The following is a 72,089-nucleotide window of genomic DNA, read 5'->3' on the forward strand; positions in this document are numbered from 1 at the left end:
AAATATTATTTGGGTTGTTCAAGTTAAAATAAAATTTATATTTAAGTTGATCATGTAATGTTATATTTAAATTTATAATTTAAGTATTTTATACAAATTGTTCAAAAGTTGTAGATATAAAATGATAATGGTTTACATCCAACAATATATTAAAACTAATAAATTAAGTATAATATGTTAAAAGTTAAAAAACATAACTTTATAAGTAGAAGTAAAGATATTCTTTTAATAATATTGAAATTTAGTTTGTGTATGATTACACTTTATGTTTGATATTTATTTAATCTTATTAACCAACTAATAACCATTATTAGGAAGAAATTGAAAAGTCATGGGAGTTTCAAATGAATGTGGTGAAAGGAAAAATACATGCGAGTTTCAATTGAATGTGGTGAAAGGAAAAATGTTAGCTTTATAAGATATATAGATGTTTTTTTATGTGGAGTATTAAAGACGCAATGTGGGTAAATATTTTTAGATTTACAAATATTTTATACTAATAAACAATTCAAAATAATTACTCCGTTAATATACATGTACCTAGTCTTATTAAAAGTAATATTTCAAATTATATTTGAAAATTAATACTCCACACTTAATTAATATTAGTATAAATATTGTAATATAATGTCGCACACATGTGAAAGAGATAAATGTTTATATATAACTACATATTTCGAAATTTTTTGGTAGCAATAATAAGACCAAGTTTTGTTTTATGTAACTTTTTTTTCATGGAATGATAATAAAAAATTATATCTTCTTTATATTGGGATAAAACTTTAATCCTTGATTCCATTCTTTTAATACTTGTTTAATCTAATGCAACTCATGAATATTTAAACTGTTCAACATATTTTTTTAATTGCTTAGTGGTTGGAAAAAAAAAAGGCAAAAAGTTGTGTGAATTTATCTCTTGATTTTTTGTATGGTATTTTCGAAAATTGAATATATTTAATCTTTGAAATATGAGGTTCATGGAGTGTTTTAAATTTTTAATGTGATTTATCTCATATGAATTATCATTCATTATGTGTGATTAGTTATTAAGAAGGTGAAATGCATGAGGTTTTAGCAAATTATTGTGGGGGGTTTCAAATGCATGAGATTTAAGGGAAAATACAAGCTTTATAAGTATGTAAGACATTCAAGCCTCCTCTTGAGGATTCAAAGGACTATAAATGTTGTCATCTTCTTATTCCTTCTATGGTTGATATGTTTATTTCCAAACTTTGCAAGAAGATCATTGGTGGGTTTAAACTAATTTATATTATTCTAAAATTATAAAGTCTTCCGTTGCTAAATCTTGAGTTTTTGAAACTAATTTTTGAATAAAACCCAACAAAAGAATGCAAGGCTTCAACTATAGATGCATAACCGAAAGTTAATGGAAAGAGTGGAAAACAAGAAGGATGCCCGTTAAGGTGTTAATATGATCTAAAAGTTACTTATTTAAGATTTGATAAATGATTCAAGTTAGATGAATGCCAATCAGTATATATAAATTTAACAAAAAACAAAAGAAGAAGCTATATAAGACACATTTATTTCTACTTTAGTGCTTTATGAAATTATGTGAATGTAGTAAAAAATATAGTGTAAAAGGAGAATAGGAAATTGAAAAATAGACCTTATAATAAGAAAAAGAAAAATATAGCATACCAGCTGGTTTTCCACCAATCTAAACATCAAAAATATCCTTTGTTAGTTACTTCCGTCAAATCTTTGTTTCACTGCTTAGCCTGCATACACTATGAAATCCAAATTTTAGAAAGAATCAAATATGGTGTTTGGGTGAAAAGATAATGAAGCATGCGAATTTGAAGTGTAAACACAGACATGTAATGTGATGCACATATAACAGAATAATAAAATCATCAAAAAACAATTTAAAATGAGAACTGGAAAAATTGGTATCTAAATAAACTTATTTAAGGGAAGGAGTTGGGATACAAATTCTAACTAAAAAAATTAGTGACCGATCATGCAAATGTATTTCATGATTTAAGTAAGTTTCATCTAATGGGTCATAAAAATGAATTTTTTTTTAGGATTCTTCATGTTGATGAGTATCAACTACTACATCACGTTATAACCCACATATGATGCAACTAAGTTTGTGACATGAACTACTTCAAGTAAAGCATTACATAATCTCTAATATAAATTTGCTCAACATCAACCTCTAATGGTTAAGGGCAGAAGAGAATAACAATTTGAAAAATAAAGCTCATAATAGGAAGAAAAGAAAATAGGGTTGAAGCCCTTTACATGGAATGATTCCATACCTTCAGTCAAGCAATCTTTGTGGGCATGATACATTGAGCTTTCCAAAAACATAGACAAGTTTATGAAGGCTGTAGATCCAATCAAACCTTCAAACGGGCAGCAACCTTGTCCTTATCGGTGAATGATGATGCATTTAAATTGTCATATATAAACTTTCAAAGTACCTTATCCGGAAATATTGAGTTCTTTTACATCTGTTAGGTACCATTTGTGTACAATTGTGTCTGCTCATTTGTTCCATAAACCAAATAGAAAAAAGGACGACCCCAAATGAATTGCAATATACATTATATGATATATTTATTACAATATCCAACTTTCAGCGGCTAACATTTGCAATGTTGGTTTTTTGTACCCAACTTAGTATAGTGAAATTAGAATAAACAACCAAAAAAGAGACAATGATGATGAATAAGAGTTTATTTTTTAAGAAATGTTGATGCAGTGCCAAAAGCCCCTGAAAACAAATGTACATCAATAAGAAGCAGATAAAAGTGAATAAGTTGGATACTAATTTTAGGCAATCTGAATGTAAATAACTAAATACTAAATAGGTTAACCACAAAATATTTAATAAGAGCATAATTGGAATAAATAAAAAACAAAAAGTAACTTTTAAAGTCTCAATTGCTTTCTAAAATTAAAATTCAACGGAGACTTGTATTGTACAAATTTTACAACACAAGGAATAGTAACATGTTTTCATATATTTGTATACACCATCCTACTTCCATTAATATCATACATTCTACTTAATTTTAGCATTGTATTTTTTTTTTCTATTATGACATTATACTTAGCATTTATAACATACAAAATTGCTTCAATTTGGATAGAATCTACGAAATACAAATGCTATAATAAAGCGAAATAAAAGAAGGATGTTATAATAAACAAATCAATGAAAATAAATTGCTATTTGTTGCATTTAACCCTTTCACTTATGATTGTAGAGACACATGGAATGCAATAATCACATTATAATAGTTTGTGGGTCAACCTTAAAAGTAAAAAAAAAAGTAGATTATTAGATCCGATTTGATTTCAGTACTTAAAAGTAAAGACTGTTTCAAAATATATGAGAAGTTAGCAGGGGAAAATCACCAAGTTCAAACTATGAAGGAATTTCACAAAATGAAATAGCAGCACCAACAACAACCATCACAAAGAGAATGATCATAATCAAAAGAAACTGAAAGCTAGATTTACCCAACACTTTACTCTTGAAGCTATACATTAAATGACCCTGAAAAGTCCAAATTTTAAATTTCATAAATAGTAAGACTACACATATGATCGGTTTGGAGTTTATGTGTGTGCTTTATAATTGTTTCTCTGATAAACCATCTAAAGCCTCCAAAGTTGATGTAAGAACCATATTCTATTCCCTTATTTTCTATTCTCTATACAATCAACTCACATATGTTTAACAGATTGGAAGACAAAGTTGAATTGTTTATACAGTTGTAAGAAATCATATTGTCAATGGAAATAGATGATGGTGGTAAGTGGATCCGGGCCTCTACCATGTAAACATAAGAATGAAGAAGCTCAAAATTAACTAAAAAACAGGTTTATAAAGTTCATATCACTCATTGATTTAGGAATTGTGTTTAAAGATAATATAAACCTGAGACATCATAAGAGTGTGTTGGAGCACCATGTAAGAAAACAACAGTTCCACGTGGACCAACCCTGGCATCAAATGACCCTGAAAGTTCCAAAATTGAAATTTTATGAATAGTAAGAGTAAACATGTGTTCGTTTTTGCGTCTTTGTGCGTGCTTTTATGCCAATTTCTCTGACAAACCATCTAAAGCCTACATATTTGATCAAAGAAAACGTATATTTGAAGAAGAAAAGAGGAGAATCTTTTCGGTTAGGGTAAGGTCAGGGAGACGTTTGTAAATAGAAAACATGTAAACCTCATATCGAAGCAATCTCTCCCTCAATTACATGGTCAGAGGTGGGAGGTGGAAATGGTTTTGGAAGAATTGTGGAGTTGAAGAAGTCTAGTAATCTACTTGAGAGAAAGAGACGATGAATCGACGAGAACAACCAATTGAGTGCCAGAGGCGGTGGAGGGAGCAAATACATGCGACTTCAAAACTAAGCACGAGCCGATGAAAAGCAACCAGCTCAGCTGGTTGGTGTTCATAAGCATAATATGTATTAAGTATATATATAATATAAGTTATGTTTTTATGTATTTTGCCAATGAATTAAGTACTTTTTGTAGATTTAATTCTTAATTTAATTTGCATAACCAAAAGGGTTTCAAGTGTTCTCATATCTTTCATTCTTTGTTCCTTTACCAAAACCTCGGAAGAACCCTCGTCATTTCTCACTCTCAATCTTAGCTCTCCCCCGATTTTCAAATCCATGAAGTTCCTGCGTTGTATCTCCGGTAGGTTTGGGATCAATTTTATTTCCTTATTTCTTATCCAAATTTCTTCACTAATCTTTGTTGTTGTTGTTGTTTCATTAGCCAATCGTCAGCCACTGCTCGCAGCACTTGGCCGTCGTCAGTTTGCCGTTTCCGCCGACGATTATGCCAAGAGAAACTACGCCAACAATGTGTCTGAATACAATACCGTCATTGGATCTCTCACTTCTCAAAGAAGGTATGTCTCTCGCCCTCATTTCGCGATGGTTTCATTGTTTAACCATACACTTTACTTCTAGGGTTTCTGAGAATTTTGAATTCATGAGTCTGATAGGGATGTTCATTTATAGGATTTACTTGTTAAGGGATGTATATGATGATATGATGTTGGATGGAGTGAAACCAGAGAAAGATACATTTCGCGCGCTGATTGCTGGTAGCATGAAAGGCGTCCGTCTACAGGACTGTTTCTTCTTCCGTGATCAAATGAAATCCATGGGTTTGATTCCTGATGTAAGTTTCTTTACTCTAATGATCGAATCTCTGCCTCCTGTTACTTTGTTTTTAACAGTTAATTGTTTCATGACATTGTTCATATTTGTTACAGGTTGTTTTGTACAACTTCATGATCTCAACATGTGGGAAATGTAAGAACTCCACTGAAGCAACACGGGTATATAGTAATAGTACACTCCTTTGTATCTGTAACTCTATATCATACCTTCATAGCTTTTCATCTCCTAACCATTTGTTGTCTCTTTAACTAAAGATCTTTGAAGAAATGAAGAAGCTTGAAGTAAAACCTACTGGACAAACATTCATCTGTCTAATCAATGCATGTGCAGCCACTGGCAGAGTAGATCAAGTGTATGCATTTCATTATCTATTTACATGTCAACACTTCAATAGAGACATATTATGATTATCATATGATCATATAATATTAAATTACCATTTCAGATATGCAATTATTCGTGATATGACTGCTGCTGGACTTGGTTTAAACAAATTCTGCTATGCGGGACTTATAGCTGCACATAAGAACAAGACTCCATTAGCCAAAGACACATCTGCTAAAGTAATTCTTGAACTATCTTTATATATTTTTATTTTCCAGTGTCATGAATTTAAATGTTATTATTTTTCATGAAAAAGATCTTGGAGCTTGTTGAGCAATCCAAAGGGTGGTCTTCACTAGAACAGACTAGAGACAGTGCTGAAAATGTGATGATGGGGATTTCTGAGGAAGAGTTATATGATATCCCTACTGCTAATTATATTCACAGGAGGGGCGGTTTTGTCCAAAGGTTTTTCACAGTTTATCATGTTGCTTTCCATGCGTGTGCAGATCTTAAAGATGTTGAGGTACTGAAATTTATAATTAAATATTCAAATACACAATATGACATGTATAATGTTGTAGGCAGTGGATGCTCTTCAGGAGATGCTTAAGAAAGATAACAAAAATCCTGATGTTTTCATACTGATTCAAATCATGAGGTGACTAAGTTGTAGTAATATTGATAATTTGATATTCTCAATTTTAAAAAAAAAAGAATATTTATCTATGATGATTATTGACATTTAGGTGTTATCTGAGTCGTGGAGATATTGATCGTGGGGTCAAAGCTTTTGAAGACTACATGAGCTCAAACAATCCACCTGTACCAGAGCTTTATGCTGTAAGTTTAGGATTATATATTATATGTTTCATATCTGGAATAATTTTAAAAAAAAAAAGATATGGTCTTTAACTCTTCTTTATTCATGCAGACACTTATAGAGGGAGCCATGACTGGTTACACACCCAAGGGTATGCAAGTTGCTTTGGAGAAGCTGGTAAATTACTGACGATTTTGCCCCTACATAATACATATACTTGAATTTTGGTTAATGTTTTTTCTAATAAATCACTAATTTTTGTGTTTTTATTGATTTAGACGGAAATGACTTCTAGGGGCATTAATTTGGTCCCATCAACGGGAAATGCTCTTCTTCTTGCAGCAGCTGGTGAAAAGGTAAGAAGAGGATTTTTTTTTTATAATTATTTTGAGTATCAAAAAGATTTTGTATTAATTTTATTTTTTAATGTTTGCAGAGTGGAGGGTATACGATTGCTAATATGGTATGGGATCTGATGCAAGCTCGTAATATAACTCCATCACTTCCTGCTGTTCAAGCATATTACAATGGTTTAAAGGTATGTCATTTCCTTTATTTTATATTAAATATAATATAATTCATATTTAGAAAAAGAACAAAAGTTTTGAAAAGAATCAAACCACTTATGACAACAGTTCTTTTATTATTGAATAAAGTTGGTGGAAAATAAAAAACTGGACAAGAAGTTTACCACAATATGGATGGTGTAATAATAATTACTAGTTATTATCTAATAATAAACTATATTTGAATTGTTGTAAGTTTTTAAGATAAAAAATATCCAACATATATATTTTTAGGATCGGGAGATACCCGCGGATGATCCAAGATTGGTGTTGGTGTCTCGTACTGTTGACAATTTGCGGGTAAGATTTGGAAGGAACCCTGGAGGACAATTTGGAGACAGAAGATGATCACAGCATCTCATCTATCATTTTTATTTCCTTTTCTAATTTTTTTTTGGTAGTTGTTGTACACCAAGCAGCACAAGTTTTGATTATAGTTGAAGTCTTCAATTTTTTTTTTTTTTTTTTGCTCCTTTAAATCAACTTTCCACGCTGCCAATAAATGGGCCACTTAGCCTGGTTTGCATGGTAGAGTGTCTTGTGATGAGTAACACACACACACACACATCTTCGTTGAAAAGGGTTGAATGCGAGAAATAGTAATTGTAACGTCCTTTTATTGATTTGTTTATTATGATACATGTTAACCCGTCAAAGAGAGGGATAATAATAAAAACCATTGTTTGTTGCATAAAAGGGTAAAGATCGAACCATAGAGAAGCATGGAATTAGAGCAAGTCGAACAGTTTGGTTTGTAAAATGTTTTTGGCAATAATGAAATCTGTTAAAAGGATTTTGAATTGTATTAGTATTTACGTTTGGTGTGTGGAATGGAAAATGCTTGGTGTGTGGAGGGTATTTTTGTCTTTTTAATAAAACATAGGGAATAAAAAAAGTTTGTTTTTATCTATTGTTGTTAAGATCCTGATCTTGATCTTAAAGATCTTATTTTAAGATCCAGCAAGCCAAATATGATCTCGATTTCATTAGGATCTATCCGAAACAAGATTTATAGTGAGATCTTAAGATCCCAGTTAGGATCTTAAGATCTTCTTTAGTTTTATTATATAGTTGAGTCTTAAAATTTTCTTTGTTCAACTTAAGATCGAACATTACAAGTTTCAAGAAGCTTGATAGAGTTTTACCGATTCATTTCAAATTAGGCAGCTTATACTTATGATACTCTTTTTAAGTTCTTAAGCCTTTAGTTGTACATTATCATGATTTTTACAGTTTGCAACAACAAACTTATTTCTTTTTGCAATTAAGATGCTTATTTCCTAGTTTTTACGGTTTGCAACAACAAAACTTATGATTCATGTTTGAAAAGTTAAAGTAAACTATATTTCCAGATCTTAATAAACATCAAGCTATAATGTATATTTCATACTCAATACCGTACAATCAGATTTGAGTATAAGTTCATTTTGATAGAATCTTACGGTCTCGATCTTGGCAACCTTGTTTTTATCCAAAATATTATCAATTCCTTTAAGAAAAAATTTAATAAAGTTTAAAGAATTCCAATTTCTTTGATTTTATCAGCCAAACATAATTTTGACTGGAATTTACATCTCAGTTTCTTTGAAATCCGTGAGCCAGAATGCCCAAAAAGTGTAAGTCTAAATTTAGTTACAAGTTTCACTTTAAGTGCATTTAATTAAGTATTCTTATATTTATATAATACCCCTCCATAACAATTTTCAAGTTACATAACTAAAAGATAATGATCAAATTGGTTCAAAAGACCAAAATCCACTTATATTTATACATTACATATTATGTTCCAATATTAAAAAATAAAAATAATAACATATGCTTCTTAAAGAAGCAAGATCAACCACAACATCCACCACTCTGAGCAACTGTTCCATCTCTTGCTCCTGTACCCTGAGGACGTCCATATCCCACCTTTATCCCCGATGACTACAAATTAACAATTTACCATTTATAAATCATAAGTTTATAAATCTTGAATTAAAATCCAATTAATTACCTCATTTGATACATCAAACACACCCTCCTGGATCTTCTGAAGTATTTTTTCTGCAGTCTTAAGAAACGCCTGCAAATCAAACAAAACCATTTAGAAAATCCATTTCAAGTTTTTAAAAGATGGAAACAGAAACAGTGTGTACCTCTTCAACATTCTGTGCTGTTCTTGCAGATGCTTCCAAGAACAAGAGTCCGTTTTCTTTTGCAAACTGTTCTCCTTCCTCTTTGCTGACAGCTCTTCTGTGGGAAAGATCGCTTTTGTTTCCTACAAGCATGATTGTCATGTTGGGATTGGCATGTTGTCTTGCATCTTCAAGCCATCCAGCTAGATGATTGAATGTTTCTCTCCTGGAATTGAATAAACAAAATAGATCATCAATGATGAATACAACTTGTGTATGCAATAAAATGGTTACATATGATATGATATGATAGACACACATACCTAGTGATGTCATAAACCAGAAGAGCTCCAGCTGCTCCTCTGTAATATGACCTGGTGATCGATCTGAATGATTCTTGGCCAGCCTGAATCATTCACCATTAATTCATGAATCCTTACTATCATCATCAAGAATTTACGCAGAAAAAACTAGAATCAATTGAAGAATCAGGAAATTAGAAAAAACACATACGGTATCCCAAATCTGAAGCTTAACAGGCCTGCCATCAATGGCGACCATACGAGCACCGAATTCCACTCCAATAGTCAAGTCATGAACTGGTTGAAACCTCTTGTCGGTGAATTGCAGCAACAAACACGATTTCCCTACACCTGAGAGTGAACAAACACCAAAATTCGTTATACTAAGTTGAATTAGGTTTTCTGAAATCGAACTGTTTAGGGTTTACATGATCAATGATCAAAGATACAACTGGAGAAAAGAATACCTGTATCACCGATGATTATGTATTTGAAAAGGTAATCGTAGGACATTGTTGAAACCTAATTTGATGACGATGAATATGAGGAACAAAAGTGAATTGATTGATTGATTGGTTTCTTGTGTTGTTTGTGTTGGGGTTTTGCTTTAATGGATTGCGGAAGAAAACTTGACTTGGCAGATACCCTTTTTGATAAGATCAAGTTTAGAATCCTTAATCTAATACTCCCCCCTTATTAATCTAACTCTTTTATTAGAGAAAATGATAAAAATAGCCAATTACACTAATTGCATTACAAAAATAGCCAAAAAAAAATCGGGATTACATATTTAGCCACCCATTTCGCAGATGAGAAGGCCCCATCTGCGAAATGGGCATCTCATCTGCGAAAGTACAAGTGCCTGAAGCACAGTTGTGCTTCAGGCACTTGTACTTTCGCAGATGAGAATTTTTTTTTTTTTTTTTAAATTTTTTCGGTATAAATAGGGGTAATTTCGCAGATGGAATAGGTCCCATCTGCGAAATCCTCTGATCCTATCTGCGAAATGATGAATTTTTTTTTTTTTTTTTTTTTTTTTAAGGTTGACTACGAAATGAATTGGTTTGACTACGAAATGGCCTTTGCTATATAAAAATTTTTGTAGAAAAAATATCATTTTGGTTGTTATTTGGTTTGTGAAATACTCTCTATCTCTACAATTTGCTCAAAAAATGATTGAATATTTGGTTTGTCTTGTAACCGGTGGGAGATGGCAAGTTAATGGAACTAATCTGGAATACATATGTCCACAGGGAGGTATTTTTGAATTTGCTTTGATATTTTCTGAGTATATTAGTTATAGTGATTTTGTATCTATGGTAAGAAGCAAAATTGGTTTGTTAGACAAATATAGAATTAGTCTTCGTTTCCACCATCCTGAATTAAATTATTATATAGCTATAGTTGAAGACGTGGATGTTAGAATGTTGATAAACGTAATCAAATGTAGTGGAGGAAGGGCTGTGAAAGTGTTTGTGGTGGTTGATGAAGTTGAGGAGGTTAATGGGGGCGGTGAAATTGGAAACGAAGTTGTTGGTAATTTATGCAGTTTTAAAGGGAGCAACGATCCGATAGGTACTTTCAATACTCCTAGTGTACCTCAGTTTCACAGTGTTGCTGAAAATGTTAATGTTAGTTATTCACCTATTCAATATGTGGATCCCGAGAATTACAAGTATGTTGGTGATGATGATGTTGGTACATATCTTAATCATGTTGGTGGTCGTTGTGATGATGTTGCCGAACAAGAAGTTAAACTTATGAATAGGCGTGTGGTAGATAAAACTAAAAAGAAAAAAAATTCAACTCAAAAAAATGAAAAAAATCATGTTTACGGGCATTATGTTGATGTTGGTGATGTATGTTTAGATATAACCGAGCTACAAAGTAATTCCGATAGAGATGAGTTGGGTGATGAAGTTAAAGCTAAGTATCCCGATAACCTTTTTTACGGTATGCCCCCTGTACCAGCATGGCCAGTTGATAATAATGAAGATATCCCAACACAGATGGTAGACATTAATCTTCAAAAGATTCAATGTGAGAGTATATTTAAAAACAAAGAACTTTTAAAGCGGTGTATTGGTAAAAAAATGTCTTCGAGAAGGTTTCCAGACGAGGACAAGTAGATCCACCAAATCAAGGTATGAAGCTGTGTGTGTTTCGAAAAATTGTTCTTGGTTACTAAGAGCAAAAGCAATTAAAAATACCGATGGACTTTTCCAAGTGAATAAATTTGTTGATGTACACACATGTTCTTCAACATTGTTGCAACCTAATCATCGACAAGCAAACAAATATGTTTTGGGTGAATATGTTGCTGATGTTTTGGCTGAAGACTATAGTAGAGTTTATCGGGTAAAAGAAATTGTTAATGATATGAATGCTCAATTGAATATCAATATCTCATACCATCAGGCATGGCGTGCGAAGCAATATGCATTGTTGTCGTTAAGGGGTACGAAAGAGGATTCTTTTACCAAACTTCCGGCGTATTGTCACAACTTGGCCAAACATAATCCGGGTACTGTCACACATATTAAAACAGATGCTGATGATCGGTTTGAGTTTTTGTACGTCGCACTCGGTTGCTCGGTTAGTATTATCATGTCCTAATTTTTTTTTAATATTTTTTTTGGTGTATTTGAATAGATATACAATGTATTGTAGGTACGAGCTTTTGTCAATTTTTGTAAGCCGACCCTAGTAGTAGATGGAGCTCACCTAAAGGGCGAGTTCAAAGGTACCATGCTACTTGCAGTTACTAAGGACGGACAAAATCAAATATTACCGGTTGCATATGGTATATGCAAAAATGAGTGTACTGATTCTTGGACATGGTTTTTTCAAAAACTACGTGATTGCATAGGAAATATGCAGGAGCTTACAATTATATCTGATAGGTCTCCATCTATAGCAACATCCGTTGCCAACATTTTTCCTCACGCTCATCATGGAATATGTGGTGTCCATTTGTATTTCAACATAGTATCTAGATTCGGCAAGAGTAAGACGGTTAAAGGAATTTTTTGGGAGGCGTGTAGAGCGTACACAGTTGATGCTTTTGATGCTGCCATGGATGTTATGAAAAAGACAAAAGAACCAGTATGGGAGTACTTAAAAAGTATAAATCCAGAAACCTGGTCAAGGGCACATTTTAAAGGGAACCGATACAATCTTATGTCGTCCAACAGTGCGGAGTCTATAAATGCATTATCTAGACACGCACGTAAGGTGCCAATACTTATGTTGATTGATTTTTTTCGTGCTACAATGCAACAATGGTGGTTTCAAAGACGTAACTTTGCAGGTATTACGTAAATTTGTAATATTAATGTTTTATTAGTTTCGATGTTATTGATTTTAACTTCTTCATTTTGGCTGTTTTTTTAGCGGAAGCAACAACAACCCTTACCCCTTGGGCGGATGAAGTTGTAAAAGAAAACAAGAAAATTTTTACCAAATGGGATGTTCGCATGATCTCAAATACGAAATGCGAGGTCAAAAAGGGGGCACAAAATGTGATTGTTGATTTTCAACATATGACATGTACATGTAGGCATTGGCAACTTGATGGGATACCTTGTGGTCATGTCATAAGATGTTTAACAGTGAACAATTACCAAGACTGCTCGAGGTTTGCATTAAATGCTTACTTTACCGAAACACTGAGGAAAACATATGAGGAATCAATAAACCCTCTGCCGAAGCCATCCGAATGGGAGATCCCCGATGATTTGATGATTGTTAAGCCACCTATAATGGATAAACGTCAGCCAGGCAGGCCAAGAAACACAGACCGCATTCCATCCCAAGGCGAGGGTCCAATTATAAAAGAGTGTTCTACATGTGGTCAACTAGGACACACGAGAAATAATTGTACTGGAAGGGCGTCTGGTAGCAGAGCAGGTCACATAATTTCTACTGCAGAAATGGCATATAATATTGGTGGTTCAGCGGGTTGCTCACAAACCCATAACGCTGATTTTGATATAAAACAACCTTGAAATTAAGAGTAATGACGAGTTGTTAGCTTATTATGTATTGTAATATTTTTATTAACTCTTACAAGACATTGCTATGCTTTCATATTTTAGTTAAGTTTGTTGATTATAACAATGAATGAAGCCTTTATATTATAAAATATAGTTTGCAGATTTATTTTAACAGTTACAACATGTTATTTAAAAAAAAACAACAAACGATCCTTTGGCAAGCTAATCTGTTTCATGATAATATTACAACAACTTTATAACTAATTTTTAAACTCAGGGAACTGTAATGGGTACTTCTCTTTCTCCATCGTTATATAGTCATCCCTAATTCTCATTTTGTCTTCGAAACGATCCTTTTTTACCATAATGTGTATCAACTGCTCATCCTTCTCAGCAAGCCGTTTTTCAATTGTTTTGATTGCCTTCTTACTCTTTTTTATCCAATCTTTATGCTCTTTGATTTTGTTTTTATTGAGGTCAATCCATTCTTCAGCTTGTTTGCATTCCGAACCTATATCATTAGCAAGTTGAGTGAGAAGTCGGGATGACTCTTTGTCCTCTTCTTGTTGTGCTTCAGCCTTCTTTAATTCTTCAAAATTTTCATGTGACATATATGACCCGGCTGAAGAGGGTGTAAAAAAAGGGTCTACCGAATCACAGTAGTAACAATCTACTTCGTTGCATGAGCAAATTTCGAATTTGTGTGAGGAACTCATAATAAAATCGATGTTGTATTAAACTGGAGCAATAAGTGGTATTTATACATACTAGACAGTAATGAGAAGTCCAACTTTGAAATGACTAGACAGTAATGACAAGTCACTGTAGTAACCTGCACATCCCAGTGGGTCCCTTAAGTGACAAGAGATAAATGACAGTTTGACATGACAAAACACTGCATAAAGCTGAAATTCGTAGTCCAAATATAACCATTTCGTAGTCAAAGTATTATTTCATAGTCTATTTATTTATATAAATAGATGTTTAAGATCTATAAACCAAACACCCAAATCACCTAAACGAAACGAATTCCCATTATTAGAAATGTCGTCGAATGCAGCAAGTTCTTCGAATGAATTACCTGGTTCCAATTCTGAAAGGCCATGGACGACAAACGAGGTGTTACTTCTAACACGGTGCTGGCTAAGTGTTAAGGATGGTGAACCGTTACTTGCTCCCCCGCATTGCCTAATTGGTGATGAATGGAGTCGCATCACATCTTTGTTTAACCATGAGATGGGAGAAGGGCAAAAAAGAGAAAAATCAGATGTTGTTACTAAGTGGACGGATGTAAAGGAGGAAGTGACATGGTTCAATCGAGCATGTAGTTATGCGAAACGTAACAATGTTCGTTGTCGTGACGAAGAAGAGTTCTTGGAAGTTGTTACAGAGTTTTACATCTTTGAGCATGAAGGCAGAGACTTCGAATATGAGGAAGTTTGGAAGGTTGTTAGAGATAAACAGTATTTCAAGTAGACCGCTCTAATTTGTGTTAAGAATAAGCCATGGACTTGTGTTTTACGTTAATGCTTTGTTCGTATTATGTTGTTTTTTTCATGTAATTGTTGTGATGTTTTAATGGTTCATGGAATCTTGTTACTAATGTATTCTAATATATTTTGATAACTAATGCAATGGCCATTTATTAACTCAAGTTAATCATACGAGTTTCTCACATAATAAACTAAAATATATATATATATTAACTCAACTTAATCATACGAGTTTCTCACATACTAAACTAAAATATATTTTAAACATATGAAACACATACGAATTACATACGAAATACATGAAAATAACCTAGTACTCACATAATAAACTAAAATAGATTTTAAACAAACGAAATACATACGAAATACATAAGAAATACATGAAAATAACCTAGTACATGAAAATAACCTAGTACTGAAATAATAAACTAAAATAGATTTTAAACAAACGGGATATATTTCAAAATATTCCAAGGGGCTTCAAACTGGAATTCCAACCCGTTACTTAATGACTTGTATTCCTCCTTAGCAGCTTCCAAGATGACATCCTCAGTAGCATTTAGACGGGCGTTGTCAATTTTGGTATAAAGATCGTTGAATAATAGAACTTCGGTTTTCATTTCATACCATCTTGCTAAGATGTCTAGTTCGTCACGATCGTTTCTTGTAGCCATTCGGTTTGCAGCATTGAAAATATTTGTTAGACGGCTCCAAAACATTGGATCATTCAACTTGCTTGTCTCGTACACATGAATATAAGCATGTGTAAGAACCAAGAACTCTTCATTGCTCCATGATATAGAAGTCATTTGGATTGAAACAAAGAGGGTAGAATCTAAAAAACAATATTTGAACAACTATATTGGTTAATTTAATAACGTTTTGCGTGTAACTTAGGGTCAATTTATAGTAGTTTCTACACAAAATCGCAGTTCAAACTTCTAATATGTCTGCAATTCATAGTCAAAATTAACTGACGAATGCAGTGTACTACACTTATAACACAACAGATCACTGTTCGAGTTGACAATTCATCCCCAGTTGAATGACAACACAATACATTGCTGTTTGAGTTGACAACTCATTGCACCAGGAAAGTAAGGAGTCGTTATAAATAGATTTCAATATCCGTTGTAATTGTATTCTATTACTTCCCTCCTTGCAATTATGGACTCACCACATATATGGAGGAACGCAGAGGAGGTCGCTTTGGTTCAAGCTTGGATTACAACTGTAGAGGTGGATTTTCCACCGGGTCCCCCACAAGTTCGTGCTGGATCATTTTGGTCTCGTGTCTGTCATTTGTTTCACCATTTAATGAACCGCACTCAATATCGAAGAAGAAGAGATGTCAAAGCGAAGTTTCTGAATATGAAAATGAAGGTGAAACAATTTCAACGTATTTATAACGAGTTGGATAACGAACATGCAAATACGGATGAAGACATTCTACGGCAGGTGGCTTTGGAACTATACCGCTTTCAATACGATGGTAGCGAGTTTACCCACTTAGATGCATGGAATGTTTTAAAGAATGTCCCTTATTTTTAATATGCATGTTGGTTAAGTTAATTGTTTTTCGTTATTTAAGTTGCTTTTTGTTGTATGTGTCTAGTCGTTACTATTTAATAAACGTCCATTTCTTTTAATGTATGTTGTTCCCTCAATAGCCAATATTTAGAAAGCAATAAATTAAAACCGGGGTACATAAATAACTAACACATAATACGACATAAAAAATAAACTGGGTACATGGATAACTAATACGTAACACAGCAGTAAAATAAAAACGGAGTACATAAAAAACTAATACATAATACTACATAAAACATAAATGTGCTACATGAATAACTACTGCATTGAGGGAGGTAACAGGACCACCGTTTCATTTGGTATTTCCCAATGCTCATATGATGGTATACCATTCACCAACTCAGATCCATATGCAACTCGATACACATAATTAGTGAACTTGTATTCAACCATTCTCTGAATGGACTCAGATGTACGGGTTCTTAGACATGCTATAGCGTGGCCACATGGTATACCGCTTTTTTGCCATTTACCACAACTACATACCCTTCGTTCAAGTTGTACGTTGTTGGTGGCAAAAGTGTCATGGACTTCAAATGTATCCCCATACAAACGTTTTGCATTACAATTGTAAGACTTGCTGAGACTTTTTTGAACCTTACTCTCAACGTAAGGGGTCAACCCACCAGACAACCTCCCTGTAAAATTTGATATTTTAAGAAAAATAGCAGCACAATAAAAAAAACAAAACATAACAATCTCCCTTACCAGCCAGTTCGGCCCGCTCAGCATACTTTGATTTTATCGACGTGGTGGTTAACTCAATTATCGTTGTTATAGGAAACTCACGTGAGGATATAATTTGCAAAATTTCAGGGACGTCAATCGATTTAACATTGTAACGTATTTTTGGGAAAAATGCTCTTGTCCATTTTGAAATCGGTATATCGTCAAGCCAGTAAATTGGACTTATAAGCAAGGTGCAGAAAGGTGGTTGCCTACATGTACTTTGCAACCTTTCGAAACACAAGTAAAAATCATCAACGCTATATGCATTGCATGACTTCCAAAACAACGATTCGACTTCCGTATTGTTATGTCCGATAGACTCACGTATCTTTCGAGCTATATCTTTAGGACAATATCCATGATAGGAATCCGGGTAGGCACTGTCAACACCAAAGTCTATGTTATCACACATGTTGCTTATGAAACCAACCTCTGTGTCCTCACCTAAACAATCTCTTAACCTCATCATGAACCATCTCCATGATTCTTCACACTGTAAGGTTCCCAAACCAAGTGCTAAGAGTAGTGGCTCATGATTTCCATCTAAAGCCACTGCGAAGTACATTGTTGTCAGAAAGCTCCCAAGAAGGGGTAAATAACCTACATATATCAGCGGTATCATGCACCTAAGGAAGGTACGAATCTACATAAAAACGAAGACATATTAGTGTTATGTAAGAACTAATCGACATAGATTACCATGAAATATTGTATAACTCAATAAAAGAAGTATGTTATACCACGCAACCTAAAGCCACAAAACAGAATTGAAAGCGGTTGTTATCGGTTTTCTTAATGGTTGTGAAGGTATTAGGATTTGTTCTTTGAAGGTTATGCAAGAAAATTGGTAGTTGAGAAAAGGTTCTTTGGCTGTGACTACTCATTTTCAATACCGATAATTGTGCTCTACAATGATCACACAAATGGAATTATAAATAGAAGATATTGTATCTCTACTGATCAAAATTCATAGTTTAACCCTTTAAATTCGTAGTTGAACATTTTGAATTCATAGTCAAACTAGTTCATTTCATAGTCAAATTTCACTGACCGACATGACAATACTACAGAATGTACTTGTCTGCATTTCATAGTTGAACTTTTATGAATTCATAGTCAAACCAGTTTATTTCATAGTCAAAAAGAATTGTCCGTAATATGATTTATTCTATAAATGGGTGTCACTCATTATGAAAAAATTTAACTGAGAAAGTAACTCCGATTTAAAAGAATAAGAAGGCTAATGGCATACTGCAATTGTGGAGGAGAACGTATCGTTAGGATTTCGGGTACAGCTAAAAACCCAGGAAGATTGTTCTACGCTTGCCCGTATTTGGTATCATGTTCTTACCGTCATTCAAATTTAAACCCTCGTGTTTACATGACACAAATTAATTTTCTTACTGTGGATATTAAATTTAACAGGGACCAAAATGCGGGTTTATCAGTTGGGTTGATGAAGAGAAGGACCAATCTTCTATGGTAATAGCTAAAGTAGCTAACTCTAATAAGCTCTTTCAATCAGAAAATAAGAAGTTAAAGATAGCGTTGGTTTGTAGTTGGGTGTTGTTCTTGGCAGTTCTTGTTTACAAGTTGTAAGCTTTTCAATATTGTTTTTATGGTTTTGAAGTTGTTAGGTCAATAAATTGTTGTATTTGTAACGTTAAAACAAATGTTGTGGTCGTTCTTATGTTTTGAATTTATTGATAAGTAATTAGTAGGTCATTAAATTGTGGTAATTGTCGTAACGTTATATTTTTTGTCATCCGTTGAGTAAACTCTAAAGATAAACTAATAATGAAATCCAACATTAATTTGTATATACATTTATATAATCCAACTACAGAGGAGCAAGACTAGACCCCCAAATAATTTTTGCCATCCGGAGACGGAACTCTAAAGCTGCGTTCTTTGGGTCAATAAGAACACGTATTGGTTGACCTGAAACCAATTGCTCCATAAACATACAAAGAAAAACACCGCAATCTCCCAAATGACTACTTTGTTGGGGAACGTTTTCTTCATAAATGAATTGCATATTCAATGGAATCCTTGGGATGTTCCTCCGCGCCCAATACTTAATCTTGTCCAAATAATTTGCCACCCGACGTTCAAATTTGGAAAAGATTCCTTCGGATTGGAATTTTTCATAAGCACCTCTACCAAGACTGTCATAAATATGCACTTCCATTGACGCTAATCGTAGTTCCCCAAACTGCATCAAGGTCGTCAAGTGCTAGGAATGTTTGATTTAAAATTAAACTTTTCAGGTCGCCGATTTTCACCGAACTATTAGTATGGTCCGGAAATAGCCGTTCACGCAGTAAACATCTTTTTTTACTGCTTATTAATTTTTCCGACCCTTTTCTCCCAATGTTTTTTGGATACTCCCCAAAATTGAAGCCGGTAATCAAACAAAACTCTTCCGGCCCATAAACCATTTTGGTATTGCCTACTCGAAAATATAAACGTTTTATTCCATCTGGAGATAAAACAGGGTCCGGCCGGATCTGATGAAGGAACATTTTATGAAACAATAAAGCGTCCCCTTGTAAACGAGGGACATCAATAAAATAGCCAAAGACGGTATTTCTGAAAATAGCACGTCGGGCATCATCTAAAACTTCAAAGACTTCCCATATGTTACCGCCAGAGCCTTTTAGGTTCGCAAAGGCTTTCGTATTCATTAAACTAAAATCATGCTGCAAAAAAAAAACACAAAAACAAATTAGATAACTAAAAAATATACTTTTTTTTAAATATATTACGAACTGCAAATACTTTCTTAATTACTAATATATATATTTCCGATAAAAAACAATAACATACACATATATAAACAATTTTCCAAGTTATACAACAAATATATTTACGATAGATCACAATATCATACATAATTATATAAATATTTTCAACTTAAACATATTTTCAACTTAAACAAATTTTCAACTTAAACGACAAATATATAAACAATTTTTATCTTTCTAATTAAAACTAACATTATATAACCATAACCATATAAACAAAAAAATTTAAAAATAAAACGACAACCAAACTAACAATTTTGCAAGTTATACGACTACTTTATACAAAAATTTCAACTTATACGACAAATAAAAACAATTTCTAACAATATATATACGACAAATTTTCAACTTATAAATGTTATACGACAAATATATATACAGTTTATATAAACAATTATAGGATAAAAATTTACAAGATTTCAGGTTATACAACAACTAAAAAAACTACAAAAATAACAAATTGTAAACATTATCCACGCAGTCTCTACTTGTCTCTACTTGCATTTAAACTTCAAGTATACTAAAAATATACTAAAACTATCAAACACAACAAAATTACCTTTTTTTAACACTAAATAATACAACAATTGATAAAAAAAAATAACTTTAAACATTAAAAGAGTTAAAATCTAACCATATTTGCGGGATTGTTGACATAATCCTCCATTTTCTTCAAAAACTAGCCAAAATTCCGAGAGAAGCCCAAAGTTAGAGAGAGTTTTTGTGTAGAGAATGGTGAAAATGAAAAAATAAAAAACGTTTTTATACCTAAAAAACACCCATTTCGCAGGTGAGAAGGCTCCATCTGCGAAATGGGCATCTCATCTGCGAAAGTACAAGTGCCTGAAGCACAGCTGTGCTTCAGGCACTTGTACTTTCGCAGATGAGATGCCCATTTCGCAGATGGGGCCTTCTCACCTGCGAAATGGGTGGCTATTTTTGTAATCCCGATTTTTTTTGGCTATTTTTGTAATGCAATTAGTATAATTGGCTATTTTTGTCATTTTCTCCTTTTATTATTATTATTATTATTCTAATTATCTTTAAAAAAAAATATTGCATTTTCTAAAGATAAATGATAAAAAGGAAATACCTGAAATCCGTCCCGACCGTTCTAGACCGTGATTTCAAATCCATAACCGGTTTGAACTGCTTACTTGGTTTCCAAGATGTAATATACTAATATATCCTTTTTAACCATGAAAAAAAAGTATAATGATCAAGAATTTGCAGATCAACGACCAAATAGAACCCAAATTTTATAAAGCGTGACATCCAAATTTTATGAATCCTTTAACTTTCAAGTTTCAAATTTTATGAATTTGCAGCCCACGTAAAGGATAGACGGTCCGGGCTTTATAACTAACGACCTCTTTTGACTTAACTTTCTTTTTAATTAAATTCCACATCAAAATTCCTGTCTTTTTAAATAGATCGCATGTTTTGAATTATTCTTGCCAGTCACATATCATATATTATCAGGGTTATTTGATATGCATCTTATTTTGTCTATGTCTGGTAAGATGTTGGGTCTGACTCGATCATATTTAGACTATTTGATATCATAATTAGAAGTCTCTCACAGTCTTGGTTCCTCTAAAATGTCATTTACTGTGTTAGACTTTGACTCGGACGATTGTTTGATATTGATGCTAACCAGTCAAAAGATGGAGTCGGTCCTCAGTCAGAAGTTGGAGTGTTTGATTTGAGTTGTTCACCATCGGACTTGGTCCAAAGAAGGGAAGCGGTCCAAAAAAATTTGAGGATTCGGTCCTCATCTCAAAACCTCTTGACTGAGTTTTGGCCTTCAGTCGCCTCAAATGACACGTTGTGCCCTTGTCTCCTTCAATCGATCACGTAGTTCTTCGTTTCCCAATTTGCCCAAATCATCCGATTCTGAAGTGAGGTAAGTGAAGGTAGCAATTGTTTTTAGTTTAGCTCTTTGTCATCCTTCTTCTTCTTCAACCTCCGCTCTTAGACACTCGAAAATCAGATCCACCGATCATTCCAGAGAAAAAGGAAACAAAGATTGATTTTGGTAGAGGTTTTGTCAATTCTGTAGTTTCTGCTTCGAGAACGTTTTTTTTTCTGCAATTTTCACTTTCTTCTTCTCATTAGGTACATTTTTTTCTTCTTCTTTCTCAATGAATCAGGTGAAAAATGTCTATTGAGTGTCGATTTTTTATGCTTTTCTATGTTGTTGTTCGATAATTTGATTTGAGATATATGTGTTTTCTTATTTGGTTCCTAATTTCAAACGTTTTCGATTGTTGAGTTGTTAAATCATTGATATATCTGTGTTTTCTTATTTGTAACTTCATTATTGATGAATGATCGGTAGATAAATCTCAGTTTTTCACCATTGTTTTTGCTCATAATCATTGATATATATTTTCTTGTAAATCATGTTATAAACAGAGAGTAATTGTGTGATATTTGTATTGAACTTGATGTTCTAATCTATTTGCTATGTGGACTATGGTTCATCTTTCTCTTTTGTATACATGTGATTTGATCTCCTATTCTAGTTTTTTGGATTAATTAGTAATTGAATTTTAGAGGACAAAGAAGGGATCCCTCCAGATCAACACATAGTGATTTTTGCTGGAAAGGAATTAGAAGATGGAAGAACACTTACTGATTACAACATCCAGAAAGAATCAACACTTTCGTCTAGTTCTTGCATTAAGATCTGGAAATCAATGAGAAGATGGAAGAACAATTACATCTAGTTCATGTCTTATGTGATTGCCCCATGACAATGTTTATTTGTATTTGTATTTGTACTTGAGATTTGGTGCTTATTATCGCTTATCACAATTTGCATTGCTTTTTGGGGGATTGGAATAACTTTTTGTGACAAGGATTAGATTTAAGGACATGTATATGAAAGAAAATACATTGTTATGTTTTGCATTTATCAAAATGCTAAGTGGTAATTGTAAAAATTAATTCGCTCTTTGAATGGTTAGCAATTGTCCAAGTTGTCCCTGAAAGTATTCATGAATTTGTATCCAAATAACCAAAGCAATTGTCATTTTTTTATTGGTTGCTTGAATGGTTAGCAATTGTCCAATTTGTCCATGAATTCACATGGTGTTTGGATATTGATGTTGTTTTTTATATATTTATGTGTTGAGTAAAACTGCAATGTATAAATTAAATGGTAAATCATAAATGAATTATTATAAAAAATGTTGTTTGAGGGTAATATAGTTATTTTACATAGTTAGTCAGATGTAAAATCAAACAACAAGTTTCAGTTAGAAGTTAATTCAGTCAGAACTTCTAACCCGGTCAGCTTCTAACATAGTCAGCTCTAACCCAATTAGTCACTACCAAACGACCTTAAATCAAATTAAAAAATTATTGTCAAATCGTATACAAAAAACTTCACTGATAAGATATGTACAAAATTTAAAATCCGTTAACCCCATGAGTAATAAACGATAAAGATATCTCCTTATTGTTTTGAAGACCACCATATAATTTTACAACTTTTATATCATTGACTCATTGTAGGCATACGTTCCTTTAATTTCCCTATTATTTTCGTAGATACCAAAAGCAAATTAAAATAAATATATAATACGGAGTAGATGTGCACATATACTGGTTTGGAACTGTTTTTTAAACCATATTTCTTCATACTAGTTTCGTTATAATCAATTTGGTTTTTTCGGAAGTGAAATTGCTTTAAAAAATCTTTTTACAATTAAAAAATTGTTCGGTTATAGTGGAGAAAACAGTAAAAAAACCTAGGAAAAATAATGGTTTTAGTTATTTATAAAAGCTTATATCCAACCGATAATCGGTTTTAGTTGAGCTGGTTAAGGAAAAATTGGTTTACTTTGTGCATCTCTAATATAGTATAAAATTAAACTATAAAAAAATAATAAAAGAAAAAAAATATAGAGTAGAGGTGTATATTTCAAACTGTTTTTTAATCCTGAGAAAAAAAAAATAATAAAAAAAAAAAAAAAAAAAAAACTGAACCGGTATTTCCAAAACATGTTAGGTTAAAATTGAATTGCCGGTTATTAATTGGTGTTTATAAATATTTACAACCAATTTATTTCCTGATTTTTCTAAAAAAATCGAACCAAATCGACTTCTTATCCAAAAAAATGATTTTTTTTTAACACCATTCGACTTTCAAAAAATCAAAAAAATCATACCGATTATAATTGTATTCATTACGGAGTATGGACAATGGACTATTAAAAAATGCAACCCATTTAAGCCCATTTAAAATAAATCATATACTCATTAATTCATGCCCATAAGCCCATTTGTCATTTCCACCACTAAAAATATTTGCTTAATAAAAAATAAAAAATAAAAAACATCAACTTATCCATCTCTTATTCTCTTTTTCAATGGACACAACACAACAAAGCTTCTGAACAAGAAATAAGCTTTCCTCACGAACATGAATACCTTTCAACCAACTCTCAAGCCCTTCAAATGGAACCCTCATCCCAAACCCACAACAATCTTCTTCAACACCCAAAACCAAATCGACCCAAAAACCCCACAATCTTCAACCTCATCAGCAGGAAAAATCAAACGTACAGTTCTCACAAAACAAGGCAGAACCAAACTCGACATTACTCCAGACAGAAACTTCTACACCTACCCAAGATTCGTCACCCATGTCGATAACAACTTCATCACAACACTAACCAATCTTTACAGAGATAGATTGAGCCCAGATTTCGAAATTCTTGACCTCATGAGCTCATGGGTTAGTCATCTTCCTGAAAATGTCAAGTACAAGAGAGTCATCGGACATGGACTTAACCCACAGGAGCTAGCCAAGAACCCGAGACTCGATTACTTCGTTGTTAAAGATCTAAACCAAGATCAGAAATTCGAATTCGAAAGTGGTAGTTTTGATGCTGTGTTATGCACAGTTAGTGTTCAGTATCTTGAACAGCCGGAGAAGGTTTTTGCGGAGGTGTTCCGGTTATTGAGGCCCGGTGGTGTGTTTATTGTGAGCTTTAGCAACCGGATGTTCTATGAAAAGGCGATTGGTGCATGGAGAGAAGGAACCGGGTTCGGTAGGGTGCAGTTGGTGGTTCAGTACTTTCAGTGTGTTGAAGGGTTCACTGAACCGGAAGTGGTGAGGAAACTACCTGATGGGAAAAAACCCGATATTAGTTCGGGTTTTGATTGGATTAAAGGGGTATTTGGATTGTTGTCTGGTTCGGATCCTTTTTATGCTGTTATAGCTTACAAGAATTTTAAGCCGATTTATGAATGATCAATGAATGGATATATTCTTTGTTGTTTATATATGTAAGTGGTTTACTTGATTATGGTTCAGGTATATATATTGTAGAGTGATATATTTCGTTTTGGGTCATAGTTATATATAGTTTGTAGTATATAAAGATGGACACTTTTGATAAATTCATCTCAAAAACAAGGAACCCATGAAAACATTCTTTGATGATCACCAAACTTATATAACAGAATCTTTATTGATTAGTGAAGATATAAGACAATCTTTCTTGATTAGTTAAGCATAAAGCAATGTACTTTGATTAGTGAACTATAATATCGATTATGAATAATCTTTAGGACCATACGCATCAAGTAAGCCCCTATAGCTCAGTGGTAGAGCGCCAGTCTTGTAAACTGGAGGTCTGTAGTTCGATCCTGCATGGGGGCACATTTTACTTGTTGTTTTTGGTATTCTTATTTTATCTTTCTAGTTTAATAATCCCATCATAACAAATTTTAAGGTTTGATGTTCTTTTGGAATATTATCATATGATTTTGTACACTTTGATAATCAAATGTAAAAAACAAGTTATTATAAAGAATATATAATAGTCGGTTATTTCGGTGTTTGATTAAATTCTTATTATTTAAAAATTTAGTAAACAGATCTACCAAAATTATATATTTGTTAAATAAGATGACATTTACTTCAACAAATATATAAACAAATTTATCATTTTAATTACATGAGATCAACCATTTCATATAATATTTTATATCAAATAATTATAAACGAAGTTATTAATATGAAAATTTTCGTCTATATCCTTATAATCCTTATAATGAAAGGAATTAGCAACGTGTTTTTAAGCCAATAACTCCAACCATAATTGAGTTTATTCTTTCTATGCATAACACAATTACAATTAGACCTGACAAAACATGACACGACACGAACCCGACACGAAATTAGCGGGTTAGGGTCATAGATTTCGATACGTTTATGTAAACGGGTTGACACGACACGACACGATAATTAAACGGGTAGGGTTAAGGTCAAGACTTTCAACCCGAAGATGAATCTAATATGACAAGTTTAATTATATATTATTTATTATAAATTTCATATTTCTATAAATATATTATATGTTATAGACTTGTAGTGGATAAAACTCAATAATTAAAAGTTATATTCAAATTTTCAAAAATTATTTAATTTTAGTCATCCTCACCACCTATCTCTTTTGCTCCCCAACTTTAACTTTTTTTTATTTTTCCTTTTAAATTTACTATAATTTTTTTCATTCTATCTCATAACTTTAGTGTCTCACTTTTTCCTTTTTGCCTCCACGACTCCTACTTTCTAACCTTTAAAATATTTCAACCCGACATGACACAACATATTTACAAGGTATAAACCTTAACCCGAAACCCGACACGAAAATAAACGGGTTGACACGGCACGACACAATAATTAAATGAGTCGGATTAGGGTCAAACCCTTTCAACCCGTTTAATGCTTTGACACGACACGAACCCGACACGACAAGACACGTTTGCCAGGTCTAATTACAATAACAACCCACTATACTATAAAAAATGACATATTTTTTCGGTTCAACTCTATAAAAAAAAAACAAATGTATTTCTAAACTTCCAAATACTCCACCAGGTCATAAAAATAGTAGCATTGAGAATCGGTTTTTTGTCACCAACAAAATGACCGGTCTCTAACCAAACAAAAATATCACTGACTCTACTCAGAGAAGCAATAAAAAAAAAACAATAATGGACTCTATCACTTTAACCAAGTAGAAATATCACTAACTCCACCAGATCATAAAAATAATAGCATTGAGAAATATCCTTTGAAAAACAATTATGGCAATGTAAAAAAAAGCGTCCTTGCCATAATGACATTGAAAGGGTGGATCAAGTTTGCACCATCTACCCCTGTTTTTCCTAGGTTGTTATAGTTGATTTTCGCGTCTATCATCAATAAGCTAGTTAACTTCCACTTCCAATTGTAACAACCTAAGAAAAGCAACATTTAGAGACATATTTCTAACGTCCTTAAAAAAACGAGTATTTTTATCAACCCAACTTTTTTTCAAAGTCTATCATGAAGGTTAATTATGAAACCAACAATATTAGAGCATCCGTTTTTACATCCAATCTACCATCTTCCAAACTCAAATCGCCACCCTCCTCGGGAATGGACTTTATCACTTTAACCCAAAGAGCTAGAGTATTAGAAGGAACTCATCACCTCCATTTCAACAAAAAGGGCCTAGTTAAATGACTCAACACTTCTAATCCCAATGCCACCGTTATCCAAGAAATTCATAGTAGACTTCCAACTAACCAACATAATCTTTTTCTGAGTAACTTCGCCACCTTAAAAAAATGCAGCTCTCGCGAACTCCAACAATTTAGAATCTCCAATCGGTAACTTAAGACCAAAATGTAGTTTTTTGTAACAGTAGGTAAATCGTAGAACACCAATTATCAAAAGAGTCAGATTGGTTTTGAATCCAAAACCACATTTTAAGATTTCACTTTCCAGTTGTGGGACGATTGTTACAGATATATTTAGAGTAAATTACACAAATGGCCCCTATGGTTAGGGTAATTTGCGTGTTTGGTCCCTAAGTTATTTTTTTAACTCGGAAGGTCCCTACTGTTTGTTTTTTTTACGCGCTTGGTCCATATCTTACCTAAAAAGACTATTTTGCCTTTGATTTTTTAACTTATTTAAATAAACACACCCCCAACCCCAATCCCCTCACATTACCCTACCTACCATACCATTTTCCCTATTTAAATAATAGTCTTTTTAGGTAAGACATGGACCAAGCGCGAAACAAAAACAAAAACTAGTGACCAAACGCGTAACAAAAACAAACATTAGGGACCTTCCGAGTTAAAATAATAAGTTAGAGACCAAATGCGCAAATTACCCCAAACCATAGGGACCATTCGTGTAATTTACTCATATAAATTATGGTGTTCCAAGAAATGAAGATAAGATAACATTGGTCATTATACCCTTTGATCCAATTTTAATAATTCTAAAAATAATAGATAACTAACCTAGAATTCAAGGGTTATATAATGCAAAATTATCAACCTAATTAAAACTTTATTTCGAATATTTAAATTGAGTTCATGCGTTGATGACTTCTACGGTACAAATCACCACCTTCGTTTTTTATTCGAAGTTTTTGTTGTTATATTTTAGCCACTAAGGCAGATATAATAGTCATACTCAAGGATTCTTTCATCTACCACCGCCCATAAATGTTCATACCTACATTTGGAAAATTTCTATTAAGTTTGACTTTGTATCGAGCCAACTAGTTAGTAGTTGGATTGATCTTGATTAATGATCAATGAACCCATGAAACAATATTTGATGATCAGCTAACTTATAAGTTATAACAAAATCCCTATTGATTTAGTGAAGATATATGACAATCTTTCTCGATTACTAAAGGAATAAAACAATCTATCTACCTTGATTAATAAGGAAAATATCGTTTATTAATCATCTGCAATAATTTCTTCCATCGATTAAGCCCCTATAGCTCAGTGGTAGAGCGCCAGTCTTGTAAACTGGAGGTCTGTAGTTCGATCCTGCATGGGGGCATCCTTTTTTAATATTAACTTTTCACCACTTTTCTCTTTTTAATTGTAATCCTTTTTATGTAATTTAAACCATGGAGGCTTCCTTAATCAACAAATAATCTATTATTTCAGTGTTTGATAAATTCTTTTTATTTAAAAAGTATCGAGTAAATTTCCCAAAATTATATATTTATGAGATAAAAGGACATTTACTTCAATAACAAATTCATCATTTTAATTTTACGTGAAATGAACCATATCATATAAATATCTTATATTATAAAATAATTATATAAATGATGTTTATTAGTATATTAAATGGTTAAAAAGAAAGTATAATGCATAGATTCACACCACCCCCTAAAAGATTTTAATAAAGTTTGAAGATCAACAATATTTCAAAATGCATTTTGATCTTGAAACAGGGGGAATCGGAAAGCTTTCCTGATAGATATACTTGCATTTGGCAATATTCCCTTATGTAGAAACATTATTCTACCTTTTTCATTCAACAAATGCTTAAAAAAAACCAAAAAAAACGAGTTCAAGATTACATTTATGAACTAGAAAACTAGAGTACATGTTACTTTGTTGATGGATTTATGAGTCATTGAAATGCGTCCGGGTTGACTGCAATGGGAAATTTCGGGGCGTGTTCGCTGTACTCAACAATGGCGGTTGGCGGTAGACGGCCTGTGCAAATCTCATGCACGGTCGTGAACAATGGGAACATTTCTAACCAACCTTTGTGTTTCAAAACCTCGTATACCTCTTTGGCTGTTGATACACCCTTCAAAACCAAAATGTACTTTTCAGTAGCAGGGACAGCAGTTACAGTTACATGTACAGGTAAATCGTAGAACATTAATGTTCAAAGGAGCCGGTGTGGTTTTAACTTTTAATATGGGCCTTGGAGAAATTGAGATAAGATATACATTGGTGAAATGACTATTATATTCAATTTTAATAATTAAAAGTTAACTTTATTTTGAATATTTAACTTGAGTTCATGCATTGATGACTTGTACGGTACAAATCACCAACTTTGTTTTCTATTCGAAATTTTTGTTATACTTTTTTAGCCACTAAAATTTTAAGTTAAGTGCTTGAAGGCTAAAGCTTATATTTTTATGTTTTAACAACCTAATCAAGTTTTTAAAGTTCAAAGCTTTTGTTTTTTATATTTTGACCACTAAAAGTTTTAATCAAGTATTTGAAGTTCAAATTTTGAGGGTGTTTGGATAAATGCATTTTTATCTTAATTAGCTTATTGCTTATTGCTTATTGTGGTGGGAATAAACATTTTTTTAAAATGTGTTTGGATTAGTTTATTGCGGTGGGAATAAACAATAAGCAATAAGCATTTGAAGTGTTTGGTAAACAAGACAGTTTATATGAGTAAAATGACTAATAAGCAATAAGCAATAAGCAATAAGCATTACCCCCTTGCTTATTAAAATTAGCTTATTTAGCTTATTCCCACCGCAATAAGCTAATTTTTTAAGCATCCTATCCAAACACTTAAATTAGCTTATTGTGGTGAAAATAAGCAATAAGCAATAAGCTGTCATTTTTTTCCCTATCCAAACACCCTCTTTGTATGTTTCAGCAACCTAACATACATAAAGTGGGACAATCTACCCCACCTTTTTTTTTCACTATTTTAACCCCTAAAAGTTTCAATGAAGTACGCAAAGTCCACAATTTTTTTAACAACCTAACAAATATTAATCACTGACATTTTCGTCATTTTCCGCTATTTTTCTTGATTTGATGTAAATGAAATTCTTCGTTTGGTGTCCTCTTTTGAATTTTTTATATTTTCAACTTTTGCGGTATAACTGAAATTACCTGTAACTTTTGTCCTTGCAACATCTCTGCTTCAAGCTCATCGAATGATCTTGCAAATTATAATAACAAAAACAAACTAAAAACAATAAATAAATAAATAAATTTAATGGAGTGAAAGTTGATGGCAAAAATGACAAACCTTTTGCCACCATTTTTAGCAAAAGCCTCTGCGCATTTCCTATTTCGTCCTCCCACTGCCATCACATATTCAAATCTATGAAAATCAACTAAAAAAACAAGAAACAGAGTAAAAGACAAAATTGCCCCTCCTTACAGCAAGTTGTTATAAGATCAGCAACACCACAGCTCTCAAAAAACGTGCTATCTTTAACCGAAGAAAATAAGAGCTTTGAAAAGGCTTTCATCTCTCTCAACCCAATTCTCATTATTGCAGCCTGGTGGTATCATATTAATCAAGAAAATATTCAAGATTGTAGCTTTATCATTTTGTTTTCTTTTTTTTTTCAAGATTTTTTATAAGTTCCTTTTTTTTATTCTAGCTACCTTTGTGTTATTTCCCATGTCTAATCCATCCACAAACCCTGCCAATAACGAGTTAAACCCGTTAAAACCCTTCAAATTATTTATCATTATATCGATTGAAAAACGAAATAAAAAAGAGGGATTAATGAACCTGCTGCTATGGCAACGATATTTTTTAAAGTCCCACATAGTTCAACTCCCTCCACATCTTGACACTGTAAAAAATAATACTAATAATAATAAATAAAGTTTTTTTTTTTTTTTTAAAATATATATTTCATATCTAACAACCCTATACCCTTTTGCTTTATCTATTACTTCCTCCGATAGTAGGAATTTACCAAAGACTAATTATGAAATACATTCAAATGTTATCTCCTACAACATACGTTATACATCACTCTTTCGAAAAAAAAAACATATGTTATACATCAAATTAACTGATTATGATTATTGAGCATCAGAAAATCACTTTCAAGTTTCAAACGTGCATAGAAATCCTAAACAACTGGATGATCAATTAGTTGCACTTACAGCTGAGACCATGAAGTAAGGAGTGCTAAATAATTGCACCCAATTTTCTGCAATCTCTCTGTTTCCTCTAAACCCTACTGTTGCTTCACTAAATTTCTCCACTGCAATCTGTTTAAACATAATTAGTATTTTTTTGAAGTTGGAATATTAATAATTTAGAGGAATATCACCTCATTAGCGATGTTAGCACCCATAAGAACACAGCAATTAACGCCTAATTGTTGGGAAATTAGGGTGGAGATCATACAAGGACCTTCCTTCTTGACCTCCATTCCTTTGATCAAAGAAATGGCTTGAGCATCACTTCTAATCTTTCCAATTAATTTCTTGCATATACCCTCCATGAATTGATGTGGGGTAACAAACACCAACATGTTTGCATCCCTCACTGCCAGATTAAGAACATAATTCTTTAATTTCATCAATCACAGAGAACCACATACAAGTATAGAACCCTAATTCTTTATATTCAAGAATCCGAGGCAAGGTAACACGTTTCTATTGCGAAATTGTTTTGGGTAATATACAATAATATAGAAAAGCTGTAAAAAAGTTTCAGGATGTGGACATGATACATGGTCCTCCCCTGAATTTCAAGATTCAGTCTTTTTGGTAGGATGATGATTGACGAATAAAATGATGATATGATGATACCTGCATTTTCGAGATCAGGGTCAGCAACAACATTATGCCCAAGCTTAATTCCAGGTAAGTATTTCACATTTTCCTGTTGATTAACAGAAAAGAAAAAGAAAAATCAACATTTTGAGAAAAATCAAATTACAAATCTTGAACACAAATGTTATGAATTGGGAAAATTATGATTACATTGGTTTGATTGATGACATCTGTGAGTTTTTCACCACTCGGTAATGTTTCTTCAAACACCCACATCTTCACTTCATCTATTGGTTCAATATCAAACATAGGTTTTCACGAAACCGATTAAATAACATGAAGAAAAAAAATTGAATCTTTGAGTCAAGAAGACAAACCATGGAAAGAAGAAAGCTTGAGGGTATTTGAAGCAATGAGCTTAGAAGCAACACTACCCCAATTGCCACTTCCAACGATTGTAACCTTATATTTTGGGGGGTGATCATTGTTATTGATTTGTACAATGTTGTTAACAGGGGCCATGAATCTAGAGAGAGAAAGATGTAATTGAATTGAAATGAAATGAAGAAGAGAAAGAGAAATTGAAGATATATTGAGGAAGGAGGTGGGGCTCGGGCGGAGAAGACAGACACGTAGTCGTCGGCAGTTTCGATGCTTACTACATTCAAGTTGTATGCAATGTTAAAAGAAGCGGCGATGTGTTCTATACCAAACATTTTGGAAAATTGGACTTTTTTTTACAAGTCAAATTCACATAACAACCTATTTTATAATTATTTTTTATTTATTTATTTTAGTTTGTCTATTACTATTGTTATAGTAAAAGATCAAATTGTTCATACAACTTAATATTATGCAAAAAATTGTTATTAATAAAATTATTTGAAATATGTTGTTACTTTGCACAAAATGACAAAAATTCAAATATATTTTTGTTGTTTGACGATGAAATGTCTAATCAAAGTTGAGTCTTGAATATTTCAAGAATATCTCTAGGAGATACTAGAACCTACGATTTAATGGGTTTTACATGTAATAATACGGAAAAATCCTTATACTCTTAAGGGAACATGCAACCTACTTTGATATACGTCATAACACTATTGAAACAACATACTATTGAATACCAAAACTTCTAAACCCTAGTATAAATCAAAATTGACAATGAATTACATACCTCTGATTTGTTATTTTAAACAAATCTTCGATTCCAATAAGATCAATCCAAGAGTCTCTTTGAAAACAAGATCCAATTGTATGCGAGTCTCTAATGGTTTACACCCTCAACACAATTGGGATACCCATTTACCCCTTGTCGAATTTTCCTACAACAACAGTTATCACACGAGCATAAAGGCAGCTCCATTCGAGGCCCTTTATGGCCGAAAGTGCAGATCCCCTCTGTGCTGGGCTGAGGTGGGTGATACCCAGTTAGCTAAGGGACGAGTTCCCGAAAGCACTCTCACGGGTCCGGAGATCATTTGGGAAACGACAGAGAAGATCGTTCAAATTCGTGAACGATTGAAAGCCTCTAGAGACCGACAGAAGAGCTACGCTGACAAGCGAAGGAAACCGTTGGAATTCCAGGTGGGCGACCGAGTCCTACTGAAGGTCTCACCCTAGAAGGGCTTGATACGCTTTGGAAAGCATGGGAAGCTCAATCCAAGATACATAGGGCCTTTCGAGATTCTCGCGAGGATCGGACCTGTGGCTTACAAACTCAATCTACCGCAAGAACTCAGTAACGTACATCCTACCTTCCACGTCTCGAACTTGAAAAAGTGTCTGTACGACGAGACTCTTGTTATTCCACTCGACGAGATCGAGATCAACGAGAGCCTCAACTTCGTGGAGGAACCAGTAGAGATCATGGGCCGAGAGGTCAAGCAAACAAAGCAGAGCCGTATCCCGATAGTGAAGGTGCGCTGGAACGCAAAGCGTGGACCTGAATTCACTTGGGAACGGGAGGATCAGATGAAACTGAAATACCCTCACCTTTTCGCTTAAGTTGTTTGTAACTTCTTAATTGCTTAAATTCTAATTTCGGGATGAAATTCCTTCTAACGGGGGCATGATGTGACAACCCGAAATTTCCATTCTGTACAAACTATATCACTTCAATAGAAGTTATAGCAGTCACAGTTAATTTTCAGACTTTTTCGTGTAAGTTTGAGTAATTCAGGGTTTACACTTCAGGAAATATCAGGAGAGTGGATGCACTAGGGTTTAGTGCAACTCTATTATTCCATCACTCTATTATATTAGAGATTATTTCGGGAATAAAAATATTTTCTGCCAAAAATATCTCAGGACTATAAATAGAATTCTGAACCAAATTCATTCATTATTCGCATTTCCAACTAGAGAAAAGCCATTTTCTCTCTCACGGATCTTCGGGTTTTTATCCCAAAACGTGAGTATCTCTTGCTAGTAGTGTTGGATAGCTTAATATGTGTTTATAACATGATTTAGATGGCTAAATCACTAGATTTAGGAGTTTACTTCCCAAGGTGTTCTTGGGCGGTAAACTCCCGAAACAAAGCCTAGACCTTCCCTTGTGTTATGCTACTGCCTTAGGCTTGTTTATATGTGTATTAGGGACAAGAAAACATCAAAGAATCACCCAAGTTTGGGAGTTCACGGCCCAAGATGATCTTGGACCGTGAACTCCAAAATCATGGACAAAAGGGTGCTTTTAAGGCACCTAAAGCCTTAGACATTTACTAGAAATTGTTCCCACTTAAATGAAGGACCAAAACACATAAAAATCACCCCTCAAAGTGAGTTCACGACCCTATTAAGGTTCTTGGGGCGTGAACATCAAACAAAGGCACCAAAGTGTGCCTAAGGCCTTCAATGGCTTGGGATAAAAGTCTAAGACCTATAGCACATGTGTAAGGGACTTGAAAGCAACAAAAACACCATTCCAAGGGAGTTTACGGCCGTAAAATCCAAAGGAAATGGCCTTGGGGCCGTAAACTCCTCTAAGGAGTGTTTCTAGGCCTTAAAACCTTCCAAGGATTTAACCACCAAGTTGGAATAATTCTAGGGATCATTTAGAACTTCAAAACACAAAATACCACCAAGTTTGGGAGTTTACGGCCGTAAAATCAAGAGTTTACAACCGTAAACTCCATGTGTGAGGATATATGGAGAGTAAACTCATATATGGGGTCCTTTGGAACCCTAAACCCAAGTACCTTGTCCCACAATAGCTTAGATGCAATCCTTAGGGCTTAAAACACTTATATAAAGTGTTTATTATGTTCTAGGATGTCTTAACATTTTCAATTAATAATTTAAGACTAATTGAGTGCATATATGTGTGATTATATGTTCATTAGGATTGTAGTGTGTGTACAAGTCCTCACTTGACACCTAACAATCCTACACCGTCCAGTTCATCCAAATCACCATCTACAGGTGAGTTTATACCCTAATCAATGTTTTAAATGATTTTAAATGCTTTAATGGAGGGGGGGGGGGAATACAAGTAGAAAACAACATGTTATTAAACCACTCATATGTATTTTATAACTGTGTTTTCATCCAACAGATTTCACATACTACAAAATGTGATGCATGAAATGGTTTTCCATCTTAAAATACCTTGATAACAAAAGTATTAGTTTTGAAATGTTTATTAACATGACATCAAGTCACTCTTAATTATTATTCAAAACTCTTAGATATCTTGCAAAACCATTACGTTTACCTTCTTGAACAAACAATTGCCTTTCAATTAATTATCATAGGGATAGTTAGAAGATACAAAACAATATTCCTATTACAAGGAATCACACAAGAGTCAGTTCATTCATGAGTCTTTACCAGTACATTACATGATACATGAGTACATTTATCTAAGATTACATGATACATGATTACATTTATCTAGGATTACATGATACATAAGTACGTTTTCATAAATACATTTATCTGAATACGCTTACATGAATACCATACATGAGTACTGTTACATAGATACATTATCCTGTATTCACTTACCTGGATACTTGTACCTAGAGTTATGAGGAAGATTTATTCGTACCTTCTGTGTAAATTTTCCTGCCTATCCCTGTTCGACGGGATGTCTAGACGGGACTAACCATTCCGGAACCCAGCTGTTAGCACCACTGGGTGATGAACATCTACGGATGTCTAAGGTTATCACTTATAATTGATAGTTTGATATCGGAACTAACCATTCCTCCATCCTGCTGTTGCAACAGAGGATGAGATGAAAATCTTCGGAGGATCATTAGGTTACCACTTATATTAGGAGTCGGCTACGGGACTAACCCTTCCTCCAACCTGCTGCTGCTACAGAGGACAATTGGACCATCTTCGGAGGTTCATTAGGTTATTCATATCGCTTATTGCGATGGCGTGTTAGTCATGGTATCCAGGGATAACACTTACATGGTTATATTTTTCCTATTTACTTTATTTTGTGATATATTCACATAAACGATGAGTTAGACTAATTACTGTTAGTAGTAGTCAAAAGAAGGAAAAACTATCATTTTACTTACAAAAGATTCGGGTCTTGGTAGAAGACTACATTATCATAACAAAACATTCGGGTCTTGGTAGAAGACTACATTGTCATAACAAAACATTCGGGTCTTGGTAGAGGACTACATTTCATACTAGTAGGAAATAAGGGATTTCTTAGGGTTTTTCATACTTAAATCAACTGTCTTACTTAAAGGTTTTACATGACATTCATAACAACTTTTCAAAGCAAGACAATGACAATTCACCAGCTTTAAAGCTGATACTCTCTTTCAAAATAACTTGTATTCTCAGGTCATCAGTAGACAGGTATGGTGGCCAAGTTTTGAGAAGACGGAGCAGACAAGTCTCGTGTTTTATTTTGATTATATATTTTTGGTGTCTTATTACAATGAAAGAACACACATGTATTAAAACTTTACTTATAATGCAATGGATGACATTGTTGCTTGTTTACTATTTTACACTGTTGTGATACTGTACATGACGTCCTCCACCCCGGAACGTTTCCGCCGTTCTTGGTTTTGGGGTGTGACAACCTAACCCTATTTCAAATGGCCAATAAGAATCACAACTACAATCAAACATTCAATTGAAGCAAAATCAATTTCACTAGATAGAAATGAAAATCAAACATCAAGTCATATGATTGAAATCACAACCAAGAAGTCAAAACATGAAGTTGGAGAAACTAGGGTTCTAGCCACACATGGCTAGAACAAAATCACAAGTTGAAAAGATGGAAATGATGTACAATTACAACTTACAATTAAGGGAAATAATGTTTCCAAATGATAACCAATTAAATCCTTGCAAAAACCTTCGAAATTGCTTCACCATATGTGCTCTGGTATCATGTGTGTATGTAAAAATGACCCTAATCTCGTAATATAAAAGATAGGAAAAACTGTCAAAAGACTGTTTTTGGATCGAACATGGCCCGTGTTAAAATAGGCTAAACTGACACGGGTCGTGTTCAGCAGTCAACACAGCCCGTGTTGATTTGCACTAAACTGACACGGCCCGTGTTCAACATGGTCAACAACTTCTTCTTGGTCAAACATGCCCCGTGCCCACTTTTCAGTGTAAATCCAACACGACCCGTGTACTCCTCTGACTCCGAATCCAAACTTCATTTTTCCAACTTTTCCGTTCTTCACCCGATCATCCCGAAATCTTCACCAATGCTTCTCGGCACTTCCCAATACGTGTTCTAACCTCTGGTTTACCTGAAAAACCCATAAAAGTGTGCAAATAAGGTTGTTCTAGATACTAACATGACTTTTATGAAATGCAAGAAAAAATGAAAGATAACTATGCTAAATGGATGCACAAAAGGGACTAAAATGTGTGCAAAAAGATGCATAAAATGCACCTATCAATCACATTTCTTACATTGTGTATTAGGTTGGGTTTGCCAGTCCCAAGCATGGGGAGCATGGCCGTCTAGATCAGGAATACATTTGTAATATCTTATTTAGAGACTTGTACTATTTCTTCCTATACATAGACATTCTTGTAATTGTTTAGATGTATGTCTGATTGCCATCTTCCTTATCATATCAAGTGAAATACAATTCTCCTTATCATTCATTTTTCTTGTTCATACTTTGTTGTTCATCATTTAATGACTTGTGTTTGATTGCAAATAATGTTATGATTAAACAAGTATCTATTTAACTTGTTTATATTTAATGTTGTATTTTGTTGTTTTGTTTCCTACTCAATTATGTTATCCTTTATTGTTGAGCTTTTAAAAAGATCCGTGAGATTAACTTAAATTCCGCACCACAATCTCTTTATCATTAAGTTCTTCTCTCAACATGAAGACATATTTGAAAAAGACAAGATTTTAATTAGTTGATTCAATCCTTAATATTTTAACAAATTAATATTCAAGGCTATGATCCAATAACGCAGTTCGAAATAAAGAAAAAGGATGTCGTAATCTAATAACAAATTCATTTAAGGTAGATAACGCACTTTACCAATTTCAATCGATTTGAAATTCCTAGATCATTGAGATTCATTGAATCTTATCAATGGCATGTTTAATTTCAGATTATGCTATTCAACTTGTGACTATGATATTGTTGATCACAAATAAGATATGAATAACCATGCAAACCCGCTTGACAACCCCGAAGTCTTTTATCATCTTAAATTTGATGTGCCGGTAAACCACACACGCTCCATTAATTAATAATAGTTTTCGAGTTGTTCCATCATAACAACTTTATAGTACCAAATTAATGTCGTGGTTAACCATACACGCTCCACCAATGACTCATAAAGATTGATGTGCATTTTCATGGATTAGCATATATTTTCACATTTTCCTAAAGTAACTAATGTGGGATTTAAAAAAAGTTTGTAGTACTTTATAGCATTATACTTTTAATGAGGTTATATCCTATCGAACCCGTTCTACTAACGACCCTCCACCACATATGAGAGCGGTGGGCGAAAAGGACACCCATTCAACGATCATTTTATAATCTGTTTCCTTATACCTTATTTATAGCATGATATCCTGAACGAGACATTCTAATGATTCGACTAACTCATATCATACATATACTATTAAATATTTAATATATAAGTATAAGGGTGTACTTTAAACATTTTAAAAACAACAAGGTTTAGAAATTAATTATTAAATATTTTAATTTACTAATTATTTAACCCAATTAATGATTTTAATATTTATCTTTTAATTAATAAATTAATTAAATATAATTAAAACCATTAGGATAATTCACAAATTCAAGATTTAAGATATCTGATTACCAAGTTAAATATTTAAATTGTATACAATTAAAATAACATTAACTAAAGTAATTATCCTAATCAATTTGAATTTTAGAAATAAAAATTCGCTGAATAAAGGTTCTTCACGATGTGGCAGATAACTCTCCACGTTGTGACAGAAGGAAGAAAAACGAGGATCAAAAAATTGTCACGACGTGGCTGAAAGATCCCCACGTCGTGACGCTGCTACATACGATTCTACAATCTCCAATTTGTAAGTTCAACTCATGCACATTTAATTGTTAGACAACCTAATGCTCTGATACCACCAATGAGTTTTACATGTAACAATGCGGAAAATCCTTATATTCTTAAGGGTACATATAACCTACTTTGATATATGTCATAACACTATTGAAGCAACATACTATTGAACAACAAAACTTCTAAACCCTAGTATAAATCGAAATTCACAAAAAATTACATACCTCTGATTTGTTATTGTAAACAAATCTTTGATTCAAATAAGAGCAATCCAAAAGTCTCTTTGAAAACAAGCTCCAATTGTGTGTGAGACTTTAATGGGTTACACCCACAACACAAGAACCCTATAAAGATTAGGAGAGAAGGGAGATAGGATCAATTTTCGGATCTCGTATTGAGGAATAGAGTGTAGGGAAATTCCATGGTATAAGACTCTATTTATAGGTGATTAGGAGACATCTAGAAACCATAATTTGAATATAAAATAATATTATCTTAAATAAGACAGTTATCTAGTTATCTAGTCCTCTGTTCAATTTTTGAACAATTACAACTTTAGTCCTTCAACCTTTAATTAATTCTAATTAACATATAATTAATTCCAAATTAATTCTAATTAGTTATAAATTAATTATAACTATTTGTAATTAATTTATTAATCATATAATATAATAATAAATCATTTACTTCTTTTCTATAATCAATCTAAGCAATTTCTTGGTTATGAGGATAACCTAAAAAGAAATTTACTTTTATTTATCAACATTATATCAATTTAGTTAGGACCTTAGACACTTTAATCCAACATTATCACCTGTAAAAAGAGCGAGCAAACCGTTAATCTACTAAATGAAAATGAATCAACACTTGACATTTTAACTAAGTACGTGTTAAAAAACTAGTTGGTAGTTGGAAGCTAAAATTTTTATTTATTCAAAAGTGTTTGGTAAAAGTGGTTAGTTTTTAAATGTGTAAAATTAGTTAAAAACTTAAAGTCGAATTTTTTTTTTTTTTGCATTCAAGGTTTTTTTTTTTTTTTTTTTTTTTTTTATGCATAAATAAAAACTAAAAGCTCCTATTGCAAAACAAAGTTTTTTTTTCGAGTTCTTTTAAAAGGTAAAAGTTAAAAATTTTTAAAAACTTGTAAAGATTCGTGCTAGATATGAACGTCCTAAAAAGACACTTGTAGACATCCAAAACGCTTGGAACTCAACTTTTGATAGTTGCAAAATATATTTATTATCAACACACTTGTAGAAATTTCTCGATAACATGGGAAAATGCCAATATTAAGAACATAAATTCATTCTATTTTGAACATGTTTCAAAAGTGCATTTAACAAAGTTGGGTGGTCATACAGGAACACCACATCATGAGTCTGGTTTAATGTGCACAAATTAAGAGTGAAAGCTCTCTTCCCTGTAATTCTCCCATCTCTTGATTGGCTAGGCCATTTAAATGCAATTTCTTTTTTTTTTTTTTAATTTTTATTAAATTTTATATATATATATATATATATATATATATATATATATATATATATATATATATATATATATATATATATACACAAAAAAAAAATTATATTAAAATTTACGGTTTTTAATCCCTACAAAGAGAAACTGAGTACAAAGACTGGGGGTGATTATTCTTTTTAGAGAGGTTTCGATCTCAGGTCTTCGTGACTAGGTGTCATGCTGTCACAAAGATACTCCGTTGCACTACTGCGATACTACCATTCTAAAAAAATCTCTACAAAGTGAGTATAAAATTTGTCTAAAATATATATATTTTTTAAAATAAAAAAAAATGAAATGAAATGAAAGATAACTATTTCCTCGGTTTTGAAAAGAAGAGTGAGTGAAAAGTTGATGTGACAGAAAAATAAATAGTGAAAATAAATTGATGATTAATTGTGTTTTTATCTTGTTTATAGTTCAAAGTCAATGCATGGCCAACAATTGTGTATATGCTTTCTTTTAACCATTTACTTATTTTCAAAAGTTCTATATGTTCAAATACATATGGATGTCGTTACTTTGAAATTGGGAGCTTTTAGGTTTTTGTCAAAAGCCTTAATCGGAGAATGGTCGACAACCAGGGAATGGAGGGATGAGGTTGGTGGACCACTATAAAATAATAATAATAGCTATATTAATACTAAATGAAAGATTTAGGGTAAGAGAAAAATAGCCAATTGATAATGATTTATTACCTTCTAACAAAGTTAAATGAAGGGATTAAAACCAAAAAACGGCCCTTAAAAAGATACAAACTTACCGATCATATTTAAAATTTACTCCAATTAATATTTCCATTTAAAGCACCAACGACAATCTCACTTTGTTTAAGCTCTTGCAAGTCGACAATAAGTTGGGAATTGATTATTAAAATAGTGAATAATGGAAAAAGATCCATGAAAGAATTATGAAACATGTTGTAGGTTTTTGAAGCTCCAAATATACGCATAATCAACGTTTTAAATCATTCTTTACGTAATGGATTAATAAATTAGTTGTAAAACCTGTATATTATACGAGTTGATTAAAAAGAATATCACCATATAAACATTAAATATTTTTTAAAGTTAAGTTTTGAAATAAATACAAACGGAAATAATTAATAAGGAAGTAATTCAATTTATACTAATAAAAACATATTGACATATTATAAATAATTGTTCTTAATCATAAATTTCCAAAGACTTTTTTGAATACAACATTAAATGTGATATGTTAAGTTTACCTTCATAAATTAAGGTAGATTTTAATTTGATGAATTATGTTATCTTTATTTTGGGATGTTATATATGTGTTTCCAACTAAAACTAAACTTTTAAAATTCAAAATTAATGAAATTAAGGTCCTAAAATGAAAATGACAATATCCAAATACAACATGCCTCATATCAAAGAATTAAAAAGCCATTATGCAATTTATCACCACCAAGTATTGCATTATCAGTTCATTAATATCGAAAATTGAACACGACATTAGATAACTTATGACATTCACATAACTTAAAACATTCATCGAAAATGTAAGAGGACATTTGAAAACTAACCATATTTAAATAAATTAAATGTAGTTTGATTAAATTTAGGATGCTTAAATTAGAAGGGGTTCATGCTTAAATATAATTATCAATAGGTGCATTTTAATGAAGATGAAAAAGAACATATGAAATATTAATTACTTTAAAATTCTAAGAAAATAATATATCAAATTGAATGAGAAGTTGACATTTGACAAAATAGATATTAATTTATTAGGATAGATTTAATCCATCTACAAAATCCTAGGGAAACCAATTCTAGTGCATTTTTGAAACAATTTGTAATTTGGATCGTTTATATGTTGTAATTTAAACTTCCTAAATTAATTTTATTTTTATCATATGTTTCTATTAAATGCTAACGAGACCTTGATGTACAAACACCAATCTCTTACTATATAAAATAAAACTTGGTGTATTTGGAGGAGTTAAAACGAGAGGATATTTCAAAATACCAAGTTATCTCCTACTATTGTTGCTGATAATATAATAGATATGGTATTTCTTTGGTGTAAAGATAGGGGGACTAAGAAAAATATCTGGTGAGGGGATTGGGCAGTCTCTTCTTTTTTATGTTTGTAATTATTTGAACTATGTGTTGCTTTCTTTTTCGTTGGCCTAGCATCTTGCTAAGCTGAGGTTTTTAATATATTTGCCGTTTAAAAAAAAACCTTTTATATATAACATTTAGAAAAGGGATTAAAATAAGATCAACATATAAATACATATAATTAGATCATACAATATTAGTCACGTAAGGAAGGTTGTAGGGTGATGTGGGACCCTCCTTATGCATAAAGACAATTTCCAAACACCGTAATCATGATGTGGTGTGATACTTGCTAAGATGGCAACAAAGGAGATAGATTAGACTATTTAGTATTTCCTCTTTCTCTTTCTCTTTCCTTCCTGTGTTTTCTCTCTATCTCTCTTCTTTCATTTTTAGACTATATATATATATATATATATATATATATATATATATATATATATATATATTAAAGTGGTGAGTGGAGTAAAATATGTTTTCTAGGTTCAGTGGTGTTATAGGAGGGATACAGTGAAAATAAGATGGTTGTAAGAACCTTGTGGAGCATACGTAATGGCCAAAGGACTATAGTATATGGTGATAATACCTAATATTTATACATTTGATAGAACTACATTATATTATGGCTCGACATCATTGTGCACAGGAATACGACGGTGAGGTAAACTATAATCTTCCTCCGACCACCACCTCTTTTGTCTACCATCACCACCACCACCACTCATTCTTTTTTCTGCAATTTAAAAAGGACCGGGTAATAATATTAAACAATTATAATCAGATGACTATATATATAATTAAAAATGTTAGAAAAGCCTTTACTTATTGATTTTTTTTTTAATGGAAACGACATCATAAATAAGAGTTTTCCATTAAAGCTGTTTTAGATTGTATAGTTTTCATTAATCATCTTAGAGTTTTAACCATTTAATCAGGATAAAAACAAAACGCAAAAGCTCTTATAATTGAATACTTCATATGGTTTTAATTACGGACTTTTTCATAAAAGAAATCCAAAATATACAAATGTTTCTATTATTTATTCAGTTATTCTAATATCGAATGGTTAAAAATCATGAAACGGTTTTCATTGAAAACATACAAATCTTCAATGATTTTTTGTAGAGAACTTTTTTTTACAATGACTTTTCCAAAAAAAAAAAAAAACATCTAAAATATAAGACTTTTTACAGCGCGCATATATATATATATATATATATATATATATATATATATATATATATATATATATATATATATATATATATGCCCTAGAGATGGTAATATCCACATGTTTACTACTTTAAGTTGTAATAATCACTTACTTTTTGTAGCTAGTTTGTGGCAAAATTGTGATTATTTTTTATTTAACTCTTATATATATCACATAACCACAAAGACAACAATTTCGACACATTTACCTGTAAAATCATGACGTAGCACATGATCCATAGCAGCAATATTTTGACATGTATGAGACATCAAACAGAGACATGTGATTATGGCTATCTTGAAAACCTTCTCCATGCAAACCTAAACATAAATTCTGTGTTTTTTTGCTGTGTTTAATGATGTGGCTATTTGTATACGAGGTATGTCCACTGTTTGGAACATGCTAGTCAGCTAGTGTTCTAGTCTAGCTACTTCCAATAACCTCGGTTAAAGAACCAAAATTAGTGTGGTTAAATTAAAGTTGTGAGAAATTTCTAAAGTTTTAATCTTTTTGTATGATAAATTGATAATTTAAGCTCTAGAACGTTGGGTTGCGGTGTTTCTTTTTGTTCTTTCTGCGTCTTCTTAATACAGACAAGAATAGTTGTTTAGTACTTTGATGTTCACTTGATTAAAAAAAAGCAAATATTTCCCCATTTCCAAAGATAATATATAAGATCATAAGTTTTCTTTATAATATAAATCTCGATTACATCCTATACGAGTACAGTGACTATAGTATAAGTAAGGGATAATGACTTGAAAGAGTAATGAACTTTTGATTTTTGTCACATTTAGTCACTAAACTTTTTTTCGTTATCTATTTGCCATTGAACTATTGAAACTGTTCACATTTTACCCTTATGACCGGCTGTTGCCGGTCATAAGGGTAAAATGTGAACAATTTCAATAGTTCAATGGCAAATAGATAACGAAAAAAAGTTTAGTGACTAAATATGAACAAAATCGAGAGTTCGTTTCCCTGTAAAAAGTTCAATGACTAAGGGGGTGTTTGGCTTAGCTTTTGAGAAGCCAAAAGATATTTTAGAAAAAGATAGAAGCCAAAAGATGTTTGGCAAACCAATTTTAAAACCTACTTTTTGATTTTTGATAGAAGGAAAATCAACTTTTTGGAAAAGTCAGGAAAACCTGAATTTTTGCAACTTTTCCAAAAAGGACTTTTGGCCCTTAAAAAGCTAAGCCAAACACCCCCTAAATGTGAACAAACTTCCTCTTGTATTATGTTTTAGCAAATTATTTATTTTTGTTAAATTGTAACAACATTTGTTGATAAAGAAATCTATGAAATAAAAAAAAAAACCCCTGAAAATATATTTAAAAAAAAACAAAAAACCAAAACCGAAATAAAAAACCAATGGTTTGAGATTTTCCAAAATAAAAAATCAAAATTTCCAATCTGATTTTGGTTTTACAAAAAAATGAACCATTCTCACTGATGTGAATTATGACCATTGGTTTGGCATGCGAAATTTGTGACATCCCATGAATATGTAGTTACAACATCGTCTGAACTCGTAATTCATAGTAAGGGGTTAGAGTATCATCGCATGAATACGTAGTTACAACATCGCTTGAACTCGTAATTCATCACCTACAAGTTATGGGCCTGCTGGTGTTTCCACTGGGTTATCTAGAATAGTCCGTGGTCACCATCTATACTCTGGTAGATGACTACATCGTCACATTGTTGGTTAAGGTTATGGTATCTCCTTTCATCCTACATCACATATTCATCATCATCTATTTACCTAATTATCATCACCTTTCTATCATCACCTATCTCTCATCATTTTATTTTATCACACACCAACTATTTCATCTACCCATGTTTCATCCGCAACATATTTGTAGATATAAAATAAATATACCGTTTAAATCTTTTAAAACATGTATAAAATCGTTCATCCAGCATAGACAACAAGTATTCAAATAATATGCACACATAGCACGTAATTTATATAAAATACTTCATATCTATGTGTTAGATGAAAGTAACTATATATACTATAAAAATACCATAAATGCTTCCTAACTTCGAACCCCAAGGTTTACTCTACTAAAACTTCATATTCTCGGCTCTCTGAACCTAGAAGGGTCCAGATCTATCACACCAAAACGCTCAAGATAGCTCTTCCTCTCACTCTACACACTCAAGCTCGCTAGGGTTCTCACTTATGGGAAAGGTAGTCGCAATTGAAGGCCATAAGTGCCTTTAAATATGGCTCGGGCCCAAAGATTTCGGGTTTCTGCCAATAGCGCGGACTCATCGAGTCGCCTCACCGACTCTTCGAGTCCATTAATTAATCCGAGTCATCAGTCGCGACCTTACTCGACGAGTTGAGGCATCAACTCGTCGAGTCTCTCTTCTTAACTCAAAAGAAAAATACTTAAATTATGATACCTGAAAATCCGGATGTTACATTTTGTTTTTTTTATTTCATAGATTTCTTCATCAACAAATGTTGCTACAATTAAACAAAAATAAATAATTTTGCTAAAACATAATACAATAGGAAGTTTGTTCACATTTAGTCATTGAACTTTTTAGAGGGAAACAAACTTTCGATTTTGTTTACATTTAGTCACTAAACTTTTTTTCGTTATCTATTTGCCACTAAACTATTGAAACTATTCACATTTTACCCTTATGACCGGTAACAGCCGGTCATAAGGGTAAAATGTGAACAGTTTCAATAGTTCAATGGCAAATAGATAACAAAAAAAAGTTTAATGACTAAATGTAACAAAAGTCGAAAGTTTGTTACCCTTTCAGGTCATTATCCCTATAAGTAATGATATGTGTACATAATGTTTTTTTATTTATTAGACTGAATATATATTAAATGATAATTTTACCCTAATAATTTAAAAACCAAATTCGACATATTTGAAGTTTTTAACGATATTAAGCAAAGGTTATTTTTGGCCTAACTCATTAAGTCAAAAAGAAACAATCATATAAAATTATCTAGACTAAATGATTCTAAGTCGAAAACAACAATTATTATGGAAATGCAAAAACATTATAGAGAAAATATTCAGGAAAAATTCTCAAATATCAATGCTCAAGTCTTGTTAAAATTACATAGTTTGAATAAAAATGGGGAAAAACTCAACCCAGAAATTATATAAAAAATCTCAAGGGGCTCTGTCAAATGGCTTTGTATCATTATAACAAGTCTCCCACACAGCTTCCATTGCATCCTTAGCAGCTGCTTCTGAACAATATGGATTGTTGGCTAATGACTTCATTACCCTTCTCCTCACACACTCCTTTATATATCAAATAAAAATAAAAACAGGGTAACTTTTTGAAATTTTAATAAGCAGATATTAATTACTAATAAAAAATAAACTTACTTGTTCATGGCCTCTTATTTTGACAAAACCTCGCAAGAGTTCCCTTTTATAGTGGCAATCACCACTGAGATGCCCAGCTCGAATCTGTTTATAAGATAGAAACAGGGGCAAAAAAGGAATAAGATTTTTAATGGACCGATTAAGATTTAAGAAAGAAGATAAGAAGGATAAGGATTCAGACCTCACTACAAGCATGATGAGCACAATTAGTCCAATCCAAATTTGCAGCTCGACAGTCATCATATGCATGAATTAGTTCATGGATAACCACTTGATTTACCTCATCTTGAATGTTCATGTAATTGCTACATACCACTATCTACAAATTGCAGCATATATGCGTTTCAATTGTGTAAATCAAAAGGAATAATTAGGGCAATCTAATGGATATACAAGAATTATTATTACCCCTTCTCCGCGAACATAACCACCACTCATCTTTTGGTCGCAATTGACAGCCTTGATAAAATTGGACGCGATATTACATCCACTTTTCTCCAAATGCTCCCGTAAAAACTTCACCGATGGAGCTGATGATATGTATGGCGGATTCAGTGATTACGATGCAAAAATTATAAACCCTAAACACTAAGAATCTGAAAAAGGTTATGCGGAATTACTTCTAAGGCTTCTTTGGATCATAGTCTCGCACTCCTCCACCGTCATGCCGTCCTTAGCGGCGGACGAGAAGCTGTTGCCGGAGGGGGGTGCAGAAGCGGAATTGGATGCTGCTGCCATTTTGTTGGTTTGGTCGTTGAGAAGCAGATGCCGGGTCCAGTCGGGATAGATCCGGTTGCAAGCGGGCCTTATGTTGGGTCAGTTTGCATATGAGAAGCTTTTCTACTTGGGAACACAGATATGGAATCAGTAACAAAAGAATGACACCAACCAAAGAACCCTAATGCCAGAAATATCAGATGAAGAATATCAGTTTGACGAGAAGAAGAAGAAGACGAGATTGACTGTTCTTGGTTAGAAATACGAAGACAACTAGCTCTAACTATACGATAATCTGATGCATTGAGAAAAATTGCTCCAATTATATAACGTACAAGACATCATTGATTTGGGGGATTTGTGGGATAAAACATAACCATAACTATCTGAATTAACAATGAACTGTAAGCACATCTCCAGAATAGCAACAAAGTAGATAACTGATCAAATTGGTTCAAATCTTGATAAAACATCAGCAAGCAAACTCAATAATGGGTAATAAACAACTCAATAATTGGTTCAACTTTGCCAGAAAACACTTCTATCGGATCAAAACTATATTGATTCCGAGTATACACCTGCTATCATATTTCATAAACAATACATACCAATATGACTTGAAATATGCATATCAAAATGGTGGGGCTGGCCGATTAGGGCTGAGTCATGGAGTTGGCTAATAAACAATATTTCAAGCGGTGATCGATTGACAATTCCAAAAAAGCAAGATAAATTGAAAACCCTAAAATTCTACACACTACCTGGTGTGATATCCGAAAAATGGTGGGGCTGGCCGATCGTCCTATTAGGTGGAGGGACTGCGCTCCAACGATGGTCCGATTAGGGCTGTGAGTCGTTGGAGGAGACGGTGACAAGCAGGCGTTGGAGGGTAGCAATCGTCGGAGAGGGGTTGGAAGGAATAGGATTCGTGAGAAATAGAAAGAGACGAGGGGGCGCAGGGGTAAAAACGAAATACGCGTCGATGAGGGAGCCGGAGGGCTTCGTTGTCGGCGGCAATCTTAGAGACGGCGATGTCTAGATGGGATGACCGGAGAGGATGGTGAACTGTGGAGGGTTGTAATTGGAGTTTTCAGTGGCAAGCGCCGTTTGTGAAGAAGAAAGAGCAAAGAGGAGATAAAGTATTTGGGCAAAAAAGGGAATGCGCGTTGTTTTTATTTTTTCAGATATGTATCTGAAAGTTTTTTGAGGCAAACTTATAAATTCAGAGGCATAAAATAATATGCAACCAAACAGTTTTTATCTGCTCTTAATTCAATTAAGAGGCTACCAAACAGACCCTAACTACAATTTAACACGAATTCATGCGCATTGTGCGTCACATTTTAAAAATATATTTTAGAATATTGAAAAATATATGTTTATAATAGTTATGTTATTGATATTAATTTTGACATAATATTTTACACTAATATATATATATATATATATATATATATATATATATATATATATATATAATCTTAACTATTTTAAACAATAATATTCATCGACATCAACCCACCTACCTCATTAATAAAATTAAATATAATTATCTATTTAGTATTATTTTTAAAGATTGTTATGATTGATTAATTTAAATTTTTACTTATGTAATTATTTTCTAATTTCATTAATGGTGTTTATTTAAAATACAATCTATTTGTAGCTCTCTTTATGTAATTTATAATTTGATGTTATTGTTATTTAAAATTATTGTTCATTAATTTTAAATCACTTATTATTATTAATAAGTTAAAGAAGACTTTTAAGAAACACTTAATATTATTATTCAAATATGAAACATATATACTAAATAATAAAGTGATAAGATTGACAATTTGAATTTCAAAAGAGACTTGTATGGATAATATGACATCCATGATTTTTATAATTTTATTTTTTTTTATTTATAACTATTGTTCGTTAATTTTAGGGATATATATAGTAAAGTCTCAATATTTTCATCGATTTGACAAAAAAGTCTTAAATTTTATTTTTTTGACAGTAAAGTCCAAATTACCGGCAGTTTTTGACACTTTTACCCTTTTTTCCCGGTTAGCCAGTAATTAAGAGTTTTTTGTCTACAAAATAAAGTTTAGGACTTTTTGTCAAATCGTCAATTAGGACTTTACTTTCAAAAAAATAAAGTTTAGGACTTTTTTTGTCAAATCGTTGAAAATATTGGGACTTTAGTATATATATAATTTTTTTTTTGTTAGAAATTTAATGATATGATACTCTTTAAACATAAGAGTTATTGAAACATTCTCTAATCAGCTAGATCATATTGAAATCTTGATAAAACATCAACAAACAAACTCAATAATGTGGGATTGTCAGTCTCGAATAGATCTATTCACAAATCTCATATCTGGACTGCTAGCTACAGTTAGGCTGGCACGCCTGAGATGTACAAATGTCATTTCACTCAACGCCTGAGGAACGTTGGAAAGGTCACTAGCCATACCAAGCATGATTATACGACTCACATTATGTATAAATCACCTTTAGTTTACCAACCCGGCTTCTTCAACAGTTTTATTTATACCAAATAGAACTAAACACACTATGCATACTGGCCGAGCCAGGGTTTTTCAAAACCGAATCATTTATGCTACGGTTTTACATATTAAATATTTATACTTCATGATTAGCTTTAGCTAGTCACATGAGGTAGTATTTTAGCATATCACTACGGTTTTTCAGAAACGAACATTCATGGTTTTATACGAAATCGATAACGCTACGTTTTTCACTAAAGAAAATATCGGATTTTCTTGAGACCACACAAACATTTCGGCTCGCTCATCAACAAGTTTTTCATTACAAATTACTGCTTATGAACTCACCAGCTTTATGCTGATATTTTTTTTCGAACTGCTTGTATTCTCAAGAAATCAGTAGACAGGTACTTGCTGGATTTTCGAGGAACTGAAGCATTAAGAGTTTTTAAGTTTTTACAATGCAAAACTATTGGATGTAATTCAAACTAAGTTTCAAAACAGATGTAAATGTTTTTACTTAAGTATTAATTGTAATGGTTGTGTTGCTATGATTGTTGTTATTCATTGGTTGTGATGTTATACATGACGTCCTCCGCCCCGGAACGTTTCCGCTATCGGTTCCGGGGTGTGACAGATTGGTATCAGAGCCCATGTTTATAGCGAACTAGTATACCGAACCTTACGTGGTATACAACTATAAACACTAAGGGGCCTAAGTGCTCTACGCTAAAAGTATACTTTTAAAATATAAATATTTTTATAAGAAGTATACGAGCATGCATACATAACAAGATTCGTGTCGCTAGTAGAACTGAACAAAAGTATTTGGATTCTGGAACGCTGCGGTTAAACCCGGGCAGTTATGTAATCATGTCTAGGGTGAATATAGCCTGATCAACTATATTCAGCCGAGACATGACCAACATGTGTTTGGGGGTGACTGTGGTGCTACAGCAGGCCTAAAACTTACCAAAATCATCTCACATAAAATACTATAAGAGTATTTTCGCTAGAGCCAAATTCAGTATGCAGATTCACTCTAAGTATTGCTACCTCTCCTTCCTTAAGCGATAACTTACTTGTGTTAGTAACCTTTCTATGATTACCGCTCGGTAGAATACTTTCGTTATCAGGATGAGATATATTTTGTTTTTATATCTCGAAGACTTACCATTCTCTTCTTTCTGAGTGCTTCTAGAACAAGATGCCTCCCCGACCAAGACCCATCAGAAGGAACAACGACGCCCCGCCACCACCACCAACTCCTTAGTTCGACCCTATCATGTTCCAGGCAACAGTTACTGCCGCCGTAACTGCAGCAATGGCACAAGTGAACGATGGTGGGGCTGGAGGTGGAACCGACCCCCAGAGACAAGATGGAAGTCAGGGACATCAGAAAGAGTGTTCCTACAAGGACTTCATGACTGCGAAACCCAAGTCCTTCGACGGAAATGGAGTCGTCATCGCCCTGACTCGATGGCTCGAGAAGATCGAATCCATCTTCGAAATCTGCGTCTGTTCTAAAGCAAACAAGGTGAAGTTCGCCGCCTGCACCTTCACCGACAGGGCTTTGACCTGGTGGAATGGTCGAGTCAAAACCCTAACTCTGCCAGTAACTAATGCCATGGGTTGGGAAAGACTGAAGGAGCTCATACTCGCGGAGTACTGCCCAAGGGGCGAAGTGCAAAAGTTGGAGCACAAACTCTAGAATTTGAAAATGAAGGGTTCCGACATCGCTGCTTACACTGCTAGATTTTGTGACCTGGCGCTTCTCTGTTTGGGAATAGTCACCCCAGAAAGCAAGAAAAACGAGAGGTACATCTGGGGACTGACGCAACCCACCAAAGGAAATGTCTTGGCTGCTAGGCCAACTACGTTTGAAAGCGCCAAGGATCTGGCACAGACTCTGATCGATCATGGAATCGATATGGATGAAGTGAAAACTGTCCCTGGACCCCAAAAGGATAACGGTGGGAAGAAGAAGAAGTCTGGTGATAAGCGAAAGGGTCAGTCTTCGCAGGAGCCCTCCAAGAAACAACAAATAGTAGCAGTTCATACTGCTGCTTCTCCCACTGCTGTTCCAACCACCCAATCCCCTACATGTGGTTATGCTGTAAAATTGCCTCTGTGCACCAAGTGTAACTTCCATCATCACGGGCCCTGCTATGAGTTGATCTGTAACAACTGTGGGAAGAAGGGACACACAGTTCGATACTGCAAGACACCGGCTCAACCAACTAACCAGGATCCGGGAGCGGGCGCTGGTCAAACTTGTTATGGATGTGGAGAGGCTAGGCACTTCAGGAGAAACTGCCCCAAGGCAACGACTGGTGGCAACATGGGGAGAGTTCTGGTGATGGGTCAGGAAGAAGCAGTTGCTGATCCTACCGGTGTTACTGGTACGTTCCTCCTTGACAAATCTTATGCATGTATACTCTTCGATTCGGGTGCGGAGAGGAGTTTTGTTAGTCATTCATTCAAACATCTAATCAAGTGTAAATCCCAATCTCTTACCGAAACATTTACCGTTGATATGGCTAACAGAAAGAAGGAGAGCACTAACGACATATTCATAGGCTGCACTCTTACTCTAGACAATTACTCTTTTCCTATCAATCTTATGCCTGTGTCCAAGCAAAGAGATGAGGATATTTGAGTTTCATTTGATCCTCACGCTCCCAAGTGAACTCCGGTCCTCGCTTGGTGTTCCAGCGAACCTTCACAATTGGGATGCGACTTTGTTTCATTCGTTTGACCTCTCGGTCCATGATCTCCACAGGTTCCTCTACGAAGTTGAGGCTCTTGTTGATCGCGATCTCATCTAGTGGAATTACGAGAGTCTCGTCTGAAAGGCACTTCTTCAAGTTCGAGACGTGGAAGGTAGGATGTATGTTACTAAGCTCCTGGGGTAGGTTAAGTTTGTAAGCTACGAGGCCGATTCTAGCGAGAATCTCGAAAGGCCCTATGTACCTTGGATTTAGCTTTCCACACTTTCCAAAGCGTATCGTGCCCTTCCAGGGTGAGACTTTCAAAAGGACTCGGTCTCCCACCTGGAATTCCAAAGGTTTTCTTCGTTTGTCTGCGTAGCTTTTCTGTCGATCTCTAGCGGCTTTTAATCGTTCGCGTATCTGTACAATCTTCTCGATCGTTTCACGAATGATTTCCGTACCCGTGAGAGCACTGTCAGGAACTCGTTCTTTAGCTAACTGAGTGTCACCCACCTCAGCCCAGCACAGAGGGGATCTGCACTTTCGGCCGTAGAGGGCTTCGAATGGAGCTGCTTTGATGCTTGTGTGATAGCTGTTATTGTAGGAAAACTCGACAAGGGGTAAGTGGGTATCCCATGCCTTAACAAAGTCAATCACACAGGCTCACAACATATATTCCAGGGTTTGGATAGTCCTCTCACTTTGTCCGTCGATCTGCGGATGGTAGGCTGTACTCATGTCCAACCTCGTCCCTAGTGCGTTTTGCAGTGATTGCCAAAATCTTAAAGTAAACCTACTATCCATATTGGAGATAATAGATTTGGGGACACCATGCAGTCGTACGATCTCCTTAATGTATGTCTTGTGAGTTTCTCCATCTTGTCTGTTTCCTTGATGGGCAGAAAGTGTGCGGACTTGGTCAATCTGTCGACGATGACCCATATGGTATCAAGCCCACCTGTTGTCTTGGGTAGCTTGGTTATGAAATCCGTAGTGATCCGCTCCCACTTCCATTCAGGTATCTCCAGTTGCTGTAGTAGACATGACGGCTTTTGGTATTCGGCCTTGACCTTTGCCCAAGTAAGGCATTTACTCATGAAGGTAGAAATCTCTGCTTTAATGTTAGGCCACCAATATGACTTCTTGAGGTCCAGATACATCTTATCTGAACCTGGGTGAATGGAATATCGGGTGTTGTGTGCTTCCTTCATGACAAAGTCTCTGAAGCCACCGTGTCGCGGGGTCCAGATTCGGTCCATGAGATATAAGGCTCCGTCACCCTTGACCTCCAAATTCTTATCCATTCCTCGTAGGGATTCACAGCTTCGAGCTGAGCCTCCTTAATCTGTGCGGATAGGTGCTAATGGATAGTCATTGTTAATGACTTGACTCTTCGACAAGAATATTCCTTTCGACTTAGGGTGTCTGCTACTAGATTGGATTTACCCGGATGATAACGAATTTCACATTCGTAATCATTGAGTAGCTCGACCCACCATCGTTGTCTCATATTGAGCTCCTTCTGGTTGAATATGTGTTGTAGACTTTTGTGGTCGTTGTATATCGTGCTCTTCGTACCATATAGGTAGTGTCTCCAGATCTATAGGGTGAACACAACCGCTCCTAATTCGATGTCGTGTGTGGTGTAGTTAACTTCATGTGTATTTAGCTGTCTCGAGGCATAGGCGATGACCTTACCTCGTTGCATCAGGACACAACCGAGCCCCTGATTGGACATATTGCAGTATACTACAAAAACTTTTGTCCCCTCGGGGAGGGACAATATTGGTGCAGTGCATAAGGCTCGTTTCAAGGTCTGGAATGCCTTCTCCTGTTTCCCTCCCCAGTCAATGGTCACGCCTTTCTGGGTCAATGCAGTAAGGGGTTTCGCAATCCTAGAGAAGTTCTGAATGAATCTGCGGTAGTAGCCAGCGAGGCCTAGAAATTGACGAATTTCTGTAGGCGTCTTCGGTGCTGACCAGTTCTCAATAGCTTTAATCTTGGATGGGTCCACGTGGATTCCTTCCTCGCTAACCACGTGTCCTAAGAATTCAACTCTTCGGATCCAGAATTCACACTTAGAGAACTTCACATATAACTTCTCTGATCGTAGGGTTTCTAGGACTCGTCGTAGATGATCGCTATGCTCCTCCTTACTCCGAGAGTAGACAAGTATGTCGTCAATGAAGACGATGACGAACTGATCCAAGTAAGGACGACACACCCTATTCATTAAGTCCATGAATACTGCGGGTGCGTTGGTCAGTCCGAAGGGCATCACTACGAACTCGTAGTGTCCGTAACGAGTTCGGAAAGCTATTTTCGGAACATCCTCCTCGACCACTCGTAATTTATGATACCCGAACCTTAGATCAACCTTGGAAAAGTAATTCGCCCCTTGCAGTTGGTCGAATAGGTCGTCTATGCGAGGAAGAGGGTAGCGATTTTTGACCGTGAGTTTGTTGAGCTCCCTATAATCGATGTACATACGGAATGATCTGTCTTTCTTCTTTACGAACAAGACCGACGCTCCCCAGGGTGAGAAGCTTGGTCTTATAAAACCTTTATTGAGCAGCTCATTAAGTTGACCGGACAGTTCTTGCATCTCAGCAGGCGCTAGACGATAGGGTGATTTAGCTACGGGGGTAGCTCCCGGAATTAAGTCGATCCTGAACTCGACCTGACGTTGCAGAGGTAAGCCTGGCAACTCTTCTAGAAAAACGTCTGGGAAGTCACATACGACGGGGAAGTCTTTTAGATCTTTCATTTTCTGGCTCGTGTCGACAACGTGTGCAAGGGATGCGCGATATTCCTTACGCAAGTACTTCTGGGCTTGAATACTCGAGATGATGTGAAGGCTCGTACTGGGTTTTTCTCCGTAGATTAACAGGGTTTCGTTATTCGGTAGGTTTAGGCGGATAGCTTTGTCGAAGCACAGGATATCAGTACGATGGAGACTCAACCAGTCCATGCCCACAATGACATCGAAACTCTTGATCGATACTGGTATGAGGTCGATTAAAAACGAATGATTATCTAGCGTGAGGGTACAACCTATGTAGATCTCATTAGAACTCTCTGTCTTTCTGTTATCCATTTCTACGACGAATGTTTCTTCTAGTGGTTGCGGGATTGCTTAAGTAATTGTCTAAAGTTATGGTTTGCGAAACTTCTTTCTGCTCCACTATCGAATAGGATACAAGCATAAGAGTTATCAAGAAGGAACGTACCCGTGACTACTGTGGGGTTTGCTACCGCTTCATTGTGGCCAATAGCAAGTAGTCTCCCTATTCCTCCTGTATTCCCAGCTTTTGGGTAGTTTTTCATGAAATGCCCTACTTCGCCACAGCCATAACATGCCTGGCTTACTCCCGAGCTGGAGACCTGAGAAATGGGTTTGGGTGGTGTTATAACCGTTGGCGTACACGATTTAAACAAATAAAAGTATAAGATAAACTGCTTTAATGCACTAACAGGTAGTACAGGTAAGCAGGGTCGAATCCTCAGGGACACGTCCTAATGTTTACACATCTTTGCGTAAGGTGTGAACTGATTCTTGATGAATGCAATAAACATAAAAAGGGGGTGATTTTGTTTTTGAAAATTAAACTAACAGAGATTGAAAATAACGAGAAAAGGACTAAATTTAAAGTGATGAAAATTCAAATGAGAGAAAGTAATTTCAGTTTCACGGTGACTCCCCTAATCATATAATTAACCTTCAACACAATATTTGACTATGCACTTGTTTAAACTGGTACTAAGGTTCATTAACAAGCTCTAATGACCTTTATTACAAAAATCATTTAATCAAAATAAGTTCTTTGAATTAAACCTAACTTTTAACTAAATTAATCAAACAAGCTCTTGATCAACAAAGAAAAGTTGCATTAGACACAGTGTAATTTCCCATTAAAGTTTAATACCTCTCATAAGCCTGGAGGCGTTAAAACTTGTTTGATCAATTCATATAAGACTTAACCCTAATCTAAGAATTAATCTAATACTTGTCACTTATTACTAATTAGTCTAGACAATTACGGATCTAAACAATTAGATGACTAGAATGATTCACAAACAATTTAAGTGGCCAACAGAAACTGAAATCAAAATCAGGCATTCAATTTAACACATAATTGATCAAACTAAACAATAATCATAATCAAACATAGTGCTTAATGATTAATCATACGAAAAGGTTACGTCTTGCAAAACTGAAATCTGAGTTTTTTAGCCGGACATGGCTAAAAACGGATTACAAACAGTAGAATTAGAGTCTAAACGATAAATCTTACTAAACTACGAATAAAAATCGAATCGTCTCCTTTAGATCTGCGTTCTTCACTTGGAAACCTCTGAAAATCGCCTCTAAAACGCAAGGAATCACCAAATTAGGGTTACTGGAAGAGTATCAGGCTGTATTTATACATCTAGCTATCAAAACACCATACCTGCGATCGCAAGGGGCATACCTGCGATCGCATGTATCACCCAAAAGTGCGTCACGGGATTTTTTAATGAAGTACGTTGCTATTTCGACGCAAATTGACCAACCTGCGATCGCAAGTACCCCTTTTTCTATACTGATGCATTTTTTTGGCTCGACAAATCCTCGAGGGCAACCTGCGATCAAACCTTCGATCGCAAGGACATACCTCGATCGCAAGGATAGGAGATATGATCGCAAGTTGCTTCTTTTGGCTATTTTGATCGTCGTTCCTCCTTCCAAGCAGTTCTTGATCATTTCCCAGTATCCTTCCTTGGTCTAGACTCCAATTAAGCTCCTAAGCATCCACGAACGCATCCCGAACTTGTGCAATCATCCATGTGCTCCAAATGGTCCTGAAAAATCATAACAAACGTGAGCAGTACGGGCATTCTTCAAAATAATCATGAAACACGAAATACATAAGAAAAATCGGGAATTAATTAACTTTTTATAATGAAATACGTAGGAAATTGTGCCAAAAGACGCATATAAAATGCATCTAACAAACCTCCCCAAGCATACACCTTACTTGCCCTCAAGTAAGGAAACGATAACTTTGGTAACAGAATTGGGGCTAAAGGCAATAGCGGAACAACCTAGACACACGTTAACTAAAACAAAAACTTAAATAACAAGAACTACCAAAGCTAAACATAAAACATGCTTGCAAAGATAAAGAAAATGAACAATGAACTAAAATGGTATGCAAATGAAAAACGAACAACTAAAATGAAACATGCTTCCTTCTTCTTTTTTTAATTTTTTAATTTTTATATTATTATTTTTTCTTTTACGATCAGACTTTACATCGATACTGGGCTCCAATCACTAACACCAAAGCAACCATCCTGCTATCTTTCATGTATCACAGACTCCCAAGGTAAGGAAGGCCACAAAACGATGTAACACAATAATCCAACTCTAGTTTTATTTAAACTTTGCACCTTAATTAGCTTTATGAGCGAAAATAACATAGTCCGGATCTCATGTCCTTAAGACTAGATGGCCAAGAATCAGAATCGACGCATCCTTAAGAACCCGCACGACCAAATCAGCTTTCGCCGAAGTAACAAAGGCCAACCCCCGTAGGAGCCCGAGCTCTCTGCTTTCACTTTTTCGAGAGCCACAAGTATCATATCACAGAGTTCTTTATTCGGCAGATGTAACTTTGGAACAACTTCTAACTTGATTGAACTTTGATTTATACTTCGTTTTGAACTTGATTTCTTCAATCTTTTTTTTTTTTGGAATTTCTTGAAGTTTCTTCAATTGAGCGCTTGAAATTCTTTCATTTGGGTACTAGATATAACGTTGTACCCTTTCTTCATTTTGGTTGTGTGGATCTGATACTTAAGCTCTTTGTTACCACGAGGGTAACGCGTGTCAACAAATAAGGTCATGTTCTGTGGATTCAGAGTTGCCGATAAAGATTCTTTTTAAACATTAATAAGCAAATCATCTTGGAGTTGTTATTACCGCCCAAAAAACATTTCAGTACGCTATTTTTTTTTTATTATCTAAGGCCGGGGTCTCGAATCACGGTGTCTTGGGTCCCCTGGTTATGACAACTGATTCTACACTTCTAATAACAATCAAGTCGCTCCGGATTTTTTTTTCATTTTCAATTTTCAATATCCCACTTCATGGAGCTATCGTATGTGAAGATCGTCATCATCTCGTAACTTTTTTTTAACAAAATAAAAACTTTTTACAAAAAGATAAGAAATCCCCTCCCCAAGCTTAAAATTAAGCAGTTCCCTCAATGCTTACGGAGGAGTGGAAAACGACTACTCGGACGGTGGAGTATAGCGACGGAAGAACTGGTCGTGGAAATCGTCGAAATCGTCGCGCAGACCTAAGAGCTCGTTACGATAGTCGGTAACCTGAGTGCTATACTGCTGATAGTCAAGGCGAAGACCAGTCATCGTCTGCTGAAGGGAAGCAATATCCCTACGAAGGTCAAGGTAATGCTGATAAGTGAAAGGAGAGTTGGGGTGAGGGTGAGATGGCTGAGTGGGTGGAGGCTGATCCGGAAAATCAGTCTGCATAGGATCAGGCTGGGTAAAGGATATAGGTGTGGGGTCTTCATAATCTAGGTGCTGAGTGGATGAAGATGGTCGATGAGACGGTGCATGTGGTTCCCTACGTGGGCGAGGTGGTAATTGGATGTTCGAAGAGAGCACCCACTCAGTCTCGCTAATAGGTTCAGCGAGAGTTATGTCATCAGGTCCAGTGACCTTGAAATAAAGGGAGCGACCCAGCATCCAAACATACCCGCCTGGGGCAGGACGAAGCATGTGCATAGACCTAAGGGTCTGCAGGGTCAAACGGAAAGAATCACCTGTGAAAAAGGTGTACCCCGGAGGAGATAGCATCGCGTGTAACGACCGGAAAATACAACCAATTTTAAATTTTTCAAAAACATCTCGATTCCATTAAATCTTTACAAAAAGGTTTTCAATACAAAACATTTGACGTGTTCCCAGAATCACAATACTATGAAATCATGAGGAGCGGTACGATCATGCCTTCGCCTTGCCACAGTCTCCTGAAGAACCTGGAAAAACATGAAACCACAATTGTAAGCCCGAAAGCTTAGTGAGATATCCCCAAAATACCAACCATAAATACCATACACGCATAACATGCCATAACACATCCGATCACAGAACAGCCATGCACTTCAGGTCTACTGTGTGACTGGTCCGCCGCACCGGCCTACAGTCCACCTGGTCCACCCTCTGAGTCTATCCACATACATTGAGTCTACAGTGTGATTGGTCCGCCCGCTCCTGGGGCCTTCAATCCACCTGGTCCACTCTCTGAGTCTACAGTATGACTGGTCCGCCCGCACCGGGCCTTCAGTCTATCTGGTCCACTCTCCGAGCCTTCGGCACGTCTGGTCCGCCCTTTCGGGGCCTACAGCCTATCCGGACCGCTCGCTGGGCCTTCGGGACAACCGGTCCGCCCTGGGTATCTTGGCCTACAGCACACAGCAGGACCCGCCTCAACCCAACTCCAGTCCAAACAACCATGTGCACATATACATACAATCATATAGCAATTCACAGTCAACAAGCAGATCAAACAGATCACATAGCATATCACCATCCTAACCAGGATACCGACCTAACAGGTCACTAGCATAGCATCTCCCTATCTCTCAGGATACCGATCTCAATCAGGTCTCTAACATATACCATCCTAGCTCTCAGGATGCAAACATAACATAGCAACAACTACCCGGATCTCAATCCGATAAGGGCCGGCCTTGGTGCCTTAGACCCTGTTGATATAGTGAGGATAACTCACCTCGAAACTGCCGACTGAACAGATAACCCAAGCTGCTCCGATCACTGATACGATCTCCACCACTGGACAACCACCAATGCACTGAACTCAAAACAATAATCAATAATTACCATAATGCTCCTGGAAACCACTGGTCAACCCTTAGTCAAAGACAAGGTCAAAGTCAACCCCTGACTGACTCTACTCGCCGAGTCAACCCGATGACTCGCCGAGTCACCATACCCAGAACTTCCCTCAATCCGCGACCTAACTCGCCAAGTCACCCCGAGACTCGTCGAGTTCAACAACTCTGAGTCCATTCGCACACAACTCACCGAGTCATCCCTTGACTCACCGATTCTCGACTCGACCAAAAAATATTGGGACTCTTCGACAAGACTCGCCGACCCTAAGAACAGACTCGCCGAGTCTAAGGCTATCTTCAACCTACTCGCCGAGTTGTTCATACAACTCGCCGAGTTCTAGGGTTTGGGACATGATGGCTCCACTAAACACTCCAACACAGGGACTTTCATGCTCTTTGATCCTTCTCCATTCCAGATCTGAGGTAGCAACCTCATATCTAACCTCTAGACTCCAATTACATCCAAAGACAAGCTCCCCACAAACCCCAAAATGAAGAAACAACATAACAACAGCCCAAGAACGAGATATTACCTCCAAGGAATGCCCCAACTGCAATGAAACTCGAATCCAAGCAAAGCCCCTTGCTCCAAGCCTCTCCTTCTCTAGTCCGGATCTCATGTCCTTAAGACTAGATGGCCAATATTGGCAAAAAGAGTGTGAACACCATCATAAATATGGAGTTCCCGCATGAGTGAGCGGCTAGGGGCCAGGCCTGTGGCATAATCTCGCAGTCAAGGAGCCGCTGGTAACATTCAAGTACGGCCTGTGAACCTAAGTCTAAAGTGACATTGTCCACCTGGACTGTGTATGATGACTGTAGAGCATCAACCTGTCTGCGTGAACGAGATGATCGAGGGGGCATTTTTCAAGGTGGATTGGGGCAAGGTAGGCACAATTTCCAGGTAAATAATAATAATAATAAGTATTTCTAACTACTCCCAAACGACCGGGCGAATATATAAATAAAAACAGAAATTCAGTGTTAGAACGAAAATACCTGACTGTGCGCTAAGCAACAATATATTTTTCGTGCTGAAAAAAATTTTGATTTTTGAAATTCCGTTCGGATAAATCTCTTCTGAATTGCGTCGTGAGCAAACATTTCTACCTTTCGTGGCCTACGGATAAGTAACGGAACGTAGATCTGAAAAAGAAATTGCAAAAATTCAAATTTCAAGATGAACAAAATAAGATTTTTGGAGAATTTCAACCGTGAAAACGTGATTTCGTTACCGTAAAGATGTTGTAGGAGTAAAATAGAAGAGAATGATACCTTTTTTTCTTGATTTGGACGAAAAACGAACGATTTGGGTGTTTGTGATGAAAGAACTCGAAAAAAGGAAAGGATTTCAGAGAGTGTTTTTGAAATGTGGTGGTAACAAATGAGGCCTGCGACCATTATTTATAGGGAAATCGAAACCTGCGACCGCAAGGGGAGTACCTGCGATCGCAGGTTGGTCAAAGATAGCCGTTGCTCCTTCTCGATATTTGTAACGGTCGAAAACTCAATAAAAATGATACCTACGATCGCAAAGGGAGTACCTGCGATCATAGGTTTGGTAAATAGTGGTCGAATCATTTTTAAAAATATGCGAAATCGTCATGGGCAAAAAACTGATACCTGCGACCGCAAGGGGAGAGCCTGCGATTGCAGGTTTTAAGAAAATTGTTCCAATTAAGTTGTTTTGCCGTTTTTGAAAAAAATAAGTGAAAATTTGTATACCTGCGATCTCAAGGACTGTATCTGCGATCGCAGGTTTGGTATTTACGTGAAAAATTTGTCCCAAAAAACTTTGATGACGTTCTGCGACCCAGATCTGCATAACCTGCGATCACAAAGACTGTACTTGCGGTCGCAGGTTCCACCAAAACCTTATTTTTCAACTTTTTACAAAACCTCTCTGTTCCTTTTTATTTTAAAAAACACGATTCAATTAAAAAGAAGCACCCTAAGAAGCTAAAAACACACAAAAATTTAAAACAAGTTGCAGAACTAAAAGCAAAACAAGTGCTCGGGTTGCCTCCCGGCAAGCTGCCCGTTTTTACTGTCGTTGGCTCGACATTGTTACTTGGTTCCCTTAGTTGTGGTAAGTCAGGACCTCGACTATTTCCACTTCTTCATTTGTGACTTGGAACCCTTCGTAAAATGGTTTGTGACGATGGCCATTCACCTTAAAGATTTTTCCTGTTTGTTCACTCTTAGTTTCTATAGCACCATGATTGAACACGTTAGTAACAACAAAAGGCCCCACCCAACGAGACCTCAATTTGCCAGAAATAAGTTTGAAACGAGAATGGTATAAGAGTACCTTTTGAACGGTAGTAAATACCTTTCGCGAGATCATCTTATCGTGGAATGCTTTCGTCTTTTCCTTATAGATCGCCTCGTTCTCGTAAGCATCATTCCTGATTTCTTCCAACTCTTGAATATCCAATCTTCGTTTCTTACCAGATTCATTCATACTCATATTTAGATTCTTGACAGCCCAATATGCTCGATACTCCAATTCGACCGGTAATCAACAAGGTTTGCCAAAAACTATTCGGTATGGTGACATACCGATAGAATTCTTGTATGCTGTTCAGTGAGCCCATTACGCATCGTCTAAACGAATACTCCAATCTTTCTTAACCGGATTGATGGTTTTCTCTATAATGCCCTTGATCTGTCTGTTTGAAGCTTCAGCCTGTCCATTGGTTTGTGGGTTATATGCTGTAGATACCCGATGTGTGACAACATATTTCTTGAGGACGGCTTCAAGGGTGCAATTGCAGAAATGCGTGCCCCGATCACTAATAATGGCTTTTGGTGTCCCAAACCTAGCAAATATATTTGTCTTGACAAAATCAACCACAACCTTGGCATCATCGGTTCATGTAGCTTTTGCCTCGACCCATTTGGACACGTAATCCACAGCAAGTAGGATATACACAAACCCGAAAGAAGGCGGAAACGGACCCATGAAATCTATACCCCAAACATCAAAGATTCACATATTAAGATTGGAGTAAGTGGCATCTGATTACGAGATGTCAAAGACCCAGTCATTTGATATCTTTCACAAGTTTTGCAAAATAGGAAGGAGTCACGAAAAATATGAGGCCAATAAAGACCGCTGTCTAGGACCTTGCGTGCGGTTCGTTGCGGACCATTATGCCCTCCACAAGCTTCTGAATGGCAGAAATTCAAGATTGACTTGACTTCATCTTGAGGTACACATCTTCTAATCACCTGATCAGCACAGTGCTTCCATAAATATGGCTCGTCCCAAACATATCTTTTCGCCTCCTTCTTGATTTTATCTTTCTGGGCTCGGGTGAGATCTGATGGGAGTTCTCTCGAGACCAAATAATTCACAATATCAGCAAACCAAGGAGGGTTCTGAACAGCGAATAGATGCTCGTCAGGAAATGTTTCGCGGATCGGTGTCGTGTCTTCAGGTGGGATGAGTCGGCTCAAGTGATCAGCTACCAAATTTTCTCTCCCACTTTTGTCCCTAATCTCTATATCAAATTCCTGTAGCAGCAAAATCCATCTAATCGACCTTGGCTTTGAGTCCTTTTTGGCAAGAAGGTAACGAATGGCTGCGTGATCCGAAAAGATTATGACTTTTGTACCCAACAAATACTGTCTGAATTTTTCAGTGCAAAAACAATTGACAACAACTCTTTTTCAGTGGTGGAGTAGTTTGCTTGCGCGCTGTCCAAAGTCTTTGATGCATAATATATAACGTAGGGGACCCGATCTTTTCTTTGTCCTAGAACAGCTCCAACAGCAGTGTTACTGGCATCACACATTATCTCAAATGGTAAACTCCAATCTGGGGGCTGGATGATGGGGGCAGAAGTAAGAAGATTTTTCAGCACATCAAAAGCTTTCTTGCAATCTTCATTGAAGTCGAACTCAGCATCTTTCTGCAATGAACGCACTTCCCGAACATTCTTCGGGTAGGGTAAGCTCTTTATAACATCTATTTTTGCTTTATCGACTTCCAAACCTCTTTTTGAAACAATATGTCCTAGAATCAGAATTTGGTTAACCATAAAGTGACATTTTTCAAAATTTAAGACCAGGTCTGTTTCTATACATCTTTGTAAAATTTTTGTGAGGTTTTTTAGACAAATATCAAATGAGTCTCCATGGACGGTAAAATCATCCATGAAGACTTCTATGGTGTTTTCGACATACTCAGAAAATATACTAACCATACACCTTTGAAAGGTGGCAAGTGCGTTGTAGAGTCCAAATGGCATACGCCTATACGCGAATGTCCCGAAAGGGCAGGTGAAGGTTGTTTTCTCCTGGTCTTCTGGAGCAACCGAAATCTGATGGAAACCTGAAAATCCATCTAAGCAGCAGTAGTGGGATTTTCTAGCAAGTCTCTCTAGCATCTGATCTATGAATGGGAGAGGAAAATGATCTTTCTGGGTGGCTGTGTTTAATTTTCTGTAGTTAATACAAACGCGCCATCCGTTATGAACCCGATTTGGAACCAGCTCTCCTTCTTTGTTCTCTACCACTGTCACTCCAGTTTTCTTAGCAACAACTTGAACTGGGCTGACCCACTTGCTGTCAGAAATTGGGTATATCATCCCAGCATCCAGTAACTTCATAACTTCTTTTTTAACCACCTCCATAATTGGTGGGTTTAATCTGCGTTGGGCTTCTCGTGATGGCTTATAATCTTCTTCCATCAAAATTTTGTGCATGCATAGAGATGGGCTGAGTCCTTTGATGTCTGCAATAGTCCACCTAATTGCACTTTTATACTCCTTTAAAGTTCTGATCAGCTCTAACTCTTCTTTTTCTGACAGCTTGTTAGATATGATAACTAATGTTGGGGTGCAAAGTTCTTCATTCATGACTTTGTAAATGTTTGACTTTTTTAAAACCCACTTGCATGTGGTGCATTAGCCTTTAGACTCATGAGAGATAGAGAGTGAGAGAGAGACATGTAAACACCTCTATAAATAGTGGGTTTGTCCACTTGTAGAGGTGTGCTTGAGAGATGTAAAAGTGAGTGTGTAGGTGTGTGTTATTTATGTAGTCTAGATCTAGATCCTTTTTGTAACACCATATACAATCAATACATCTCTTAAACACCCAAATCACCATGTTCAATTGTGCAAGCTTTAATTCCGCATGCCAAACCATGTTCTTTTGTCTCTACAATTGGTATCAGAGCGGGTCTTCAAGATCAATGTGATATTTGAAGAACTATTCTCGGTTTGGCAATTTTTGTCGCAATTTGATCAATTTTGGCGAGTCTCTCTCTATGATCTCTCGTAATTTTTGATTCGTGCGTTATGTTCTTGATTGTTTGATCGTTTTGTCTCAATGGATCAAAATTTGTTTTCACCCCGTTGGTTGATCCATTTATTGTTGAATAGATCAAAAATTGATTCTAAAATCAAAATTTGTTTACCATTCATATGATCCAAATTTCAAGCCCAAAGAAAAATTCAAATATCAATCCATTTCGTTTATTCAAATTAATTGAGTGTTACTGTTCATCAGTCATTTTTTGTTAGCCCAACATCTTATTTCGATTCAATATCTTAATAGAACAAGCCCAAAAAGTAATTGAATAAGATATGAGGCGTGTTGACTTAGCTGGTCAATCGTTCATTCTCATACGCTTCAGATACTTGTACATATCATTGTTCTTGACCACAAATTCGATTTCATGTTATTTGTCTTAATAATCGTTTCTTGTAAAGTTTTTCTTGTGAATCGATTTGTTCGACTACAAAATCGATAATGATCAAATCACTCATTAAATCTAATCGATGGGTTAATGAATATTTCTTTGAAGATTTCGATTGAACTCGAAAATTGTTAATTTGGATAGATATCGATTTTCGTTATTGATTTTATCGATCAAGGTATTTCAAGAACAATCAAACTGTGGAAAAGTCAAAATCAGATGGAATATGAGTTCGAATCATTTGTTGGATGTTTACTGTGAATTTGATTGATAACAAGTTTGGGATTTTTCTTTCAATTGTGATTTCATAAGTTGAGAACATAGTTTGTGTTCGAACGTTAAACTGGGGGAAGAAGGAATTTTGGGAATGAGATTGGTTCGGAATGCAAATTGCTTGATTTTTTAGTCGATTTTGAATGGATTGTTTGGGATCCGAACAAAGTGAGTATTGGAATCGAACAGAAAATGAATTTGGAATTGATGTCTAAGAATATCGATGGTTGATGTTCACTGGAAATCGAATTCAATTTAGGGAGTATGTACGAAGTTTCGTTTTCGATTGTTGATTTTGATTTATATGTCGATATTGGAAATCAGTTGAATAATGACTGTGAAATTGTCTTGGGAGTTCGATCGGTGAAGGATTTGTTTACGAATGGTTGAAATGTTATTATCGATGATTGATTGGGAACATATGACGAAAAATCGAATGGTTGATTGTTGAATCGATTGGTGAATTTTATGATTTGATTTCGAAAACTTGTTGACTAAAAGCGAAACCTGGGTAGATGATCGATAGAGACTTGTTAAAATCGAAGAATTGGGTTTGCTTGATTTCGAAAGAAAGAAGTATGTGCTCGTTAATTTGGAATCGATTCGAAGGGCATGTGGTAAATAAACGAAAATGAGAAATCATAAAAAATGAAGGGTTCCTGTGTTTTGGATTGATGTTAATGAACGAAGACAGTGATTTGGATTTAGATTCGAAGGGTATGGCTGAATATATGAAGGGTTACTGATTGAACATACGAAGAGTTTTACTGTTCATTACTGTTCATGAACAAGTCTTCGTATCCTTCGTTCTTCGTATGAATTGAAAAAGAAAATCAAATTTTCAACTTCAGTCCCTGAAGCTTCGGATGTTTAACAATTTTTTCAACTCTTCGTATAAATGGAGGAGTCTTCGTGTGTTTTGGCATGGAAAAGGAAAAATTTTCGAAAACAGCCCCTGAACCTTCGAATTTTTGTCACTTCGAAAATTAAAGCAAGTTTCGTATGTTTAACACTTTTCACCCAACTTCGAAAATTGTTTGTGGCTTCGCATTTTTGGTATAAGTCTTCATATGTTTGAGAAAAAGGGCAGAATTTACGATGATGGTCCCTGAAACTTCGAATTTTTGGCTGTTTGCAACCAAATTCGAAAAAGGACTGTTTTTTGCTGAAAATTGAAGAAAGTGCATTTCAGGCCCCTGCAGTTTGTGCAAATTGACGCTTTCTACCCAACTTTGGAAAAGGGGGAGAGTTTTGCATATTTTGCTGTTTTGGGCACACCGGGTCACTGCAGAATTTTGAAATTGACAATTTCTACCCATTTTTGAGAAATTTTGTCAAAGGCGATCCGTGAACGAAGCTAAAAATTGATTATTTTTTGGATTTTTTGGATTAAAGCACAAAGTTTATGCCACATGTTAAGGGGGAGTTTTGGCATGAAAAATTCCGAATAGGGCACGTTCTTTTTCCTTTGGAGTTTTATAATCAAATTTCGATTATAAAAAGGGGGAGAAGTTTTATATGGAAATTCGAACTTGAATTTTTCATATTACGCGGATTTTAAGACCGAAGTGATCTTGAAGTTTTGAAGCCACGAGATGATGCAATTGGAAGTTCGGAAGTGATGTATTCGAAATGGGTTTGGATTTATTAAAGATTTTTGGGGTGTGTTTTTATGCGCAACTTTTGGGTGATTATTTGGAGTTTGGAATACTCTTAATCATTCGTTGCTGCTCGGATTGTATGGTCTCACATCCTAGAGCCCAAATTGAAGAGTCATGGAAGAATTGAAGATTGAAGTTCGTTTCGACATGTGTCACCTTTGAGGCTCGAACTGCGTAGTGCTTGATTTTGGAAGATTTGAAGTGGGTCATCCATTCCCAACTTTGAGGGGGAGAATGTTGGGGTGCAAAGTTCTTCATTTATGACTTTGTAAATGTTTGACTTTTGTAAAACCCACTTGCATGTGGTGCATTAGCCTTTAGACTCATGAGAGATAGAGAGTGAGAGAGAGACATGTAAACACCTCTATAAATAGTGGGTTTGTTCACTTGTAGAGGTGTGCTTGAGAGATGTAAAAGTGAGTGTGTAAGTGTGTGTTATTTATGTAGTCTAGATCTAGATCCTTTTTGTAACACCATATACAATCAATACATCTCTTGAACACCCAAATCACCATGTTCAATTGTGCAAGCTTTAATTCCGCATGCCAAACCATGTTCTTTTGTCTCTACAACTGGTAATGTTTCTTTTTCTCCCAGATATGCGTATTTCAGATGTTCTGGAAGTGTCTTCAGCTCCAAGATGGGGGCTTGCACTACAGAAGGGAAAAGCTTGGAGTTAGAAATTGGTAATTTAAGAGTCTGGGTACCATACCTCAACTTTCTCTGCTGGTCCATATGAGCTGCCATTTCTTGAACCTCTCTATCAACCACATAATTTTCTGATATAACCTGAGCTGCATTAATAGACAAGTTTCTATGGAACACTAGTACTAGTGACTCACGGTTAGCAATCTCAAAATATTCTGCAGTTAGTGGTTCAATTACATCAATAAAATTAAGGGTTGAAACATCATCAGGATAACGCATGAAATCATAAATATTGAAGTTGATAACTTCACCATCAAATTCCATTGAAAGGGTACCATCATAAACATCTATTTTGGTTCTGGCAGTTTTTAAAAATGGTCTCCCAAAAGAATGGAACCTGAATTTGGTGAGTCGTCATCTCCCATATCCAAAACATAGAAATCGGCTGGGAATATGAGTTCATTCACTCGAACCAAAACGTCTTCCAACACACCTTTTGGGTGCACCAGAGAACGATCAGTTAATTGAATGATAACTCTTGTTCTTTTTAAAGGCCCTACCCCGATAGTTCTAAAAAGTGAGTATGGCAACACATTTATAGAAGCTCCTAAATCCAACATAGCTCGTGGAACTGAAAGGTTCCCCAACTTGCAAGGAACAGTAAATACTCTCGGATCCTTACACTTTAGGGGGTAACCTTTTTTGTAAAACAGCTGAAACGTTCTCGCTTACCTTGACTGTTTCGTTGCCTTTTAATTTTCTTTTTGAAGTACACAACTCTTTCAAAAATTTAGCATATCGGGGTAGTTGTTTAATTGCATCTAGGAGGGGAATATTTACCTCAACCTTTCTGAAGAAATCCATAATCTCTTTATCTCCTTTTCTTTTTTCGTGTTTTTCAGTCTTGAGGGAAAAGGAGGAGGGGTGATTTTCACTTCAGCTTCAACAGGTCTATCCTTTTTCTGCATCTCTTCAGTTGCCTCAGATTCTTGCTCAACCACGATCTCTTTTTCCTCATCTTCTTTCTGATCTGGTCCTTTGTAGTTTTTACCACTTCTGAGGGTGACAACACAAGCATTGTGCTTCGGGTTCTTCTCAGTCTGAGATGGGAATTTTCCTTGGGTTTGTGCTTCTAGTTTGCTCATGGAGTTCGCGAGTTGTGATACTTGCTGTTCTAGATTTTTGATGCTAGACTTTGTTTCATTCTGGAAAGCTTGGGTACTGGTTGCAAGGCTTTTGACTATGTCTTCCAAAGACATGCTGGAACTACTAGCTTGTAACTGAACAGGTGGTTGCTGAAAATTGCTTTGGTGCTGATTCTGCTGAAAAGATTGTTAGAATCCAGGTGGAGCTTGGTATTGGTTTCTTTGCTGAAAGTTTTGTTGAGGTCTTGGCTGGAAATTGTTATTTTGAGGCCCTCCCTAAGCTTTGTTATTGCGATGTTGATCAAATGGCCTTTGCTGAAATCCTCCTATAGCCTGCACAGCTTCCGTATCTTCTTGAAGTAATCGGCACATATCAGTTGGGTGCCCGGTTTTGCAGCAAATCCCACAAGGTTTGACCTTTGGTTCGATACCCTTTTCTTTTGTCAATAAAAGGACAACTTTAGTCAATTCTGAAATCTAGGATTCTAAATGGGCGTTGCTCATCTCTTTGACTCCTCTTGGATGGTCCGGGTACCACTCTTCCTTGGTTGCTGAATGTTTTGATTCATTGGGCAACTTCTCTATTAATGCCCTAATCTCCGTTGGTGTCATGTATGAAAGTGACCCTCCACTAGATGCATTAATTAGTCGCCTCTCCATAGGTATCAATCCCTCACAGAAACAATGATATAACTGATAATCACTAATGCCATGTTGTGGGAATCGGACTAACAACTTCTTGAATCGCTCCCAATAAGTATGGAGAGCTTCTCTTTTGCCTTGCTT

The 72,089-nt window shown here is 35.1% G+C and overlaps 5 protein-coding genes, 1 long non-coding RNA gene and 2 other non-coding genes across 10 annotated transcripts; 5 read left to right on the top strand and 3 right to left on the bottom strand.

Moving 5' to 3' along the window:
• Positions 1-4,539: 4,539 nt before the first annotated feature.
• LOC145097925 (Pentatricopeptide repeat (PPR) superfamily protein) lies at positions 4,540-7,429 on the top strand. Its single transcript, XM_079035598.1, has 13 exons — positions 4,540-4,696; positions 4,778-4,913; positions 5,026-5,188; positions 5,283-5,348; positions 5,445-5,542; positions 5,636-5,753; positions 5,831-6,040; positions 6,099-6,175; positions 6,264-6,357; positions 6,449-6,514; positions 6,616-6,693; positions 6,774-6,875; positions 7,138-7,429. The coding sequence occupies exons 1-13, from the start codon at positions 4,672-4,674 to the stop codon at positions 7,249-7,251; spliced, it is 1,347 nt and encodes a 448-aa protein (XP_078891724.1). The 5' UTR covers positions 4,540-4,671; the 3' UTR covers positions 7,252-7,429.
• Positions 7,430-8,630: 1,201 nt separating this feature from the next.
• On the bottom strand, positions 8,631-9,976 carry GB2 (GTP-binding 2). The gene is made up of 6 exons (XM_079035599.1): positions 9,790-9,976; positions 9,534-9,673; positions 9,344-9,426; positions 9,042-9,246; positions 8,900-8,968; positions 8,631-8,829 (listed from the first exon to the last, which is right to left on the bottom strand). The coding sequence occupies exons 1-6, from the start codon at positions 9,833-9,835 to the stop codon at positions 8,740-8,742; spliced, it is 633 nt and encodes a 210-aa protein (XP_078891725.1). The 5' UTR covers positions 9,836-9,976; the 3' UTR covers positions 8,631-8,739.
• Positions 9,977-20,955: 10,979 nt separating this feature from the next.
• LOC145097927 (uncharacterized) lies at positions 20,956-22,904 on the top strand. Its single transcript, XR_013704533.1, has 2 exons — positions 20,956-21,845; positions 22,499-22,904. It is a non-coding gene; the product is annotated as an uncharacterized LOC145097927 (long non-coding RNA).
• A 1,393-nt stretch (positions 22,905-24,297) lies between these two features.
• LOC145097928 (S-adenosyl-L-methionine-dependent methyltransferases superfamily protein) lies at positions 24,298-25,237 on the top strand. Its single transcript, XM_079035600.1, has one exon. It carries the CDS (start codon positions 24,372-24,374, stop codon positions 25,203-25,205), a length of 834 nt encoding a protein of 277 aa, XP_078891726.1. The 5' UTR covers positions 24,298-24,371; the 3' UTR covers positions 25,206-25,237.
• Positions 25,238-25,544: 307 nt separating this feature from the next.
• On the top strand, positions 25,545-25,616 carry TRNAT-UGU (transfer RNA threonine (anticodon UGU)). The gene has a single exon. It is a non-coding gene; the product is annotated as a tRNA-Thr (tRNA).
• A 3,129-nt stretch (positions 25,617-28,745) lies between these two features.
• On the top strand, positions 28,746-28,817 carry TRNAT-UGU (transfer RNA threonine (anticodon UGU)). The gene has a single exon. It is a non-coding gene; the product is annotated as a tRNA-Thr (tRNA).
• A 406-nt stretch (positions 28,818-29,223) lies between these two features.
• GPDHP (NAD-dependent glycerol-3-phosphate dehydrogenase family protein) lies at positions 29,224-32,958 on the bottom strand. The gene is made up of 11 exons (XM_079035601.1): positions 32,659-32,958; positions 32,492-32,568; positions 32,318-32,390; positions 31,834-32,051; positions 31,664-31,771; positions 31,281-31,344; positions 31,151-31,188; positions 30,921-31,041; positions 30,786-30,840; positions 30,647-30,695; positions 29,224-29,585 (listed from the first exon to the last, which is right to left on the bottom strand). The coding sequence occupies exons 1-11, from the start codon at positions 32,801-32,803 to the stop codon at positions 29,403-29,405; spliced, it is 1,131 nt and encodes a 376-aa protein (XP_078891727.1). The 5' UTR covers positions 32,804-32,958; the 3' UTR covers positions 29,224-29,402.
• Positions 32,959-47,689: 14,731 nt separating this feature from the next.
• Positions 47,690-49,910, bottom strand: LOC145097930 (Ku70-binding family protein). Of its 3 annotated transcripts, none has more exons than XM_079035604.1 (6): positions 49,491-49,910; positions 48,633-48,852; positions 48,421-48,542; positions 48,194-48,331; positions 48,013-48,096; positions 47,690-47,925 (listed from the first exon to the last, which is right to left on the bottom strand). In XM_079035604.1, exons 2-6 carry the CDS (start codon positions 48,748-48,750, stop codon positions 47,791-47,793), a joined length of 597 nt encoding a protein of 198 aa, XP_078891730.1. In that variant the 5' UTR covers positions 48,751-48,852; positions 49,491-49,910; the 3' UTR covers positions 47,690-47,790. The 3 variants fall into 3 exon arrangements, with proteins under 3 accessions (XP_078891730.1, XP_078891729.1, XP_078891728.1); XM_079035603.1 differs by having other exon boundaries at positions 48,633-48,855; XM_079035602.1 differs by having other exon boundaries at positions 48,633-48,910.
• Positions 49,911-72,089: the final 22,179 nt, after the last annotated feature.

This window comes from Lactuca serriola, chromosome 4, assembly GCF_051521515.1.
Source record: "Lactuca serriola cultivar US96UC23 chromosome 4, Lser_US96UC23_V15, whole genome shotgun sequence".
NCBI lineage: Eukaryota > Viridiplantae > Streptophyta > Magnoliopsida > Asterales > Asteraceae > Lactuca > Lactuca serriola.

Excerpts from the sequence above, each read along its gene's own strand:
- GB2 (XM_079035599.1), bottom strand. The coding sequence starts at position 9,835 with ATGTCCTACGATTACCTTTTCAAATACATAATCATCGGTGATACAG. Across the intron at positions 9,427-9,533 it reads AGCTTCAGATTTGGGATACC|GCTGGCCAAGAATCATTCAG; the intron begins GTATGTGTTTTT and ends TGAATGATTCAG. Across the intron at positions 8,830-8,899 it reads TGTTTGATGTATCAAATGAG|TCATCGGGGATAAAGGTGGG; the intron begins GTAATTAATTGG and ends GTTAATTTGTAG.
- LOC145097930 (XM_079035604.1), bottom strand. The coding sequence starts at position 48,750 with ATGGCAGCAGCATCCAATTCCGCTTCTGCACCCCCCTCCGGCAACAGC. Across the intron at positions 48,332-48,420 it reads GTTATGTTCGCGGAGAAGGG|ATAGTGGTATGTAGCAATTA; the intron begins GTAATAATAATT and ends TGCAATTTGTAG. Across the intron at positions 48,097-48,193 it reads CTCATCATGCTTGTAGTGAG|ATTCGAGCTGGGCATCTCAG; the intron begins GTCTGAATCCTT and ends TCTTATAAACAG.
- LOC145097928 (XM_079035600.1), top strand. The coding sequence starts at position 24,372 with ATGAATACCTTTCAACCAACTCTCAAGCCCTTCAAATGGAACCCTCAT.
- GPDHP (XM_079035601.1), bottom strand. The coding sequence starts at position 32,803 with ATGGCCCCTGTTAACAACATTGTACAAATCAATAACAATGATCACCCC. Across the intron at positions 31,345-31,663 it reads CTTACTTCATGGTCTCAGCT|TGTCAAGATGTGGAGGGAGT; the intron begins GTAAGTGCAACT and ends TATTTTTTACAG. Across the intron at positions 31,042-31,150 it reads ACATGGGAAATAACACAAAG|GCTGCAATAATGAGAATTGG; the intron begins GTAGCTAGAATA and ends TGATACCACCAG.
- LOC145097925 (XM_079035598.1), top strand. The coding sequence starts at position 4,672 with ATGAAGTTCCTGCGTTGTATCTCCG. Across the intron at positions 4,914-5,025 it reads TCTCTCACTTCTCAAAGAAG|GATTTACTTGTTAAGGGATG; the intron begins GTATGTCTCTCG and ends GTTCATTTATAG. Across the intron at positions 6,041-6,098 it reads CAGATCTTAAAGATGTTGAG|GCAGTGGATGCTCTTCAGGA; the intron begins GTACTGAAATTT and ends ATAATGTTGTAG.